The 72,089-nt window shown below is 41.5% G+C and overlaps 1 protein-coding gene across 1 annotated transcript; it reads right to left on the bottom strand.

The window, feature by feature from the left end:
- Window positions 1-28,200: 28,200 nt before the first annotated feature.
- On the bottom strand, window positions 28,201-51,141 carry LHX2 (LIM homeobox 2). Its single transcript, XM_073314248.1, has 5 exons — window positions 50,923-51,141; window positions 47,849-48,054; window positions 46,236-46,618; window positions 36,604-36,809; window positions 28,201-28,993 (listed from the first exon to the last, which is right to left on the bottom strand). The coding sequence occupies exons 1-5, from the start codon at window positions 51,139-51,141 to the stop codon at window positions 28,706-28,708; spliced, it is 1,302 nt and encodes a 433-aa protein (XP_073170349.1). The 3' UTR covers window positions 28,201-28,705.
- Between the last annotated feature and the right edge of the window lie 20,948 nt (window positions 51,142-72,089).

Raw genomic sequence — 72,089 nt, 5'->3', positions numbered from 1 at the left:
GCTGGAGGCAGGCCTAGAGAGGTCAGGCTCTCAGTGAGACAGACAACCGAACAGCTGTCACCTCAAGCCCCTTCTCAGCTGAGCTGGCTGAGAGATTGGGTTTATTTTTTAAATTATCATGAAATATTAATTTAGGGAGTGAAAATATAAATGAAACCCAAATAATACTACGTAAAGGCACTCTTCAGGGGAAACTAAATCATAACCCCGCCCTTCCTGAGAACAAAGGAGCAAACTTTTGATGGAGAACCACAACATGCTTATATCTGAGGGCTGTATTTGGAAAGGAGTTTCTCATCCCGGAGAGGCTGCTGCTGATGGGAGAGCCCTGCCTTGGGGTGGCAGTCTGGCAGGACTCAAATGGGGAAGCAGCATTATTTGTGATTGCACTGGATGGAGTTAGTTTAATATTGACTTTTGAAAATGGCTTTTACCAGCAGAAATGGCTCTGCAGCCGCCTTTGGAAACTTTCATTAATACTTAATTTTGGACTATTTGGCTGCTGCTGACTGAAATTCCCCTATGTGGCTCACTAAACTAGTGCCTTCACTGACTGCCTTTACAGGGGGACTTTGTAAACTGTGGAGTATTAATTGTTTGGGGTTTTGTTTTTATGTTCTCGGTGTTTCTGTAAAACACAGTCACTGAAACACAGGAACAGGAAACAAGATTCATTTAGCTGCTAGAGAGATGTTTGTATATGACCTTTGACATAAATTCAATTAAGCTAAATAATTAAACTTTGGCAATGGAGCTAACACTTTGAGCTCTGAAGGAAATCCAGAAATAGGGGTTTTCCCGCTATATCGCATAGCACTGGGTATACCCAGTACATTCAGTCAAGGATGATATAATTTCTTTGAAGGGCACACTCTTTAATTAATGTTATCCTGGCACCTACAGTACCCTCTTGGCATAGTTATTTGATTTATTTTTATTCCTCTAGATTTATATTATATTATTAATTTTCACAATAGTAGCAACAGACCCTGCTGAAACCACCCTCAAATAAATACACCTGAAACATATCAACAAAATGAGATCCATTCACAGTGGACATAGTGATCACCCCACAATCAACCCACTTCCCAAATGCCTGGGAAATGAGAGGACCCTTACAGCATGCCTGAATGTCTAGCAAAATTCAGACACAGGGGCAGGAGCAAATTCCAAAGCTGCTCGTTTTTGTCTGGTGACACCAAGGGTGGCCAGATCCAAAGCCCATTTTAGTTAATGGAATGAATCCCTTTGATTTGTGTGGACTCTGGATCAGGCCCTACTTGAGCTCCCATTCTGAATAATGGCTAGTCATTGACTTTTTTCTTGTACGTTAACAAGATTCTAGCTAACTACAAACAAAAAACAAGGTATTAGTGTGTCCATATGGCAATGATTTATACCTTGCAATGTCTAAGTACAGGCCCAAGCCATGACTGCGTTGGAAATCTAGAGAGCTGCTTTCTGAATGTCATCTATCATAAGCATCACCTTCTCACTGTCGAGAGGGGATCCAGCCATCCAGAGAACAGTTGGAATCCCAAAATTCCACTCTCAGTCAGTCACCCTAATCTATGCAACACCCCTGACGTCAACAGAGTTCCAAGCTAGCACCTAAATGCAAGATCTGACCCATATCATGTAGACTGCTGTCTGCAGGGTAAGGTTTTGTATTTTGTTTAGTATATGTTACCTGCTGTAAAGCACCCTGCCTACTTACAGCACTCTGCAAATAACACCAATAGCAAAGGCTTAATTTGCAAGTGTCAAGGTTCCTCCCCCACTCTGAACTCTAGGGTACAGATATGGGGACCTGCATGAAAAACCTCCTAAGCTTATCTTTACCAGCTTAGGTCAAAACTTCCCCAAGGTACAAAATATTCCACCCGTTGTCCTTGGACTGGCCGCTACCACCACCAAACTAATACTGGTTACTGGGGAAGAGCTGTTTGGACGCGTCCTTCCCCCCAAAATACTTCCCAAAACCTTGCACCCCACTTCCTGGACAAGGTTTGGTAAAAAGCCTCACCAATTTGCCTAGGTGACTACAGACCCAGACCCTTGGATCTTAAGAACAATGAACAATCCTCCCAACACTTGCACTCCCCCTTTCCTGGGAAATGTTGGATAAAAAGCCTCACCAATTTGCATAGGTGACCACAGACCCAAACCCTTGGATCTGAGAACAATGAAAAAGCATTCAGTTTTTTACAAGAAGACTTTTAATAAAAAAATAGAAGTAAATAGAAATAAAGAAATCCCCCCTGTAAAATCAGGATGGTATATATCTTACAGGGTAATTAGATTCAAAAACATAGAGAACCCCTCTAGGCAAAACCTTAAGTTACAAAAAAGATACACAGACAGAAATAGTTATTCTATTCAGCACAATTCTTTTCTCAGCCATTTAAAGAAATCATAATCTAACACATACCTAGCTAGATTACTTACTAAAAGTTCTAAGACTCCATTCCTGGTCTATCCCCGGTAAAGACCAGCATATAGACATACACAGACCCTTTGTTTCTCTCCCTCCTCCCAGCTTTTGAAAGTATCTTGTCTCCTCATTGGTCATTTTGGTCAGGTGCCAGCGAGGTTACCTTTAGCTTCTTAACCCTTTACAGGTGAGAGGAGCTTTCCCCTGGCCAGGAGGGATTTCAAAGGGGTTTACCCTTCCCTTTATATTTATGACAGCAAGCCAAGCCAGGAGAGTGTTGAGAGCATCAAGCTATCTTGGAGCTAAAGGACAAGTCTCTCTCATATTCTCCTTTTCCCCCAGATCTCCTAGTTATTCATTTGTGCGGTTGAAGAACATCCACCACCACACAGAAAACTTTGAACTCCCCTCTCCCACTAACAAGTGGTCCCACCGGGAGTGAAGAATACTGGTTTGCAGGTATTTGTACTGTCATTGCCTAGGCTGTTCTATGGATAACTAAGCAGAGGGATTCAATCTCATGGGCATTCAGTCCGGCACCATTCATGGGCACTTAATTCATTCCACTCCAGAAGGACAGGTTTCTAATGGCGACCCCAGATCCCGGAGAGCCCAGTACTAATTCCCTCAGTAGGGCCCATCCCCGCTGCAGCAAGGGCTAGATGCCTGGTGCTGCAGAGGTGGAGCAGGAGCTCTCAGGCTGGCAGTTTTAAATACTCTAAGGTCTTGGGTTAAGCCAATCCTTTCTAAAACTGGTATTTACATTTCCCCAATCTCAATTCCTGTAGTAGAGCCTCTGTCACCAGGGCTCATAATATCGTATCAGCTTTAAATATACTGTTACCTGAAACTAGATCAGGGTCACCGGGAGAAGTCTGGTGACTTCGCAGGCTGAGCAGCAATTGCAGGCTGCTGCTTCTCTTTAACCGACACATTATCTTTCAGTAGGACACCAGTCCTTTGCTTCCTGCCCCTCTCACCCTTTCTGGTCTGCAATGCAGCCATTCTGTCTGGACTTTTGTCAGTGCCCCTGCTAATTCATGGCAACACCCGGAGCAGGGAAGAGCTGGTGAACGACTTCTCCGTCCGTTCAGACTGTGCAGAAATGAATGGCACAGAGACACAGGACATGAAATAGTTTGTGAAAAACAGGGCTCTGGCCACACCTTTCAAGTAGATGCTACAGAAGACCGGCTGTTTTGCAAATTTTGTTCCTGGGTTTTTTGGACTGTTTGGCCTCCTATTAGAGCCCCAGGTAGGTGTTGCACCTATTGAATGAATGTCTGTTGGTGCTGTGCCTAAATTAATCTGCAGCTACGCAGCCAAAAGGCAGGGTTTAAAAAGAAGTAAAACCCTACCAGTCTAAGTATTCGTGTTGTCCAAATGAGTGTTTATCATCACTCCTATCTCAATCCAGATGCTCACATCTGCACCCAGCTCTCGAGTGTCTGAATCCTTCAGAGAAGGCAAGCACATACAACCCTTCAAGCATTAGTAGTAAAGTTTGCTTGGAGGCAGCCTGTCTGATTCTCCATTCCCTTGTGCAGTTATTTACGCTGCCGACTTTCACTGGTGCCGGTGGTTGCTCGACCCCCCTCTGCCCCGGCCCCGCCCCGACTCTGCCCCCTCCCACCCCTATTCCAACCCCTTCCCCAAATCCCTGCCCCGGCCCCACCTCTTCTCCTGAGCGCGCCATGTTCCCACTCCTCCCCCTTCCCTCTGGAGCTTGCTACAGTTGTTTGGTGGTGGCAAGGGCTGGGTGGTAGGCGGAGGAGTGGGGATGCAGCGCACTCAGGGGAGGAGGCAGAGGAGGAGGTGAGGTGGGGTGGGGAGGTTGGCTGCCGGTGGGTGCAGAGCACCCACTAATTTTTCCCCGCGGGTGCTCCAGCCCCAGAGCAGCCACGGAGTCAGCACCTATGGTGCCAAGTGCAGACCTTAAACAGTAGCATTCTGATTAGGTAACACATTACTTCCAACTTGCACTGGTGTGAATGACTGAACAAGGTGCCCTGCAATCAAGACCCAAGTCCACTGTATCTAGTAATTACAGCAGGAAAATTTAAGGCCAGACGCCTATGTTCCATTCCTTGCTCTGCCACTGATTTACTGTGTGACCTTGGGCAGGTCACTTAACCCCCATCACTTTATTCCTGTGTAAGACCATTATAACAATTGCTATCTTCCAAGAGAAGTTATGAAGCTAAATTCATTAATGTTTCCAAAGTGCTTTGAGATCTTCAGATGAGAGGTTTCAGAGTAACAGCCGTGTTAGTCTGTATTCACAAAAAGAAAAGGAGTACTTGTGGCACCTTAGCGACTAACCAATTTATTTGAGCATAAGCTTTCATGAGCTACAGAGCTCACGAAAGCTCATGCTCAAATAAATTGGTTAGTCTCTAAGGTGCCACAAGTACTCCTTTTCTTTTTTCAGATGAGAGGTGAAAGAGAAGGGTATGGAATCATTATAAACAGGAAAAAGTCAGATCTCTAAGCCGTGATGCTGAAGAACCATTTCTCCTCTGTCTCACACTCAAAGTGGTTAGTAGCTTGTTTTGTTTGTCCTCCCCTTTTCATTGTTTTCTTTGCAGAGAGAGCAACCCGTGGACCTTTACCTTCTGTCTCTTGCATCCCAATTCTCCTTTAAAATTGTCCTTGATTTGCTATTTTCTTTGATAATTTTATTCTCGATCCCTTTTCTCCAGGGCAACCTTTCCTCTGGAAATTATTTCCATATATGCCACTCAACATGGCTGTGTAGAGAAGCATGTATGTCTGAATATCTGCCTTACACAATGTTGGTAGGGTAGTTCCCAGACTAACACGCCTTGGCTGGGTTAAATAAGTTTTAATAATAAAAATGTTGGTCAGGTGAAAGGCAAGACTGCAAGAACTAATTCTTTTTAAATTGCATATTTAACTGCTATACCGTTACCGCTTTCGTGGATGCTAAATTTAATTGTCACCCAGGCTGAAGTAATAAGCTTGTCAAATCTGAACATTTTCATGTCTTGGACAGCAGTATTAGTTGGAAGAGAAAATTATCAGTTCGTAGGGATGATTTTGCAGGTTTTTTATTCTATATTTTCTCAAGATTCTTCACAGGTTGGGTGCCTGAGAACTCAAGCTGAGATTGTTCCTGCTGATAAAGATTAAGCTTTTCCTCTGCAATTTTCTTATACGTACATATGCACGTATGTATGTACATGGATATCTAGATGCTGAGGGCCTTGAATATCCAATGCTCAGATCTATCGGCAAAATATTGAAAAGAGGCCTTGAATTTTGTTGCCCTCCATTTTGGGGTGCCTCATGTTAGACCTGCTTTTCAGAGGTGCTGAGCATCTGCAACAATCTTTGGCTTCAACGGGAGCGGCATATGCTCAGCACTTCTGAAATCAGTGTCTCAGATCGGGGGCCTCAAAAACTAAGGTGCACAAAATTACAGACCACCCATGAAACTTGTTACCATCCACAGCCAAGGCAAAGAACACAGTGCATGAGCTCTGAGCCTCCGTGATGCAGCTCCCTGCCAGACTGCAGCGCAAGTCTCTGGCCAGCCACCCATGTGGCTGTTGCTTGGTTTCACCTTTGCCTTTTGATATTTTCCTTCAGGGTTCTATACCTCTCACGGTGTCTTTACGGAGTTGACACAAGTCTAAGAGGTTGGGAAAAAAAGTTTCCTGCCCACCTGGAGTGGGACTCACTACCTCTCCAGTAAAGTCCCTCAGGATTATTCTGCCTTCCCCTACTCCCACAACTAGATTCTTTGCTTACTGCATCTCAGATTCTTTTGATTGTTTTTGGTACTGTAAATGGTTTTTACAAAGCCAGGCCTATCCAAGAGAACAGAAAAGATAGCTCCTTTCTGATTGCTGTGATAATTATTAGTAGTGGTAATTTTATCAGTGCTAACGTGTGTCATTTCCCGCCAAATAAAGGCCTTCTTCTGCCCTTCTGTGTGGTTAAATTATTGAATCCAAACTCTATTTCAGAAGTTCTTCTGATTAAATGCTGCTGTGTTCGTAAAAGCAATTTAACCTTTCATCTTTTATGGATGGAATTTTTTTTTTTTTTTTTTTTACAAAAATCCTGTAGGGCGGTTTTTCTCCTCATCTCCTTCTGATCTCAGTGATATTACTTGATGTGGCTTTTGAAGAAAAAATGCCTCCTGTAGCTAATGCAGATGGAGAAAGGAAAAGACAACTTGGAAAAAATCCCCATGTTAATATTTCTATCACAAACTCCTAAAAAGAATTCCCCAAATTGAATGTATCTCTTTCTAAAATTTAAAGACAAGTGCTGTGGAAGAGGATTGACCCGCCTGGAGATTTTGCTCAATGTAACATCCATAGGTTTGTTGTCTAGCTTTGCATCTTTTCATTATATTGATGACTCAGGTTCCACGTTTAATTCTTTATTTTTGACAAATGATCATACGTTGTCCAAACTTCTGGAATAAAGAGGTTACTCTGAAAAGACACCATGCCAGCAAGACATAGTGTTTGGAGAGAGGGATGCTTTCAAGGCATTGTAAGGTGATCAGAGTTGCAGTTAAATCTATACATGGATCACTTGAAATGCTTGACTGGATAAAATCTTAGACAACATACTGCAGGGAACAGTTCTGCATTGGTTCTGGGCAGACAGAGTGCAGGACCTAATAGATATTTTCCTTCTCTGACTCCTCTAATTCCAGTGTATTGCAGAGTCTTCCATAGAAATGAAGTTTTAGCTGATCCTTGCTCTTCCCACATTAATGTGTATTTTGTGGTATCTCTCCTTGGATTTACAGCCCAGTTTCCTCTCTTTGAGTAAATGGAAACATTATGCCACCCTGCAGCACACTTCAGTCCCTCTGTTTCCTTTAGAGCTTGTGAAAGGTGCTGGATTAATAACCCAGAAGCTCTCTATTTATTTACAGAACAGGTACTGCACCAATAATGGTACCAGCTTCTCCACAGTACCCTGACAACATATCTCACCCGGTCACCCCTGGTATGTAGACCATGAATTCCTAAGATCTACACAGCTTTAGGAAAGCTATCCTCGTGGCGTAGAGTTTTTCTTAAGTGTCCTTTGCACCAGTTCCACAGTATGGCTGCATTGGTATGGCAGCTGGCTCCCCTGCCCAGAACAGCCCCTGGGACTGCCCCATAAAACTACCTGGGGAAAGTACATAAAGCCCTGGGGTTCTGGGAACAGTGTGTTATTCCCCCAACCCTGGCTCTGGCCCCTCCTCCCAACATGGCCCCTGCGGTTTCCTGCAAGTGCCAGGGCTGAGGAGATGGTGCCATGAAGTTAGCTGTCTGCCTCTTCCATGTGGGCAGGGGGGATGTATGCACATAGGGTCACCCCCACCATTTGGAACCATTGCTCAGCATTATTCCTGTATTTCCTGGTCTTATGGCAAGAGGATAATGGCTCTCATGGATGGCCCCATCTTTCCTACTGCTGCTTGATGCACCAAGTCCCAAAGGAGGCCCAAGCCCTAGAAAAGGAGACAGAGTTGGCTAAACAACATAAACAAATTATTCCCGCAGCCATAACAACATCCTTTGGCTCCCACAGATTTAGCCAGGAGCTCAGTGAGGCACTCAGAGTCAGATGGATTTTCACGTTGTTCTACTAAAATGATGGTTAATGGGAATTTTCCTAAATAGGCAAGGCATTCTTTTTGTTTACTTGAATCCTGGAGCACTTTTCAACAGATGCTGTATGGAATTTTGAACTGGGGACAAGTACCGATTTTGGGTCTTTATTTTCTAAGGTTTCGTTTGATGGATGTGTGTCCTCCAACACCTGATTTAATGGAGACAGTTAAGTGCTAGTAGTGGAAGAAATCTCCACCTTAGCAGAGATGGCTACCCCTGAATATGAACAGTGCTCACTGACCCAGCAGGCAGGTTGTTTTGCAAGTCTTGTACCGTGGAGACACGGTCTCTCTCTCTCTGTGCTGTGGTACACCAGACATCACTTTAGTTTTGGAACTGTTGCTCAGGTACCGCTCCCAGAAGAGCATGCTTGTTGAGAGCATGCTTGTTGAGATACTACTGCTGTGGAACAATGTCTCTGTGAGTTAGGCAGGTGGGCAACAACTGAAGAGGGGGACCCATTGCGAGCCACCATAGAGAGAGAGCTATCTTTTAGCTATTAGTTAAAATATAACTCTACTAGCTTTAATTCACATCTACATTAATGAAAACAATTAAAGCCATAAAGCCAGAGCATCCCCAAACCAAGGAGGCATCATTAACATTCTCTGCACCTGAATAACAAGCAAGGAAAAACAACAAGGGGATTTAGAGTTCAACTTGCAAAAGATAACACCGTGCATTAGAAGCGAATGAGCCTCCCATTGGGAGCAGCACTAGAGAAAGGAAGGAAAATAAAGTAGGGCAGTGTGCCAAATTCAGGAGGTTTAAAAAAATAACTAGTGCAGCGATCACAAAAGAATCCCCGTTTCAGCCCAGCATGGGAGGAAGTATGAACTGAAACCCAACGAGGATTTCCATGTTACTGTCTTAATTTGTAAAGGCTTTGAAAAATAACACAATGCTAAGCTGGTCTTTCTTTTGGGGGGAAGGGAAAGGGTCAAAGGAAACTGTATTGGTTATCAAATAATGACTGAAAAAGCTATTCTATCTGGCTCCCCCTAGACTCCCAAGTGACTTGAAGGGGCACAAAACACTTCCAAAGAAACCCACACACAGGAAAGCAGAGCAAAGCCAGCACTTTTCTCCAGCAAGCTGCTCTTGTGTACCTATTCCTTGCCTTCTCGCTGTGTACTCACACACAGCAGCCATCCCCCAGGAGAATGGGAGCTGCACCTTGAAATGGAGACTGCTGCTTTTTCTTGCACTGAGAGAAAAGCTTTACAGACTAGAAAGCATAAGATAATAATGGCAGGATTAGGTCTTGTACATTTGGTGAGAGTTCTGGGCTCAGGACAACATGCAGGGCCTATAGCCTCTAATTACCTTCCAAAACCAGAGTGAGTTATTAACATAAACCACTACAGGTACTGGACACAGCATTCCACACAGAGCCCCTTTTGTCCCTCTGCTAGGGGATGCTGCATTAGCCCTTTACATTCTCTTCCCTTGTGGTTTTCAAGCCAGATCAGAGTTTGGGGGAGCAGGGGGAAGCTTAACCTTGAGAATTTTAATTGCACAAAGTCAGCTTTTCACCTTTTGTTGGATTTAAAGGAAAGCCAAATAAAGGTAGGTTCGACACAAAAGCACAAGGCAGGTGAGCTCTGAAGAAACAGATCCAGGAAGGGAACAAAAAGGAGCATACAAATGGATGGCTGATCTCTGTTGTACTCACACCATGTAACAAGCCAGGTAACAGCTACTGCTCCTAAACTAGATGGCCAGTAGGTAAACAAACCTTCCCTGTGATCAATAGGATAAAGGAGAATTTGATTAGCCTTGGAAAATTACAAAAAGAACAGAACTTTTTCTCTCCTTGGGCTGGGCGATTTCCCTGTGAAAGTTTTTACAAGAATGAGGCTGCATATAATGCATCTTGTTAACCCAAATTACATGCACTCGAATTCCCTCTCTTTCCCCAAAGAAATCAGAGGAGAAATCAGGCGTGAAATGGCATGTGGGTGGGGCTGAGAGAAGCAAGCTCTGCACTTGTAATTAAATGAGGCTCTGCATGCCCCCCTTCTCTGTGCCTCAGTGGGTTTCTGACGGGGGCAAAGTGGCACCAGAAAAAAAAAGAATAGGACACACACACACACCATTTATTTAGGGATTTTCAGGGCTTTGGGGATGTCCAGTACTATGCAGAGGATAGGTTATACAAATATGCAATAGTAGAGAAAGGTTAGTGCAGAGGAGTGAATGCCTCCTTTCAATTCTATAGTTCATGGAATCCTAGGGCCAACTCCAGAGTGGCCCCAGTGATTTCTCTAGGTGCTGCAGGTGCTTGGGATTTGGACCATTGATGTTTGAAAGGCAAAGTTTAGATCATCTGCCCCCACAACCTGCCCCCTCTTATGCCTCAGCCACAAGGTGGGATTGTTCCTTACAAGGTATCTTTTAGTGTTTCATCCTGTCTAGTTTCAAATGTCCTAAACCATGGAGCTTCCTCCACTTGGGAGGAAATTCCACAGGCTGATGCAGCTCTTGGGAAGGCTTCCCTGATATTCAGTTCACATTTTCTTCTTCATCATTTCACCCTAGTCCTCCCAGTTATACACTCTGGTGTCCCCCTTTTTGGTGCTAACACCCTTTAGACATTATCACATTCTCCCTTGGCCCCACCAGTTGTAGTGGTTGTCTGGCCCAAGCTGAATCAGAGAATCCTGCAATGATTTTGGCCGTTGTCTCCCAGGGGACAGGGGTTGGAGGGGGTGCGGGGTTTGGCTAGTTGTCGTGTGACAATACAAGAAGGGTCAGTTCAGCCTCTCAGGCACAGCACTATTCAAACAGATGGAGAGCTACCGGGAAGCGTTTGGACATGGAATACCATGACGGGTGGCCATCTGACACCCGCCACTGTAGGAAGCACTGCACCTCAGATCCACGTCCATTTCCAGAATTTATCAAGCTAATGTCACGCTGCTGCAATATTTGCTTTTATTGGATAGAAATGCTCGTTGCTTGAATTCCCCTTCCATGAGCCCTGGACTCGGGTAGCCAAGGGCTGAATATAAGAAGAGTGTGGTCCACATATGGTGCTCCGCCTGCACGCTGGGCTTAGTGATGTCGTGTACTGCATGACGTTTCGGAAGGCCGTTTGGGCTGAGGCTCTGCACCTTCCGCAGCATGCATCACAGTGAGTTCTTGACTCTCATCGTTAGGTGCTGGGCCCTGCACAGAATTCATTACACTATTTATTCTCTGGGGATTTGGGTAACAAATTATTGCTGCTCAGGGTTTTAAATATTTATGATGTGTTTGTATTAATATGGATTAATGAATTGAGTTATTTTCATTTATTTATTGAAGGTTTATGGGACACTGACTGTGGGCCCAGGTTTGTGCTGCTGAATAACTTATTGCATATTTGTATAACCTAGAGAAGCTGGCCAGAGCCATTCCTAGAATCCTGTTTATTGACTTCATGCATTCAGAACTTTCCTTCTTATTTTTTTTCCACACAGACTTTATGCAATGAGACTGTAAAAGCTTCTGTAATTCAGAGAGCAGCAACTCCCAGCCAAGCTATTTTTAGAGAAATAGAGGCATTTTGGACTCCATGAGATTCCTTATGAAATACAGAAAGGAATACAGAGTTCTTTAATCCTGGATGAAAGAGTGAAGGTCCTTCCATAAAGCTGCCTGCCTTTGAAACTTTTCTCCCTCTTCAAAGTGTCTCTCACATGTGGGCTATTCTGACCTTAACTCCAGTCCTTTGATTAACTTTCAGCATTTCTAAAATCCCTAAACTGATCAGAAGTATTTACTGATTTTTTGGTTTGAAAGAATCAATGGAAGGGCCCACAGCGCCACCCCCAGGAAATAGAATCTGAGGGAGCTGAAGGCAGTGTCCTGCCAGAGAGCCTGCTTTCCTGCCTCAGACACTTACAACCCAAATGGCTCTGATATCAGAATTAAGACCAAGCAAGATCAACTTCATGTAATCAGAACAGACTGCAAAGGAAAGGGGTCTGTTCTTGTGACTTCAGTTGTCTTTAACAATAATTATTCTGGAACTCACATTTTTTTAAAACACTAGATTATTCTGGTCTGTTGAGAAGTACTACACATGACTGTGCAACTGTATTAAACAAAGAAAGGGGCACTTGGTACCAGAGGGAAAAACCACTTAGGGAATATGGGGAAGGAATGGGGTAGGAGGCCTAAAGAAGGTATGCTGTGTTATTTTAGTACATACAAGTTCTTTGGAGATTTAGTTAGTTCTGTGCTAAGTACAGGAGTATGTCAAGGAAAATGTATATTATCTTGCTGTTTGATGTAGTTTTATAAATATATGTTAGTAACGTAAAAGCTGACATACTGGACCAGATCTGTAGCCCATCGTAACCAGAACCACTTACCTTATACTTCATTTAAATTGTACACAGCTTGTAGCGGAAAAAACCAAATTCTTCCTGATTGCAACACAGGTGTTCAGTTTACTTACCTGAAGCATAAGAATCGATTACCCTTATCTTAGCTCACATAGTGACCATTGTTGTTACCGGTCATACAATTATCCACTCCTAATCAAATCCAGATGCAGTATTTGCCCTAGTGATCTGATATAGCAGTGTGTTCCACAGGTCAAATTTACACTCCAGCAAAGTGGTATTTCCTTGTGGAATATGAAAGGAATTGTGGTACTCTATCCCTGGTGCGTGCCATGACTGGAGTTTGTAATTCACGGTCCCTGGGAATGCAATTCCCATTTCCTGGGTTGCCCAGAGATTGGTGTGTCTGGTTATTGTTAATAATAATTTGTATTTCAGAAGCCACATTTCAGATTGGGGCTCCATTGTACTAGGTGCTGTCCATACACATAATAAGAGAATCCCTGCCCTGAAAAGCTTAGTCTAAACAGACAGAGGCTAGGAGAAAGGGAGCAATATTATCCTGTTTTTACAGATGAGGATAGAGCTGCTCATGTAATTTAAAGTCACGCTACATATTTTGGTATAAAAAAAAAGAAATGTCTTTTGTCTCCTCTTTTGTAATTTCCTGCTACAGCTTCCAGTTCCACACTCTTTCTACTCTTTAGTACTCCTCCAATCTTCCAGCCCACTTTCTCCGCCTTGGCATTCCTCTTTGCATCTCTGCTGCTGTTGCTGTGCTGGAATTATGCCTGCTGTGGCTCCATGCTTTTCCAGCTTCCCCTTGGTTTCTGGCTGTTGTTTTTGTCAGGGAGGCATATGGTGCAGTGCCAGTGGTCCTGGTGATGCAAGGAACGACTGCTGTTGCAACAATAGGCAGGCTGGGTAAACCCTGGTGGGAAGCAGCCTGTGACAAAGTCATTCTAGCGCTGTTCCTCCAGAGGGGAGGGAGAGAGAGAGAGAAGGAAAGGAAAGGAAACAAAGGAAATTAGTGGTAAGAGGAGAGCAGGTGGCACTAAAGAGAGGGGGTGAAAGTGAGACAGCAAAGTATAGAAGACTGAGAGAAACAGAGGTAAGATGTGAAGATAATAAGGAGAATATGACAGGAGGATAGAAAAGGATAATACCAGATTCTCAGGTGGGGTGAGGGGGGAAGAGGAGAAAGGTATTTGTCCCTAAGTTTTAGGCCTTTGCAGCAACAGTTTGATGGATGGTTTTCTGTGCACTTTCTCAGAAAGGATTGGCTGATTTTCCTCATCAGACACAGCTCTCAAGTGTTTCATTTACCTGAGGGTAGAAATTTTCAGTGCCTCCTACTTGGAGTTGCCTGCATTGATCTTCAGTCTCAGATCAGGTATTATCTTTTCATCATCCAATAACGGTACCTTCACTTGTATTTAAGACCCTTCCTCCTCTAATATTACCACAGTACAGTACAGTCCGCTTTCAGGGTCTTTTCCATACCTCAGCCTTCTCCAAGAGATGAGGACACTTGGTAACTTTGTTACATCAGCTTTTCAGTCTCGGGAGGATTAAACTTAGGCTTTTCAGCCTCGTTGGCTAAAATGAGGCAAGAACACATACTCCCTCCGCCCTTCTCCCTGACATTAGTGTACAGTTGGATGCATGCCTTGCAGTGGTCATGCCAATCATCTTTCTTCTGAATAGGGCTCTGCAGAAACCCAAATAAGACTAATACCTTGATAATTGTTTTTAACTTTTTATGGGCTTTTTTGGCTCAGTGAGCCCTTTCTAAGGGCAAAAATTAAGCAAGGTCTGGTCTGTTTAGAGCATTCTCACATTCCAGATACGAAAATTCCATGAGAACAGCTGATATCTCATTGTTTCATTGCCTCATAAAAGAAGACAAGCCTACAAAAGACAAATGCATCTGCTAGAAAAACCCACACAGACCCCTATTCCGGAGCACAGATAGTATCATTTCGATTACATCACTAACAAATCGTGGACCAGCCATCACTGGACCATTGGCAGTGTTCAGTTATACAAACAGCGAGGGAGGTTACTCATTATGAACACAGAGCCCTATTTAAAAAAAAAATGCACATGACTGCTAAATACCTGCACACCTGTTCTGTCTGCACTAGTCCAAGAGATAAATATTGGAGAAGGGAGCTAGTAAAAAATATACAATTTGTTTCTGTGGTACCCCCTGGTGGCCCATCAAGGCATGACTCACCCACCTGCCAGTTTCCACAGGTAGGTCGCTCTCTCCAGCTCAAAAACGGGGTCATCTGGTGAACCCTCAGTGGGAGCCCACCTTTTCCCTCAGGGCTTGTCTTCAGTCAGTATTTTGGCTGGTCTCCCAGGGTCCGGTCATCCCTTCCACAAGAGGACTTGTCTGACCAACAAGCTGCCTCAGTCTCAGGCTGCAGCCTGGCTTCTCTCCCACGAGAAGTGGAGCTCTGCTCTTCTTCCTGGTCATCCTGAAAGTAGGCTAGGTCTCCTCCTTTTAACTCCCCTCTCCATGCCTGATATCATGCCTGTGGGTGTCCTTAACAGGGTCCACAGGGCCTCATTAACCCTCTCCTTGCCTGCGTGGGGCCTGTCTGCCCCAACACAAGCAGGTTCTATATAACTAATATTTTCTTCTCTATGCTGAAGCACCAAAGTTTCCCTGTTGTTCTACTGTCCTGCCAAACCTGGTTTAAGGGTCAACAGTCTCCTTTATTGGAATCTATGTGTCTTTTATGTCAGAGGTATTGCGATGAAGTCACTCACCAGCCAGTGCGCCACCTTGTGGCTGGGTAGGGTTTTCCCCTCCATACCCCCAGCAACCGTCCATTCAGGTCTGCTGGCGCCTTTTATCTTGTGACTTGGCTCCCTGGCCAGTCATGTTTTTGACTCACCTCTTTCTGTGTCAATCAGAGTCAAGTGCAATAACAGTCCAGCAGCCTTGTGCCAGATCTCCAGCCCGCTAATCCTTACGCCCTTCTCTGGGGCCTTCCCCAGGTCTTTCCTTGGCCCATAGGGGAGCCCAACCACTCTCTCTATCCTGGGTCCAGCCTAGGTCCTTGCAGCCGGCGATTGAAGTCTGCCTCTTCTTCCCTGGGCTTCTTCCCTGGGCTTCTTTCTACTGCAACCAGCCTCTAGGCTTTCTTCCACAGCCATCTTCAGGCCTCAGAGGAAAGGTGACAAAGGCAAGGCACAGTCCAAACATAGTCCAAGTGTTTCCCTGGCCTCTCCCTGTGGAGAGATCCCTGACAAGCCAGAGTGGGCTCCGTGTCCTCAGGGCAGCGTTTGCAGGAGCCCCCAGGCTGCTTCATCCTCGGCCCCCTTTCAAGGAGCTAATGGGAGAACTCTGGCTGGCCCCTTCTGAACTGGGCTTCTCCCTTTTACGGCTCCTGAGGTGAGCTGAGGGGAAGAGACAGAGGTGGGGGAGGGTTGGCGCAAATAGCCAATCAGCACCGGGAGGAGAAGCTGTGGAGAGTTTTCGGAATGTCCAGAGGTGCCGGCTTTGGCTGCTCTGGCCCTCGGCTGCAGTCTCTGGGGGGCTCCTCTCTGCAGTTTTCTGCAAGGCCACATGAGATGCGAGTTGGGGAAGAGAGGCATGACCTAGGCCTTGGTGCCCTCAGAGTGTCTGTGTGGGGGGTTGCGGGGGGGTGTGTCCCATGCAGAGTTAGGGGTCCAGCAAGGTTCTACATTATTTTCTCATGCTCAAGTTTCAATCCAGCTGCACTTTTCCTGTGTCTGATGGTATTTGTTATTCTCACTTTCACCAACTAAGTAAAACATTTAAAAACTCCAAAACACAACCAAGTTTAGATTCTGGAATGAGGCATGAAGTAAAGATAACAAGTGTGCCTTTCATTGGCTATTGTTGAACCTGAAATTCTGACAGTGCCATAAATGTACAGTGCTAGTGCAGTAAGTGACATCCATGACATTTTTGCACCAGAATTATTCATAAATAACAATAGAGCTACTGCTATGTCACCTTGATCAATCAGTCCATCAGCCTTCACAGAGAGAGCACGGATCAGAACAGATCATTTGTGTTGTTCTAGTCAGTCCTTCAGCCACCTGCTGGCCAGGCTGTCAGGGGCACTGGACACCTCACTGGCATAGTACACTGCAGCCCAGAACCCCCGAGCAATCTGCCAGCTTCAGCCTCCTAAGGAGCCTCCCAGGCATGCACCACCATGCCCAAACCTACTGCTATGTATATATTTTTAATGCACAGAGCCATCTTAGAGTGAAAAAAAAGCTTTGGCTAGAAGAACAGCATCTGTAATATCCTGGGACCAAATCCTTCATAACACCACCTAACTAGGAGCTGGGAAAAACCAAAGAAAAAAAATGAACCTGCAAAGAACCCACTCCAAATTTTACATTAAGTTCAGTGCCTGCTGGGACAGGACTTTGGGAGATTAGTGAGTGTGCAGATAATCAGAGCTGCATAAAATTTAGATGATCACTTATCTTTTTTTCTCCTCCAACCTACAAACCTAGAGTCAGAAACTCCTCATAAAACCAAAAACCTTACCAATGACCAGAGATGGAGTAGACTCTAGATTCTACCTTTTCTTTATCTCTAAATATCCTGCACTCCTGACCATTAGGCCCAATGGTCTTGCAGAACATTGTGCTGGTGATTTTTATATACATGATAGATCTTAAGCTTTCTGTTGTGAAGCCCTAGAACTTTCATTGTGTCTCAAGGAAGGAGAAAGGATGGTGTGCTTGTGCACTCAACCTTGTACACTTAGCCCATGTTTAGTTTTCCACAGCCCCTGTTTTATGGGGCCATCTTTTCTTAGTTGCAGGGTAACTAAGGGTAAAGTGCTGCTCTCTCTTCTAATCTCTTGTTATAAAGTAGAAAGGGCTCCTTCAGGCTGCCCTGAAATCCAGTGCCATCCAATATAGATGTATCTGCATTTATTGTGTAATAGGTTTGTGAATTTCCCATTCACCCTCGGGATCACTAAATGGACCCAGTGTGGCTTCCTGCTGGCTTCTTCCAGAAGACTGTAAACCACCCTCTCCTGTCTTCAGAGTAGCTATGCCCAGCAGTAGTCAGGCCTTGGCAGATGTGACTGGAGAGCCTCCTGGACTTGAAAACATCAGTTTGCATTTTTCCTGTGGCTGTTTGTATGGTATATAATAGTAATTAACAATTCATCATTACATTTTGCACTTCTCTAGCACCTTTCATCTGAGGACTTCAAAGTGCTTCATAAATCTCAATTAGCTAAGCTTCCTAACATTCTACCTGAGGCAGGCACCTGGTGACTCAGAGGCAGAGCTGGAATTAGCATCTGGAAGTCCTGTTTCACAGCCCCTGCTCTAACCACTAGGAAGAGAAACAGAAAGAGGAACAGAAAGCTTTTGATCCCTGTCAGAAATGCACCCTGTTTTCTAACCCCCCTGACATCACCACACATCCTTCGAATACTCACCACCTCCAAATTTAATTAATTAAAATTATTAATGTTTTCATGAAATCCTTTGTTATATGTTAATAAAAATGTGGTTTGCATTTTGCATTCTCTTCTTATCCAGTTAATAATGATGTTATCTGCACGTGAATGGCAGCAAAATGTACAGCTCTCTGAACAGGGATCCTTTGGAGTTGGAGATGTTTTGAGGAGAGAATATCATTTTACAAATAGCAGCAAATGTCTTTTCAGCGACTTCTCCTTTGTGTTGGAATTGCCAGAGGGGACTGTAGAGAATCCTGTCAGTGCTAGTGGGTGTTGGTGTGTGCAAGCTATAACCGCGGGACACAACCGAGAGAGCGAGAGGGAGGGAAAGAGCGAGCACGCAAAACATTACAAGAAACATAGTCTGCACTTGGGTAGCTGAAAGATAAAGCATCATAGAAAAGAACTTTGTATGACTTTTATATTAATCCAGAATGGACTCCTGAATTCTATAGGCACAACAGGATACAATTAGAAGAGACATAAAGGTAAATGAGGGCCCAAAAGGGGCTACACTAAAAAAAAGAACCCCACAAAATAAATAAAATTAAATGATGTGAGGTTCATTGCTCTACCATAAATAACATTTGCTGCAGTGTAACTTGTGCCATCCTTCAGCATGTTGGAATCTATACTAAGAGAGAGTTGATGCCAGGTGTGTGTAGGATGGAGATAAATTTAGATCTGGATTAATTAGGGCTGGTTGAAAGAGATGATGGGAACACCCATGGCAGATTTTATTTCCTTACGTGTAATGTCATCTCAATAAGGAACTCAGCAGCTCTGCAATGGGGTAGCACATTTCCAGAATCCTAAAAAATCCTGCCTGGATAAAAGGGAGCACTGCAGATGGTCTGCTAGAGCTCTTTATGAAGAGCAGTGCTGGCTCATGTGCATGAAATATGGCACCACTTTGCTGTCTCTTGAGCCCCTGGGTGACTTGCACATATCTGCAGGCGTAGCCAAGAAAATTGAAAATATACACCACGAGAAGGAGAGATTAATCTAGAACAAGACTTATTGCAGTATAACAAGGGTGGCGCAACCTAGCATTTTTGCACTGTCAAAGTGCAGTGTGAACACCAACAAACCCTCACAGGAGCTCTGGAGGTGGGTAGGCACCCATGCCAGCTCAGCTCTGCAGGTCAACGCACTGGTAGCCTGGAGTCAGGGCTCCACCAACTCCCTTCCCCTACCCACCACCTTGTGGGCAGCAGCAGTGGCCTTGCAGAACCCACTCTCCCCTTTTTATGGCTCTGAAAGAAGGGGTGCGCCTCATGCCTGATTACGTCCCCGTTCAGTGTGCAGAACTAAGTTACGGTATAGCCCTTTGTTCTAATTCCCAGAATAGAGGCAGCAAAAAACGTGACATCAAGCAGAGGGGAACGATGAAGGGAGGATCATGAAACAGTCACTGGCAAAGTTGTTCTGGAGGATAGGTGCTTGTAGTCAAGAGCACGGCTCACAACCTTTCCTTGCTTGTGTCACACCAGCTCTTCTGTCCTGTGAGAGTTAAATCAATAGAGCATATGGGACTACGGGATATTAATTAGGTAGTGGTGCAGCTAGCTACTATGTACAGCACTTTGAAGATGTGACATGCTGTCTAAGTGCTGAATATTATTAACACCTGGGGTGTGTGCTGGCACCAGAGGCATCCTGCTACTGGACGGGCCAGGTGCATTCAGCCAAGCAGGACATTCAACATCTGCCAAATACATCTGGCAGGTTTTTCAACAGCAAAGCTGTTTAAGTAAATATGTAAGTAAAGTAAATATGTCCCTTTGGTCCATCTCTCTACTCTGATGAAGGATGACTATTAAATTCAGCAGGGACTACACATGGGTAGCTGAGGGCAGAATTTGCTGTTTAAGCTATGCATTGGAAATTGGATGGAAGGAGCTAGTTCTACATAGTGGTTGGTGATGATTCTTTGCCTGTTTTATGGATCTTGGTAAAATTTGCCATGCAATTCAACCAATATTTTTTTAAAATATTTTAATAGGATAAAAATAAAAGGAAAACCCCCACCCATTTCAAGGGGATGGAAGAGAGAGAAAGTATAATACCTAGAACTATGAGGCCAACTATGGACTTTGCTGGAATGGAACTGCTGATAGCTATGTGTTCTCCAGGCTTAATGACAGCATCCCTTCCTTAAATTGACCTCAGAATTTCCAGAGGCCAGAAATATGACAATTCACTTTATCCTTACCCTGTAGCATAAAGTGACATGCACTTGTTTTCCACTAGGAAAGTCTCTGTTAACTCATATCACTTACCAGCTCATGGCAGCAAACCAGCATGCAACACACATTCACTTTCCATGAACTTTCTTCTGTTGTTTGTGTATTAAACATGAATGTAAACAGCAGGAGGTTTAAACACCTCTGGTGCTGTCTTCTCATTGCATTGATCAATTTCATATGGCACTTGCAAAATTTATCAACACAAAGCATGTGACTTCTATACTGTATCAGGCAATATAAAATGGGATGGAGAAAGTGGTTCTGAATTCTCTAATAAAGGTTTCAGCCTGCACTAGTGATTACTTAGGTTGAAGCTTATTATCCATGTTCGTCTCTATCAGGGACATATGCTCATGGAAATTCAAGCAGCCTTTCTTAGTGACACTTCAAATTACTGGGGCATAAATATCTTCTCACCATTCTCTAATAGTAACTGAGGAACATTGAATTACATGGTAATTACCATGCAGTGGCAGGGTAACAGCATGGTTAGTTCTGTGTCATTATGGGAAAAGTACATAGTTATTTCTGTGTTCAAAGTGCTGATTAGTATGAGAATCTATTGTGACTTCACAAATTGTAATTATATAGTGATCAGTATGCGCCTGTAAACAGTCACTGCTGGTATTTATCAGTTAGACAGAGTTACCATAGGATGTAACAGCAGGGTCCTGCTATTTGTGTCCCTCTAGCTGTAACTGTTACCAGTTATTTTGTCCTCATAATTTTTGTAAATACTGGGCCAAATTCTCCAGTAGGTTACTCTGGACTTACACCAGTGGAACTGATAGATGAATTTTCTCACACTCCCTCCAGCTGTTGCAAAAACGTAAATTTTCTTTAAAGGTTGGCTGATAAACGAATATACCTACAATACAATGCAAACAAAAAACTCCAGAAAAGAGCTTCTTACAATGAAGTCTTTCCTGTCAAAGTGGAATCCTTTAGGAAACATTACAATTTGCATACTGCAATGCACTGACACTCACTAAATAACTTCAGTAAACCAGAATTTACTATAAGCAGGTTCAAATGCATTCTAATAAAATACTATGCTTTGCTAAAATGGATTAAACAAATCACAAACTAGACTTACTGAGTCTGACATCTCTAAACTTGTGAAAAATCTAGGCCAGTGGTTCTCAAACTTTTGTACTCGTGACCCCTTTTTACACAGCAAGCCTCTGAGTGTGACACTTTTATAAATTAAAAACACTTTCTTTATATTTAACATTATTATAAATGCTGGAGGTGGTGCGGGACTTGGGGGTGGAATCTGACCACTCAGGACCCCCCATGCAATAACCTTGCGACCCCATGAAGAGTCATGACCCCCAGTTTGAGAACCCCTGATCTAGGCTGTGGGCCCAGAAACAGCTGCCAACCTTGAATTAATCTAATCAGAACTTTATTAAAGCACCAATGTACCTTTGGTGTTTTCACTGAATGCTAGAATTGACCATTTGGTAAATGCCATCTTACAGAAAAACAGTGTTTGACAGGAATCAGTATGACGGGGCTGTTACATGAGAACAAACATTTGTTTAATTAGTACAAGTGGTAAAGATTAGAGAAAAAAGGGAAAATCTGTAGTAAAGATGGGGACAATACAAATTCCCTTCTAGTAGAACTATCTGTACTTGTTTTTTGGTGGATTTTTATTTTTTTAAAATATTGTGAGTTCTCTCTCAGTCAACAAACTCAACTTGTTGCTGCAATTGGGAATAATTCTTTTGGCTTTCCTACTCACTAAGTTCACTACACTTCCCTTAAGGTATAGTGTGAAAACTCACTAAAGGGCAACTAAATGTAGCAGAAATACAGCCCAAGGCATTTGAAGTTTTAGGCTTTTCTATAACTGACATTTCTGACATTGACTTTTAGATAAAAATGGAGACTAAAGTGTAATGAATAATGTACACTCAGCCTTAACTGGAATCTGCTCAGTTACATGCCCCAGTATCTTTACGTTTGGTTGCCTCCCTGGCATGAGGCCAAAGTCAGTTGCAATGACAAAATCTGGAAATGATACTGTGACATTAGGAATACTAAAAGGCTAAATATGGGACAAACTAGCAAAATACAACATTGAAGTTAATTAAAAATCTACATGATTAATCTAAATCTCCTTATGTAGCATAACCTCCTTAGTGATTCAGACAGTGCTCAAGTATTGGCAGGCAAGGAGATATCAGGTATATGGGACTAGCAGGACTGTCTCACATAGCAAGACAGAAGAGGAATGCTTCACTGGCACCATTAAGTACCATGTTTGCTTGCAAAAATTATACTCTCGTGTTATAGTAGGGCCATCTCTGCATATTAACATCTCAGATTGTTGATAACTCATTGATTGTTACGATAGTGACAAACTTGTTTCTCTGCTTTTAACTCAAAATCACATAATAGTTTTTAAACAGCAAAACCCCACAAAAAATTAAAAACCTTCTCTCCATTTGTGGAGGTGAAAGCATGAGTGCTCAGAGTCCATCTGCCTCATTATTTCTGTTCTTCATGGTAATCCCTCTAATTGCCTGTGTGTCAAAAATCTCTCCTTTGTATCCCCTTTCTGAAATAGACTAACCATCCCTGAGATACTGTCTTAAGCACTTTTTCATTACAATTAGATGAAGAGTCTAATACTTGTTTCTTTTCTTCATATGTGAAAAAAAAAGCAGACACCAGTTCTCGGAACCAGTATTATCTATCCCAATACTGATGTACCCTAGTAAGTATCTTAGGTTTTTGACCATGCTTAAATGTGTATGAAACTGCTGTGTGTATATGTTGTGCTTTGATGTATTTACTCAGTTAAACCAAGATACTGGAGACTAAGAAAATGACCTCAAATATGGGACAAGGCAGAGTTCAATCAAGGCAGAGTTCATCTGCAGCGGAGAGGAGAAAGGCCTTGAAGGGTCCGAGAAGGAAGCTATGTTTTAAACTTTGAAAGCAAAAACATATGTGCACTTTGGTGCTAGCATAAGTTGCATACACCAAAACTAGATGTGAAACTAGGATTTGCACTCATGCAAACCTCACTTCTGATGTGCATTGGGTATTTTGCACACATACTCCTACACTTTAAAAATCTGGGTTTGAATGCTTTGAAAATACAGGGGCCACTTGGTGCATTTTAGAAGAAGAGGGGAGGTGGAAAAAAGGTTGCTTTGTTCACAAGTATTGTTATTAGCTAAGGATAAAAATCATCTCCAGCAGAAATGGTTTAGCTATATCCAGAGAGGAATAAACTCCTCCAGAGGCAGGGAAATCTGACCCCTCCTTGTCCCTTTCTCACACACACACATCAATATCCCTTCTTCAGTTCAGACACTGAATATACCTACACTCTCCTAGTCAAGTATATGTTAGAAGATAAAAGGCTAATATCTGCTTAGTTATACTCATGCATGCACCCCAGTGTAACTGTGACTAGAACATGACCCCCAAAGGGGATTTTTTGCACATTAAAAAGTAAATAATGTTGTCTGAGATTGATTATACTTGTGTATGGGCAAAACCCCTAACGTTCCCCAGTCAAGCTGCTCCTTAAACTGTTGGTCTGAACTATCTTGGAAATGTTTCAGAGTAACAGCCGTGTTAGTCTGTATTCGCAAAAAGAAAAGGAGGACTTGTGGCACCTTAGAGACTAACCAATTTATTTGAGCATAAGCTTTCGTGAGCTACAGCTCACTTCATCGGATGCATACTGTGGAAAGTGTAGAAGATCTTTTTATACATACAAAGCATGAAAAAATACCTCCCTCCACCCCACTCTCCTGCTGGTAATAGCTTATCTAAAGTGATCACTCTCTTTACAATGTGTATGATAATCAAGTTGGGCTATTACCAGCAGGAGAGTGGGGTGGGGGGAGGTATTTTTTCATGCTTTGTGTGTATAAAAAGATCTTCTACACTTTCCACAGTATGCATCCGATGAAGTGAGCTGTAGCTCACGAAAGCTTATGCTCAAATAAATTGGTTAGTCTCTAAGGTGCCACAAGTACTCCTTATCTTGGAAATGCAACACTGGTAAAAACACGTAACTGGCCTTCTTTGCTCTCTATCATCCATTCAGTGTCATAAATGGCCAGGACATTCCTTATCCCATTTGCTGCTGCAATACACATCTCCTCATACAAGGTAAAGGAAAACTTTTGACCAATTGGTTGTTATTGCTGAAGACTCCATATCGGATGCTGGAAACCAAATGGAACCAGATCTCTTAGTTCTTTTATCCAAACCTATACAGTAGTTTGAACTTTGCTTTCACCAACTATGGACATTTCCCAAGTCAGCTTGACTGACATTTTGTGACATTCCAAAGCTAGTCAGTGCGCTCAACTCCTAGTGAATAACTCCAAGAGCTGTGGATACAGCCAAAATAATCAATGCAAAGAGAAGAGTGTTTACGAGTCTGAATGTGAAGGAGGCCCATGAGCAGGAGGTTAAGCAGAGAAATGGGGTATCAGTCACTGAAACTCAACGGTCTTTCTGCCCTCATAAAATAGTAAACTAGGTCCATTACCTGCAATTCTCCATGGGTCTTACTGTGGAAGACAGTACCCAGGATTGAGATTAAGAGAAAGGTGGATGGGGACAGGAGAAAATATCCTTATTCACAATGCCAATGCTAGTCTCTTCACAATGTACTGAATGTTGACATTCTGGCTCTTCCTTCTGTGCATACTGGATTTTCCATACAGAGTAACTTTAAACCAACTGCATTTGGAAAACAGTAATGGTCATATGGAGTTCATGCGAGTTTTATACAACGTCATAAAGTAACAAATTAACTAACTCAATTCACGTGCGTTCATTAAAGATCTTTCTCTCTAAGCATTACTAAAAACCCTGTGACTGTAGTGTCCGGGCACTTGGTGTTACACTGAAGCATCTGTAGCTGAACTGGTTCTAAGTCCTCTATCAGCAGCATTTCCTGTACCCTAAGACTCACTTTTATTTTTCTTTCTTATTTCTCTCCCTTTCTTTATTTTTTTAAGGGAGGTGGTTGCTTCACGTGCCTGATTCTGTTTTCTATTTTCTTGTTTAAACATATGACATATTGATCTTGCAAAGCACCCAAAATACCAAACCTATTTGTCAGAAAGTATACTTAAATATGCACTTTTCAAATACCTGCAGGCCTGGCTTCCAAAACAGTATGTTTTATTATGGAGGCACTGTTGGCACCCATAACATTTAAGGTTGCATTGACTTTTGCTCTTAAAGCAGGGATTCAAACTCTTTGTTATATATGAAGAATATAATGTATCCCCTAAACATACAATACGTAATCTTTGAGTAGAGAATGAAGTTTCTGAAATATAAAAGTTAACTGTATCAACATATTTTAAATTGTGATAATATTTCATAAGAGCAATCGCTAAGGAACTTTACCTTAAATACAGATAGATTTGGTCATCATTCTTAAGATCAAATATTCTTTCCCTCTATTTGACTAAGGGAGCAATCAAGTGTTTCAGTGAATCACATGCTGGCTTCAAAAACTCTCTGATGTGTAATCCATTTTACTGTTTTGTATTAGATATGAATTAAAAGACAAAATACTTGCATTATCTTAAATAATCTAGAGAAATGTATTTCAAAAAGTATCTTGAGTCAAAAAGTAGCAAATCAATGTATGTATTTTCCATATTTGTATAGTTTTCATTATATTTTTGATCTGTTACTCTCAAGTCTCTTTCGTATTTAAAAAATGAACTACACACCTATCATGCAAGATGTAAAGAAGTATGTTCAACTAGTTCAAATTAGATATACAGTAAAAATACACTTCCAAAGAAATATCATTTCCATTTTTGTTCATGTTTTTAACAGAATTTCAGACTAGTACATCAAATGTGGAACTGTACAAGTATGTGAAGAAACATTAGGATTGCAGTAGTAAAAAAATGTACAGCATTCAAAACCAACAAGCTCTAAACAACTGAACAATACCACAGGATTGAAACAATCATGGGGACAACATAGGTCATTGGAGACAGTGAATGAATCCGAATGTCCCTACATAAAGGCCCTATATAGAATATTGTATCTTACTTATATGCAAAATCCCTGATTTGATTAAACCAGACAATTGATTTAATTGCCTGTTTTAGGTTTTAGATAATAGAAACATGAGATTATTCCCCTCCATAAATCTCAGTTATTGAAAAGGCAATATTGAGAACTGATTTTAAAGATGTGGATTCAGGTAGTTAAAACAAAATATCAAAAAAATAAAATACCAACCGCAACCAGCACCTCTCTTCAAATTGTTAACAACTACATTTTGCTGCATTACTATTGAATTTAATAGTAAGTTTTTGAAAACCATTTTGTTTATATAGGAATACACAGGTTTTTATTTATGGCCTGTATCCATTTCATATTGGACCAACATTGCCTTTTAAATCAAGAAAAGATCCAACTAAAGCATTTAACAAAAATAAAATTCCCAAGGTAATTGACAATAAACAAAACACCACATACAGCAGAATATCTGTGTGTGAACACCCTTTTCAAAAGGTAGAAACATACTCTTTAACAATCCACTAACCAATATTATTTCCTTTTTAGACATCTTTGCTATGGGGTATCTAGTAAAGTTTGCTAATTCAACCTGCAGGTTTTTTTTAAAAAAAACATGTATTTGTAAGTGTGTACAAATTTAATGAACTATGTTAAACTGTTTGTCTTTTAGGGATGGAAATACATCCCCCTTCACAAATCTTATCCAGTCATGATTTCCTATGGGGACTTCCTTGTTTCTCAGATTATTCATCTTTATTTACCAGAACTGAAGAGCAAGAAAGGTTAATAAATATTTTAAATACGTCAGGGTCCCAGTCTCACAGTCCTTGTGCACCCAGATCTCTCACTGACCTCAATGGAAATTTGGCATGCACAAGGTCTGCAAGCTTTCAGCTGAGAAAGCTTTATAAATATAGCATTTCAAAAACCAAAACACTGTTTGCACGGAACCTGGCCTAATGAATCATCTTCAGTACACTGAGAGGAGCAAAGAACACGAATCTTAGCACCTATCTTGCTGCTAGTTCAGAATAATCTTTTGCTGATTTCAATCCTATGGAAGCAACAGAGCAGTTTTTACTAAGTCAGCCACATACAACCTAACACATCTGACTGAAAAACCTTGCAACAAGATTGAAAAGAAACAACCTTATATATGGTACATACAGCTCAAAGTCTGCATTAAATAAACCATTGGGAAAATAGCATACAGCATTCTAACTCAAATGTAAACCTTGCTGAGGTATACTTATTTTTTCCTTAAAGAATGAAAGACTATCTTTCAAAAAAAAGGGAGAAAGAGCTCACAGCACAAATGATATTCAGAAGAGCACAGATCTCACAACTGGAGAAGGAATTAAATTAAATTGAACAGGTCCATTATGGTTTAAGGAATAGCCATTTTTATTAGTATCCATAACAATATATTCTTACCTGCTTTTTTATACCTTCAAACCATTAAAAAAGGCCATATATGTTTGGGAAACATAGTTTTGTCTCAATGTTATCTGCCAATGTTTTAAATTAATCTAACAAATACTTTTTCTTTGTTTTTAGGGGACAACATTACCCTGTGTCTGTCTCAGAAATAGGTTGATCATGGCCACACTGCTTTCAAATGCCTGGCTTGCCCTCTCCATAAAATAGGACAGACGCCGTTGGTTGCATAAAAGCAGTATTTGTTTCCTTTTCAATGTTAACTGAAGTTAAATTGAGTTTCAGCAACAAAATTAAGCAGTATGTTTGTGTAAATTTTAACATTCAATAACAATTTTAGTTTCAACTAACAATTATTTATTTCTCTATAACGAAAATATCTAGACCCTGTTATACAAATTTGATTTTTCACCTATATATTTAGGAATCAGGAGGCAGATGTGTATCGTATTTAGAGTTTACTCTAAGCAGATACTGTATTTGATGTGCAATTTTCTAATCAATTTAAATACAGTCAGCCTACCTGCACTGTGAAATTAATGCTAAATGTAACTGCAGCTGTTACCAAGTAGTTTCCACAAGTGGTTTTATTACTGGTTAGATTTTACAAATTCTGATATTCAAACAGACTTTCACCTTAAAATTCTAAAACAACAAAGCAACCAATGAAGGGCATAGGACTATTCAAAGTAACAAACTCTTGTAACATTTTTGCCCTTGTTATAAATATACAGAGAGAAAAAGAGAAAAATGGACATGTAATCCAAAGTACGTAGATAAAACAGTATATAAGGCACATGGCAGTCTTTGAAAATTACAGAAGCTTTAGCCAACTTAAATTAATTGCTGTTTCCCTTACTCAGTCCACAAAACTGTACAGTTACACAAATGTTGTGTTGCAGATAGATCTTCCAAGTTATTCCTCAGTCCATAATCTGTAATATCAGAACAATACATTTCCTTCTGTTTTCAGGAGAGATCCTAAGTGTGGTTAGTCAGTTGCTCAAAGCCTCTATTAAAATACTCTTGGAATTTAACTAAGAATAATTTCTTTTTTAAAGAAATTATTGAGAAAGAGTCATCAGAAAAGATTTGTGAGAGTTGTCTGTGAAGGACTTCGAGATTCATGAACCTCAAGACTTCCGGGTACTGACGTCAAGACAGATGTCACAGTAGGCATGGTAGGGTTAGTCAAGTCTGTTAAGGTAGTGGGAGTGCTGGATGGACTCATGGAGGCGTTGGATATTTCTGAGGCGGGTCCTGATGGAGTTCCTGCTTGGAGTGTGGAATCTGAAGTCTTATCCACCCCTGTGTTTTCTTGACGTAAGAGGTTCCGTCTGAATTTGGCTCGGGCGTTTTGAAACCAAACCTGAAATAATTTAATATAATAGGGTAGCATTTAAAAAACAGCATTTTTTAAAAAAAGCAAAAGACACAAATTCAATACAGTCTCAATTAGGTGTATTCTTGTATTGACTGCATATCAGTGGAACAGCTCACTTTGCTACAGTAACTCCACAGGTTGTATGTCCAGTTGTGTGAAGTATTCTCTGCTTAGCATGTAAAGCATTTCTGTCTGGCTTTCCCACATTTCTCTAAGTAAACAGACTGTGCACTGGGATATGAAGAGGACTGGGGATGGAGGAGAGGAATCTTGCTTTCCAGGCAATGGAGAAAACCGTCTTAGGGCTTCAGTAGCCGCTGTGGTTCTTGCGCCTACCCCCAGCTCCTGAGAAGTATTTGTCAGGATGGGAGCGGAACGGATGAGACAGTGTGTATAATCTTAGATCCAGCAGTGCCAGCCATTTTTTGGTCCTCCATCCCTCCTCCCATCGTGCACTGCAAAGGATGTAGAGCCTGTGCATGGCATCCTGCCCTTCCCCTCGCCCCAAACAGCTCCTCTACAGCTCCAGAGGTAGCAGAACTTTCCCCTCGCTCTAAAAGATTTGCCACTCTTTCTCCATGAAGCCTTCCTCTCTCCACCCCAAAAGTGTTTTGGCTTCACTCCCCACCCCAGCCTCTCTGTAAGGTGTTTTCTCATTCTTGTTATGAAGGTATACAAAACAATCTGTATTGTACTAAAACATAATTTTAGAAGCAACAAAATCAATGTGCAAAAAGTGTATTTATCTGTATGTAGCTAGAACTATATTTATCTCCTGTATTGTCTAGCTACTATCTTTCTGTCGATGACCGAGAGACAAAAGCGGCAAAGTTCATTTCCTAAGGCTAAATTGCTGAGGCTTCTCTCCAAAGGTAATAGTGTCTGTCCCATTCCTAAAGGGTTAGTTTTAAAATAAAATACTCTGCTAGTTTATCTCAAATTAAATATCAGTACAAATATATTAAACCCCAAGAATATTTCTATCAAATCCAGGTACAGAGACATATCTCTATTAAATTTTAAAATGGCATTAAAAGTCCTGTGCTCACGCTGATGCAGGCAGATACCGACCTTTTAATACCAGACACTCAGACATTACTGGGATAATATATCGCCTGGCTCTGATCTTACAAAGTGAAGCCCGACTATTTAGGTACCACAGGGTCTCAAGTCATTGTGTTTTATCACCTTTAACTGACTCTGTCCTGCTCTCACTGAGCTCACACTGACTTATTTCAAAGTGAGCAGCATCAGTCCCTGTCAGTCTAGGTGCAGAGGGCCTTATCGTTCTTTCTGCAGGAAGTCTCACAGAAGGGGGCTAAGAGAAAGGAGATATCGGTAAGGGTGTCCTATCACAACTTTCTGCAAGATGGTCTGTTGTGAAAGAGGGGGTGTGCAGAGCCCAGGGGTCCAGAAGGAAGACAGAGCCATCCACACAGAAGTCTTGTGTGTCCCCGCAACTCCCTAACAGTATGGTCCTGCTGCAACTTGGGCAGCCCTGGGAATCCCCTTTGAGTGGAATCCCCACCACACAGAGGAGGAGAGTGAGGTGTAAAGATAACACACTCCTGTGATGATGCATGTGCCCCAGCCTTCCATTCCCTCCCCTGGCCAATCTATTTCCCACGTATGGATCCCCAGAACCAAACACCCTCTGTGGGGCCCAGGGAAAAAGGGGGTGCTGATGCAGACTCTCCGTTCTTCAGGGAAAGAGGGGGAAATCCATGTGAAGAGGGGTTTAGGTTTGAACTCCAAGGAGTGGGGTTAAGAACAGACGGGCAGCTTGAACATGAAAAAATTCCCTTTATCCTCATGTGCAACTCCTACTAATGTTTTCTAGAGTGGTACACGTAGACCAAGGGTAGTCTATGTCCATTGGTGCCCTTGCTTGTGCATCTTAGTGTTTTTAATATTTAATGTTGGCATTCCCCTTGTTTAAAGGGACACTGTCAAGTAGTTTAGGCTCCATGCATAGGTTTGGTATATTACAATCAGAAAAAAAATATCCCAAAAAATTATTATTAGCATTAACTTTTTTAGGGTTCCTTAAAGATGTCAGATGTATTATTATTATTTAGTTGTTAAGTGCCAGTGATGTGTTCAGTACTGGGCAAAAACAATGGAAAGAGGGTTTTGGCTTAAACCTTCACCTGCAATGTCTGCCGTTCCCAGGCCCTGATTCTGCAATTAGATCCATGCAGGCAGAGCTGTAGGGCTCTGTAAAGAGTGTGAGGGTCTGTCTGAGTGATTCCAGCTGAAGGACCATGAACCATGTGTGCAAAGAATAAAGGTGAAACAGATTAGTCTATTTTAATTATTCAAGCTGAGAGTATGTAAAAAACAGCCATCAGAAATGATGAAAAGTACACTGGGAATTTTTAAATTTGTATGGGTTTTTTCATTTTAAATAATATACATTATTTGTAGTACCAGTATGGGAATTTTTATTTTCAAATATAAGTAATCTGACAATGTCCCTTTAACAGCAGGAAACAAAGGTAATCAAAAGTTTAAAGAATAGCCCTGTCAAGGCTGAATAACTCAGCCATTTTATAATGAAAATAAAACAGCCAAAGTCACCATTTCACTAGTTTCGATCAAGTGCACGTCATCGCCTGACTTCATCCTGATATTTGCGAGAGACATACTTGCACATACAGAAGAGGGCCAAGCCCCTCATGCTAGCAAAATTTCAGTTTCTAAACATGAAGTAATGTGCTGGTTAAAACAAATTATAACATTTCTAAAGACATTAGAACTACTTTGATCTTCCACCCTACTCCTAAAGCCCAATGGATGATGCTGCTAAAAAACCCACTAGTGTCTCTAAATGTCTAATTTTGTATATAAGTTAGTGATTTGGAAAAGAGAGAGGGTCAAGCCTCTTAGTTTGTATGTATTTCCTTCCATCTTCCAAAGTCATGAAACACTCTTAATCAAATCCTACCTTCAGCTGCTCATGCAACTACCTGGGAATGCTACCAATGGGAGCTGCATACACATGGAAAGATTTTGACAGGGTGCATTTTCCCTTTATTATGATTCATTCCTATTAGCATTATGGGTAAAATATACCCCAACATCTTATAGGTGCTGTCTAAAAACGGGGATAATTCCTAACTCCCTCCCTCTACAGGGTGTTGTAGGGTTAACTGGTTAATGCTTATAATATGCATTAGGGATGCACAATGACGAGTACTAATATTGCTACTTAAAAAGCTTCTAGATGTTGACTGTACTGAGATTCTGAAAAATATTTAGCCTTGTGTCAGAAAAGAATAGCCTCAAACAGCTACCCCCAACAAATTGTATCCAAGTCTGTGGAGTAGATTTACGATGTGAAATATTTTCAGCCAATGTTTTTATTCAAGGAAATTGAGAGAAGCAAAACTATTGTTTGTGTGAGCTGTTGGTAATGTGGGCTTGCCTTGCACTATGTGTCATCATTTATATCTCTGCAGATAGGATGTAAAAAGGCTACCAAGGCAGAATTCTCCACTCAGCACAGCGGTGGTACTGTTTTAAGCCCACTTTGCAGGTTCAGACCCTGTACCAATAACAGGGCTACATTAACACAAGGAAACAATAACACAACTGCACATAACAGTTCCAGAAGGGCTCATCTCACACCAGTTAGATAATCAGGAATCTGGTCTTCAGTATTTAGGCATAAATAAATAAATAAATGAAATCACAACAATGTGGGAAATGTTTAATGTCTCTTTGTTCAAATGCATAATTAAAGGTCTGAACTACATGAACTAAAACTACCACTGAAAAATAGAACCAGCTATACGCTTAACCACAAATAATACTTCTATATTTGAGTTAATGGTATTGAATAGCTATGGATGGACAGCTAGGCAGGATTGTCCAGTGGTTGGGGCACTAGGCTAGGGAGACCTACGTTTAAGTCCCTGCTTTCCACAGATTTCCTTGAACAAGTCACTTAGCCTCTCTGCATACATTCCCATATCACTTTCTTTGTCATATCATCTTGACGGTGTGTTAAAGAGATCCTGAATATTAAGGGCAAAATCCTGTTCTTACCTGGGACAGCAGCATAGAACAGGGTGGGCTACTGCAACAAGTTGCTTGCTGCTCCTCAGAATAGCATGCATTCTAAGCTATTGGGAAGAGAGGAGGTATCTGGACAGACCTCTACCAAGCAGATTACATCTCCTTGAGGTTATAGATGGCATGGGCCAGCTCATTTGCCACTCCTCCTCTAGCACTCTTTAGTCTCTATGAAGGATCTTACCCTGCTACTTGCAGGGAGGAAAGAATCCTTTTCTATCTTCTCCCCTTCCCCTTCTGCACTATGCAACAAAGGTCAGAATCTAGGCCCTAAAAAGGAACATATTGTGCCATTTATCAAAATTTCCTCCTGAGAGCCCCCTTTCCTCATACCACCTGCAGAAGGTGTTAGATGCAAAAAGCTGTGGGGTTTTCCTCCCTCTTCTCATTTGCTGGGGAATGAACCTAAAGAAAAGTTGTTTAATTCCAATCAACTCATTCACATGTTCTCACTGTGACATGCATTAGGTATGTGAATGAACTTGTAGATCAAAAGGTTAAAAAATAAATAAAAACAAACAGAAATAGCGGAAATTTATGGAAAAAAGTTTAACATAATTCTGATTTAGATACTTCTGGGAAATAGTCTGTGCATCAGGAACAATCATTTAGAGAGTAGTATATACACGTTCCCCTACCCACTACTGCTGGCCATGGATGATTGATGACTCACTACAGACTGAGCCAAGCTCAAAGTCAGGTCTTCCAAGTGTGACATCACAGACCCTGAAGAATCTGGCCAAATATTCCACTTGTCGATCAGCATACCCACCCATGATATGTAGTCATGGGACTGATGTCCATACAGTAAAAGGACTATGGCCAACTCCTGGTACACTGGAAACTAACCTGTGTATGCTTAGGAAGCTCACCAGTTTCATTACAAGTGCCACAAGGCTTAGAGACAGCTACTTCTCTGTTCATCAACTATATGCAGGCTTATATAGAGTTTCTATTAAAAATTACGTATAAAGAAAGAGAAAGATGTTGAAGGCAAAAACATTGTCCCTGGCCAAATCAGCATAGACCTAATCTTGCAGAAAAGAAGGTAAGTTTACAGACATGCCTGGCAATAACACGGGCAATGTTTGGAATTTAATACTACTGGAACATGTCCATGTATGTCTGAGAGTCTGTGTGTCTTCGGTACGGAAGATCGATGAAATCTGATGTTGCATGGTATAGCTCAGTAGTATTAATGAATGGCTTTGAGTTCAATAAATGACATGGACTGGATATCAAACTCTTCAATTTAAAAGAATTAATGAACAGCACTGTGCCAGGAGCTAACAAGCATGACGAGACTTCCCGAGCAAGGAGCCACCTTGCAATTACTGTAAGTAAACTTTCAAGTTTGAAAATCATCTCCATGGCCACAGAAATCTAGCTTGCTTCCTCTCACTGGTTAGTTAAAGTGCAAATTGGACACAGAGGCTCTAAAACTCTGATCTATGCAAGCCAAAAAGAAAGTGCCCACATCATAGCCCACATTCATTTCCAACATATAGCTTGGAAAGGTGGATTAGAGCAATTCCACCACTGGCAGAAGAGGCCATAAGCATGGCTGTATTAGGCAAAGTGTCACTCTGAATCCCTTTCTTGAAACACTACTCCACTATTTCCCATGGTCCTACAGGTCCAGTCCTCTCCTCCTTATTGTCCACCTCCCACAGTGCTGCCAGCAAAGCAAACCACCTATGCCACTGTGGGAGCAAGATGACTGATTCTCCAATAACATTAGCAAGCTCATAAAGAAGCTGAGTGGAACTGCAGGGGGCTGGACAGGATGAAAAGAAGGGCAAGCATTCAGCACCCAGAAATTTCAGTGGTTAAGTGTGCAAGACAGGGGTGGAAAGAATAGACCAAGGGCAAAGAACCAATGACAGAGGGATGTTGAAGTGGTGGCATTCACAGCGTAAGAGCGTTGGAGTGAGAGAACTAGGGTGTAAAAGGGAAGGAAGGAATGGGAAGAATAAAGTGGGAAAAAATTGAAGGGCAGAGCATGAGTAGAGAAAACAATGGAGAGGGATGAATGCTAAGGTTGATTCAGCAGGGATGGGATGAGAGAACAGAAAGATGGTGAGAGAAAGAGACAAGAATGGCATATGTGACTCACGTTGCTAGATGCACTATGGGAAGGCATTCAGAGAGCTCTGTGATAGGTGAAGTACAAGGAATAGAGAGGAGATGATTAAAGTGAATCAAAGTGTGGGGGGAAAAGAAGAAAAGAGAAAAGGAAAAGAGAAGCCAGAGAAACAGGAAGAAAACGGAAGAGAGGAAGTAGCAGAAGGAACATGGAAACATGCAGAAAATCCTTTCTTGTCAGGCACATATGGGAGCAGCTGCTGCAAGAGGCACCGATTCAGGCATTAATAAGTGCAAACACTAGCAGAGTAGGTATCTGTCCCACTGCGCTGAGGTAGGGCCATAAAAACAAGCAATGTCAAACAGCAGGAAAGATGTGCAAGAGAAGGAGTCACGGTAATTTTGTCATTACAGCTTTTTTCCAGAGGAACCCCAACCTCCACTCCTTTTTCTCTCTATTCACCTATCACCACAAGATCGAGGCTGACTCCAGCGAACTTATCTTTTCTCTTAGCACTGCTTTCTCCACCCCTTCCCCATTTCACTGTGAACTTGCCAAGGTGCTAGCGTTTCCCCATCGTTCCCTGCCAGGTTTTGTCACTGTGCCTCATTTGGTTCCGAGAAAGGCTCCGACCCATTTCCCCACAAACTCCACACAGGCTTTTGTTTACACTATTTCAGAAGGAGGATCTAGAGCTCCAGAATTCCCAAATTTACCTCTGGCTCAAAAGTCATTTTGGAGAAGAGCCCACTAAATCCAATTTGGTGTAGCACAGAGTATAGATTTAGATGGAGCTGAAGGATCCAACTTTCCCACCTTTTGCACCCCATAAATATTCAGAGGGAACAAGTGCCTTTGGGTCAAGAAAAATCCAGCATTCAATGGAAAAATGTCTTTAAAAATGAATGAGAAATTAACATGTTTTAATCTTTGAAAAATCTATCTATTATTCACTTCAGCTACAAAGCCAAGATGTCCGATCTGTCCTGACTGACAAAATAGATCAATATTTCTGTTTAATTTTTTATGCAATTATTCATTCATAGTGACTTCTAAACTCCTATACTGTTATTTACCTAGAAAAGGAATATGATAGCTAAAATCATTCACCTCTCCTTAAAAGAATACTGCAGGAAAAATGCCTGGCAGATGTAACTAACTGTTTGATAAAAATAAGCAAGGCACCTAATTTACACAACTGTGCTCTAAAAATTAGAGCCCAAGATATATTCCTCTGCTAGGCTGTAAAGAAATGGCTTTTCTCATACTCTCTGGGATTACTTTACGCATCACAGAGGGTACTAACAAATAAGAAAAATTTGGACATTAGCAATATGTGGAGGTATTATCCACGGTGTTTCAACTGAGGTTTGTCAAACCTGAGATTGATATTTTATTTACTGCTAAAGGCAGAAGCCTTTGCTCTTCTTACCTGAAGAACTCTTTTGGTTAGGCCAGTTTTCTGAGCTAGCTGTTTCAAGTCCTTGGCATCAGGATTGTGGTTAATAGCAAAATAAGACTTCATTGTCCGCAACTGGTGGTGTTTGAATGATGTCCTCATGCGCTTTGTTTTTTGATTACTGGGGTATTGCTGGTCTCTATCCAGGTGGTCACCATCGTTCTCATTGCAACTTAAAGCTAAAGACAAGAAGGAAATGGTTGTGTAAATCCATCACTCTGTGACCAGCATTGTTTGCAAATCATCTGAGTGCAGCAATTAAAAGAACATACTATGGCATGTGTTGTAATGATAGAAACCCTACTTGCCTTCCCCTCCATTCCTGCATCCTTCTATTCTTCCCTTACAATAACTAATCTGCAAGAATCCTCACCTGCATCTTTACTGCTTTTAAAATGTCAGGTCTCTTTCCTTTTTTCTTTTCTCCATCTCCACACATCCATTCCATGACTTTCTGTCTGTAGGACAGTAGCTGTCCTCAACTCTGTAAAGTGTTTTAATGCACTTTGTATCACGATAAATTGCATTGTACTGTACACAGACAGCTGCTAAATAGAGTCCACTTAAATCTTGATGGAACAGACTAGTTAAAATTATAATTATTTCCTCCATCAAGCTAAACCCTGTAGAATACAAGAGAGACCATTAAATAAAACACTGTTAAAGGAGTAAAGTTTGTGTGTACAGACAGAAAATTACAACTATAATTTGACTAGTTAAAGAAATAAGCCTGTTTAAATTTGTCAGTAGTGCGCCAAATCAAAAATATACATTTTAAAAACTATTCTCTGTATATTTATATTTCATTAAAAACAAAATCTCTTTAAAAATAGTGGTTCAAAGAATCAATTTTCCACGTATCCATTTGAGATCATTTAACAAGGCTGCCGGATAGATCTGGAAAAATCAGTAACAAGTCTTGCAAAGAATGTTTAGGAGCAAAGGAACATTACGATAATTACCAAATAGCACTAAAAGTTGCACGCCAAGCAAAATATTCTCATAAGCCAAAGGTATTATTTTGATTTTATACATGCATACAGTAAACCACAAAAAATCCTCTTAAAATAACATTAAGGATCAAGACTAAACCCACAAGAAAATTCAGTGATACGCCTGGAAATCTGTTCTGATGTTTTGTCATTAATTCACCCCTCTGTGCTCAGGTACCCGCAATCCCCTTTTTCAGTTTTTTTAAAAAGTTTTGTGTTAAAACAGGGAAAAAATCCCTGTAATCTTCATTTTATACTCTCCCTTGATAATTATTCATCCACTCTACCAAAATGGCTCAAAAAAAACAGATAAATATGTATCTTGGGAGCCATAAAATGTGAATTATTGATCCAGCTGTCCAAACATCTACACACAGGTTTTTAAAATAGTCCATCATTACTGATCCAATACAATGTAATGTAGCAGATAGCTATGGCCTTATTTCAAATACAGTTTATTTATCAAATTGGAGCTGTTCAGTTCCATAGAATAAATACAAACTTTAAAAATCCGGTGTGGAAACAAATTTAACAAAATGTTCATAATATGCATGTGTGTCTTTTGTACCAATAATAATAAATATATTCAAACATTATAGAAAGCAATTAGTCAGCAGGTACAATTAGTCAGCAGGTACAGCAGGTACAGTGATTGCTTTGAAAACTTCAGCATTTCAGACTTTTAAAGCCCAGGACACATTATGGAATAAGGCTTGAAAAATTTCAGTTTGAAAAACAAAGGCAGGTTTGTCTCACAGACATGTAAAAAGCATCCGAAACCTCAAAACTTCTCTCAGTGTTTTTTAGACTCCTATAATTTAAATAACTAGCCATATATATAAATCCTTTCCAGGCTAACCTCATGCCAAGTTTCAGCAATGAGGGGCATTTTTTCTGCTGAGTTTTAAATTTGATTTTCTCATGGAAAAACTGACAGCACCTGAATTTGAGGGAAAAGGAGACACAAAAGGAGACAGCAGAATGCTGCACTTATTAAGCTGAATGGAACACTTTAGAATCTTCTTCTGGCTTCGTTGGGTACTGAAGTCTGGTTGCCAAACATGGAGTCACCCTTTGTACTTCAGTCTCCCTCATAGTTACATTCTCCTCCTCAAATAATGGTGGGAAGAAGATTATTTAAAATTATATTGCTCAGGGAAATGGGTGCTATGAAAAAAGGTAACATAATACATTATTTATTATTGTTGTTTAAAGATATTCACTCACAGAATTGTAGAAATTCACTCATAGAAATTAGAGATGGAAAAGACCCATGAGCATCATCCTAAATCTTTTCTAATCTCCCAGAGGTGACAAGTCAGTGACTGATTATGAAAAACATCAAATTATTTTCTGAAGAACCAAAACCTGTTTTCCTTTCATTGCATGATATGGGCTCTGCACTCTCCAGTGGAGCAAACCCCAGGATTGCAGACAGCGTGAGACTGAGGACCCTGTTTTTTAACATGTTCTGTAAAAAGCTATGTATGTTTGTGGTCCAATATAAATAATAGCAATTCTAAATCCTCTCAGAACAAAATCCCAGCTTGCCTTCAAGCCTCAGTTAGACACTGAATCATTTGCTCTTTGAAAATATCCCATGTGTATTATAACTTGTTTCTCATCATTTACTTCCCTACCTCTTCTCCCTACTCACCCAGTCCCCAAACAAAATAAAAACAAAAATGTCCCATTTGGGGCCTGCAGAACTATTGTCTCCTTTAAAAAAAAGGAAATGGCACAACAGAAGTTAGAAGTGCATGGGGGTGGCTGTTGCTTACTCTTGTTATGCCAGCTGGATGGATACCCCCCGTGATGCTTAGCCTGAGATAGACATTTCTGATTAGTGCCAATAGCCATTCATATTGGGGTGTGGTACTTAGGATTCCATCTTTAAATCAGTCTATTGTATTCGGCCAAAAATTATACATGACTCTCCCAGAATCTGGATTCCCTCCCAGGGTGTGGGTAAAAAGATACTCAGTGGGCCCAGAATCTGGATTCCCTCCCAGGGTGTGGGTAAAAAGATACTCAGTGGGCAGAGGGGAATTTTCATGGGGATGGGGAGAGCAGGGGGTCTCCTATAGAATACCTCAGTGCAAAGAAATAATCCTGTAGATACTCCCTATGCACCCCATCTCCTTTTTAGACACTTTTGCTCCTGTTCTTTGTGTGCCCTCCCTGTGTATCTCACAGAGGATTTGTTAGACAATCCAAATTCCAGGTTTCCTCTCAACTGCAAGCTGAGGGCTTCCTGCCATGAGACAAGTTCAGAAATGGAATTCAGTGAAATGCCAGTCAAATGGGAAAGCCTTAAATGAATGAGACTAGTGCTTGGTTCCCACTTTGGGGATCAAAGAAACCCAGATGGGCACTGAGTCCCTTTTTAGCTCCCAGAATGCACACTTAGCCCAAGCTATCCACTGTGCCCTCCCTCTCAGCACCTCCACCAGCCACCGAACCACATTCATGCTGGCCATCATATCCCCCTCCCTATGAATCTCTGGCTGGCCACTCTGAGTAATGACTAGTCCTACACTCCCCCCATTAAACCAGCTCAGGCAGTTTTGCCAGCTATTTGAGCCTGATGATCTATGCCAAAAACATTGGAATTTGGTGCTAAGGAACAGAATGTACTCCACATATTAATGCAGCAAACTGCCTGGTACAAGGATGACAGGGAACAAAGAAAGAAGGTATTGTTATTATAAACTATATTTGAAGAAGGAAACACAGAAAGATCTTTCCTATGCCACCCTGGTGCTTAGATCCCACCAGCTGGGGTTCAAAACAAACCTTGCACTAATGTTCAATGTGCTGCTGGATGCAAGGGGCAGAAGCACTTCCTTTGAGGAAATTTCCTCTTTACTTTTGCAGATAATGTTTGACACGTTAAACACCAAAAGGAAAAAGCAAACCAAATTTTGGTGTCAAGAGAATGATGAGATAAGAGACATGTGGTGGAGGCATCAGCTCTCCCCTCTCAGTGGCTTAGTGACCTGCCGCTTTTCCCACCTGGAAGACCAGGAAGGGAGAGCAGCAGCCGCACTGTTTGTTGTCTGAGGTAGGTCTGTGGAAGGGTTTTGTATCCTTGTGGGGGGTAAAAAGATGCGAATCCTCCACTGACTCATATCACCTGGGACATGGAGTGGGTTGGATCTCTCACCTACACCAGAGTGGGGGACGGACTCTTGGGTCCTTAATAGCAACTGGAACAAAAAAGGGGGATTTGGATCCAACTTCTGTGCTCGGGAGGAGGAATCTGGGGCACTTGGCACAGGGAGTGTGTGTCCCTCCCCACGTCTGTGTGCACGGAGTAGGGGGAGACCACATCTGTGAGGTTTCAGAGTAGGGGACCCAGGAGCTTCTTCCTCAGCCTTGAAATCTCAAGCAGAGCTTTTGGGAACACAGGAGACAGGAGCTGTCTTGGGGGCAGGGGAGATTACAAAGAGTGGAGCGAACTTTGTATCCCTCCCGCAACCTGCCAGCTAGAAAGAAAGCTCAGGGCTCTGTCTGGTTCACATTCCTTCACAGTCTCACTGTGAAGCGAAACAATCCCAGGATCCCTCCCTAGACCTCAGAAGCAGAGTTGTGAACAGGACAGTGGCAGATGCAAGAGCAGGGAAGGGATCTTATCTCTCCTCTTACCAGAACCAAAGGGCACCTCGTGAGGTCTCGGTGCAAACCCCAGTGAATTGCAACCTGTGTGACTCCTCTAGGGGGAGAAAGAGGCTCAAAATCGGAGTAGCTGCCGGACTAGCTGTATGTTGGGGGAAAGAGAGGGAGGAGCAGAGGGGACAGGCCTAAAATGGGGGGAGAGGAGAGAACAAAGGGGTCCGGAGGAGGGCCCAGAAGGGACAGGCCTACAGCAGGGGAAGTTTCTCTGGGAGAGGGGCCATGGTCTGCAAGAGGAGGGAGTGAGGGGTTGATCAGGGCTCCCGGTGTACGTGTGTGCAAGGGGTGCCCCAGCAGGGAGGAAAGGGGGATTTGAGCCCCCTGTGGGGGCTGCGGCTGGGGCGGTGTCCGGGCCCGCCTCCTGGAGGGGCTGGCTCGGGAAGGGTTTTTCCTCTCAATTAAGCCAACTGAATGAAGCTAAATTGCTGGTGCGAGCGCTCAGTAATTCCCTGCGCTGGTGATTACCGCGGCCAGCCTCCCTCCAAGTCCAGCGCCGCGCCGCCCGCTTAGGGCCAGGCTGGGGCTGCCCGGGCCGGGGTCATGGGCTGGAAGCAAAGCAGAGTCCCTGCAGCGTCTCCCCTCCCCTTCCAGCGCTGACCTCCCTCTGTCCCCATCTATCCCCTCACACTCTCCTCCCACCTAGCCCTGGCCCCGGTGTGCGCACAAGCAGCCTCCGGCCGGGCCGCCCAGCCTTCCCCAGGTCCCCGGGTAGCAGCGCAGGAGGGAAATCCCCATTAGTTCCCTCTTTGCTGGGACCACATTGGGTTTGGTCCCGTTCCACTCCTAAGAGGCCTCCTTGGGAAATAGGCGCAATTCAGCGGGAGCCGGGCGCGCAAGCCGCGCCCTGGCTCTCCAGGAAGCGCGCAGCAGGTCCCCAGCCCCCTTTGGGGTCCCTGGGGGAGATTCCTCGTCCGTAGCTGTAATCTCCCGTTGGAAGGGCCCGCTTCAGGGATCGTGTCCCAGGTGCTAGCCCCAGCAACGCAGGCTCCCCAAAGTTGTACCTGCAGTTACGTATTTGACGGACTTTTTTCGGACTAAATACAATAAACAAAATACTTTAAAAATAACCCCAAGCCAAGCCTGAGCGTACGAAGCCCATCCGCCGGGGAGGAGAGTGTGTTTTTTCTCACTAACCTCCTGGAAAACGTTCGCGCTTGAGAATCTCCAGTTTGTCAGGCTTTGTCATTTCAGTGGCTGGGAGAAATCTTTCTTTAATTTGTCAGTTGTGGTTTGATTTTTGTGCAGAGGGAAGAAAAGCGATGGGAGAAATTAGAATAAAAGAGATCGAACAAATTATTCAAAAACTTTACATGCTTTTTATTTTATTTGTTTGCTGGTTTATTTGTCTTTCCAGTGAAACTTTTGGTTGATAACAGAGAGAGCCAGCGCCAGAGACACTCCTAACTCCCCCGAATCTTGTTGGGGATTGAGGTAGGGGGGACAGGGAGGTAAGAGCAAAAGACTCTTTCGTTGTTGCCTGGATTCATCAAAACACCTCGCAATCTCTACATTTATTATTTTAATGCTTGTTCGATAGTGAAAGGAAATAAACGAACTCTAGCGCTGCGGAAGTCCAACCAAAGCGAATCTAGGGATAACAGTTACCGCTTTAACCTAGCTCAAAAGCCTTTTCCGTTTTACATTACTAACAAAACAAACAGAAAAGAAAAAAAAACTTTTTCACATGTGCACACCTTTCTCAGGAATAGCTGTCCTCTCCCATTGTTTCCCCAACCCGAGATTTATGTCTGCGCTATATATTTAACCACCTTCCTATTGATAGACTTTATATCCTCCAGAGTCCAGCTAGTAAAGGAAGAAAATATTTCTTAATGTGGGACTCTGCTCTTCGCAAAGATTGTGCATTTTATCAGTCTGTGGGGCCCTTGGTATGCACAGTACATCTATCATTTCTAAGGATATTTCAGTGTCTTCACGTTAAAGGGAGACTAGATATGAATGAATAAAATATTCCAGGCTGTGGGAGGTTCGGGGTCCAATTCACAAAGGGAGTATTTTATTCAGAATTCTTTACAGGTGCTCCTGGGTTCAGCAAGCTTTCAGCCATTGATTTACTGACCTAAAAACCCTCTCAAACTCCATTCCAACAAGTGATAGAAAAAATTATGATCATAGGAGCAACTCTTACCACTTACCAGGAAAAAAAAGGAAAAGAAGAAGAAGAAAAAGAAAGGGAAAAAAATCTTTTTGAAGTTCCGGCTTCCTTCTAAGCTATTTTCCACTTGTCAGGCTCTATCCACATCTAAAATCCTTCAACCATTCCACCCCCCTGCAAACTGGGTCTTGTTTGAGTGGAAAAAAGAGTCAATCCAATTTATGCTACAGATGAAATAACTGCAGTTTACCAAATAGTTTATTTCTAAACTGCGATCAGGTTTTAGGTGTCTCTCCCCTCTCCTCCCCAAATTCATGTGTGTGGTTTTATTTTTAAAAGAATGCGATGTAGTATACACAAACCCCAATTGGCAAGAAAAAGAAAGAGGGGATGACAAATATTGTTCATTTCTAGTGCATCTCTCAAAGTGGAAAGCAGTCACACACACACGTTAAAACACGTTTTCTTTTAAAACTTGCGAAGTCGTACACTTTGCAATCCGTTACTTGTTTCATTTTAAAGCAAAGGACAAAATGGGTAGATTTCCAGAATCTACTTCCTTTATAGTCACTTCAGTTAAGAGATTTTGTTTTAATCATAAAATTGTTTAGCAAAAGAAGATAAAGCCTTCCCAGGGAAGGTTGTTTAATCTGCAGTTTCACAATCAACGCAGAAATAAAAAATAAAATAAAAACCGGAGAGTAATTATTTTGAAAAGGAATAAAAAATAATTGCAAATAAAAGTGGTGAGTTTAAGAAGCCAAGGAGCTATAATGCTTTTTCAGGCTGCGCACCTATCCAGGACAGATGCTGACGGTTCGGTTTACTGGTCCTCTGAATCTGAATATCTGCCCTACATAGGGAGACAGCGGAAGGACAATTTAGGCTTATACCTCCTAAAAGGATACCATTTTAAACGTGAAACTCGTGTTTTCTATATATTTTAAAGCTCGGAATGAATCTGAGGAAAACGCCATATACACTTTTCAAAGCATAGAAGGACTTTTCCTTCCCAAATCTCTCCAATGGCACGCCCATTGACTTGTGTACATTTTCCAAATTATACAGCAATCGGTTAAACAAATTCCAAGTGGCAAACAGTTCCTGAAACCTGTTTGCCAGTTAAAGTTGCGCCTTTCCTCCTCGTTATTTTCAGGCCAAACAAGTAATTTTTGCACATCCATCCCCATTGTTCCCATCCAAGTTGCGCGCAAAATAGGCGCAGCCTTAGCCGCATCCTCCACTCCCCCTGCCCCCGATTTTCAAAAAGCGCACAATCTACAGGGCTGCGAGATCTCTAGCAGATGAGATTTTCACAAAGCCATACACTGCGCTGCCATACACAAGTTTTTCTTGATTTATTTCTTCTATTTTTCTAATATTGAGTAGTAGAAAGTAAAGCGCTGCCCAGAGCAGCATATTCCAGAGATTTACGAGAGAGGGAGTTTGCAACAAACAGCAGCAACCCGTACGTTTGCCTGAGGGTCCCATCTCCCCAAAAAGTTCAAGGCAAAACTGCACCACACCCCCACTCCCAGGTCATGTATGAACGTCAGACCAGACAGAATTACAGTCTGCCAAGCAGGACTGAAGGATTCAAGGGCTGCGAAAGAGGGGCAGCACTACTGAAAAAACTGGCAAATGCTGACTCTTCTTCAGTGTCTCCCCTGTTTTACAAACATCTGTTGGACACTTGATCTCAGAGTTTCCAGAGATTTGTGTCCAGAGAAAACCGTGTTCCCAACACATCTGCTGGAAACACTTCTAATAGAACTGAGATCTAAATCTTTTCCTCTGCACAAACCCTTTTCTATCTCATCCTGGATCCACAAAAACAGGAAGATAAAATAATTTTAACATTTCTGTTATATACAGGCCACAAATATACATTATAGGAAGAGTAAAGGAAAGAAAGAATTTTCTTTGATAGGTTGGGCAGCCAATTAGAATGCCTCTGCCTGTAAAATTACAACACTGAGGTGAAGGGAAACAATCTGGGATATTAGCTATTGAAATTTAAAGAACTGGAGAGCCAGGGGTTTTTGCAAAGACACAAGCTTGTCCCGGGACCCAGGTCTGTTCCTGCGACCCCTTGTCCTTGCTGCTGATCTCAAATTTGGAGCAGGGGAGTTGTAACTTGAGGCTAGTACATGGTCAGAATAGTGATTTTTTAGTTCTTTGAGACTTCTATAATTCACAGTTGATGAACAAAACTCCAGTCAAACTGGTCACCGGGCAAACAGTCCAGGGCTTGCCTGCAAACACCTGCTTTCTAAAGACAATTCCTCAGACCACCAGATTGCGCTACCCATGTGCCTAAACATAAAAACGCTGTACCCCCACACCAGAGTTCCAGCACAGCCCCATCTTCCTTCCTGTTCAGTTCTCAGTGACATCACCATGTTGATGTGTTTTGTTTTGTTTTTTACCCTCCTCTTTACCAAAGTCTTTGGTGCAAGAACTCAGCAGTGGCAGAATAATTCACCCAACAGCAGCCTTTAAGAACTAACTACTAAAGGAAATTCACAGCTCTCTGAAGTGCTAATTTACAATATCTGGTTTCCAGATTTTATTTCAAGCTACACTCGTCTCCCTTCCCCCCCCCCTTAACCAGATGACCTTGCTTCAAAACATTTTATTTCCAACTGAAGTGAAAAATGCTAACATAGCTTCTGTAATTGCAGTTTGACAGCACTTGATCTCAATAATTATGCTGCAGCTAAACTATTATTACCAATTTAAGCTAAAATAAGGAGAAACCCCCTTAAAGGGGAACAGAAACAAACCATCAGCATTATTCTTGGCGGGGAGGGGTCTCTTACCTGCATTGTAAGCTGCCAAATCTGCCCCAGGCCCTGGGCTCTTCCTTTTCCTGGGTCGCCCCTTCTGGACAGTCCCCACGCCGTTGTAATAAGGCAGTCCCAAAGTATTGGCAGAGCCCGCTCCCAGGGCTGGGCCCTTCCCAGCGGCTACATCCGAGTGATTGAAATGCACCTGGTACTCCCCCTGGATGAGAGTCTCGAAGTGGAGGCGGCAGTACACCAGATTGTCCTTCATGCCAAAGTGGTCGCCGGTGGTCAGCATCTTGTTGCAGGTGGTGCAAGTAAAGCAGTTTAAGTGATATACCAAATCCCTGGCCCTCATGACCATTTCGGAGGCGGAGATCCCCAAGTGACACCTCGCACATCGCTGCACCGAAAACCTCCTGCAAAACAGAACCGCGACAGGAAACAAATGAGAACCGCAATTCCCCTTTTTAATCACGGATCTCCTCACTACCCCCCTCTGCCATTCGCCGGTAAAAGCTTAAAGATGTTTCTCTTCTCCGGCCAGAAGGCTTTATTCAGAGCAGGCTGGGCTCCAGACCCCGGCCCCTGGATGAGCAAGGATCGGTGAACAAGGCAGTAAAGTTTGCAACGTGGCCTTTGTCTTCCAGTGCCCTAAACTCTTAAGACATTCAAGCCGTGGAAAGCCGTAAAACCAGCTATGGCTCTGCCAGGCCAGTCCCGGGGGGCACCTCTGCCTGGCTCATGAGGGCTCTGGTTCGCTGGGCATCCATTTCTGCTTCCCATCGAGCAACAACCGTACTTTACACTCAGCCTGCCACCCCGCCTCACTTCTGCAGAGACAATGCAGCGAACCCCGCTCGCCCCCCGGGCCGTGGGGCAACAGGGAACCTCTTCTGCTGGGGCTGCTCGGGAGACCCGAGCCAACAGGACGGGAACTGGGTCTGACCCTCAGCTTGGGTGCCAGGGGAGAAATTCGGCATTTTCCAGCTCGAATCGCCCGGCACCATCACAGCTTCTTCACGGAAACCCCGCGTACTAAATGGAGAAATATCCTCGCAACTAACATTTCCCGCCCTTCTTTGAAAACGGAACCAAGTTATTCCCAGAGCCTGCCACTCCGTCCACCCTGGCTGGCGACGCTCCTTAGACCCTTCTCCAAGGCTGGCTCCCTGCAGCTGGGGCTCAATGCCATACCCCCTTTACCTGGGGGAGGGGGGGCCCTGTGTGCATTTAAAGTCATACTGGAGGTGCGTTAATTCATTGTCATGATTACTATTATCTTAATATTAATTGCCAAGGGTTGAGAAGAAAGCGAAGCTGTATTTCTCCTCAGTTGTTTCGTTTTGCCGCAAAGCGTGCAGGGCACCGAGGGAGGGGGCACGTGTCCCCAGCCCGCCTTGCTGGCAGCTTCGCTGAGTGGGTTTCGTGCCCAGATATTGGCCCATTCCCCCCGAAGCCTGCAGCCTGTCTTGCCTACCTCATTACCCCCCCTCTGGATGGAGACGCTCAGGGAGCCCATAGCCTGCCCCGCCGGGAGGGTCTGCCCAGTACCCCTCTTCTGCAGTTTGCAGTGGGGTTGGATTTGGTGGGGGGGGGGTATCAGAGCCCTCCCTCGCTCCCTGCACTGGGGGAGGGGCAGTCCTTACCTGTAATAATCCTCCTTGCAGTAGATGCTGCCGTCCTTACTGAAGCATGTGAGCTCGGACTCCAGGTTGAGTTTACATTCACAGCACTTCAGGCAGCGCATGTGCCACTGTTTATCCACTGCCAGGAGGTAATAACGGTCGGAGATCTTTCCCCCGCAGCCGGCGCACAGGGCAGCCCGGTCACTGCTGATGGAAGGCATGGTCTGCTGGGGGGAAAACAATTGCAGACAGTTAGTGACAGAGGGAGAAACCCTCCTGCACCACTAACCCCCCCTCCCCCTAGCCCAGTTACCATCAGGGCTGGGCTTCTCCTCTTCCACTCCAGGTGGCTTAATAGAGAGACCAGGGAAAAGGGGGCTCCGAGGAGTCCAGCCCCTGCCATCCTGACCTGCTTCTCCTGCCCTGGGAAAGTGAAGTTTCCTTAAGATTTCCAAGGCTTAAAATATCTGCCCCCTATCCCAAGCGAAGGGACGTGGTTGTTGGCAGAGGGGATAGGATGCGAGAAGGACATATTACAGGGTGAGGGGGAAGGCCATCCGGGTTAAATCTAATAAATGGTCTATATGGACTGGATCGGCCAGCCCCAGAGCAAACGAAAAGGGTGCTGCAGTGCAAACTAACAGTCACAATAATCATACAGCAGGGCAGATTGCAGACAGTTAATTTGAGATATCTATACCTGAATATTTACATAGTGGCGACACGGAGAGTGTATAGTAAAGGCTGAGTGTGTATATATATATGTGTGTGTGTGTGTATATATATATATATATATATATATATATGATGAATTACAGATCCTGGCACTTACAGAGTTATGGAAAGAGCTCTCTGCAAATTGATTCCAAACAAAATGCATTCCAGCCCAAAGCACTACACAGATGAGTCAACAGAGCTGCGGAGGAGAGGAACATTACTAAATTCAAAGCGTAGAACGCTTTATCCAAACCACCACATCGTCTGAAATGTGCAATCCAGAAAACAGGGGAAAGAACCCGGAGCAGAGCATTTTAGGTTATTTTAGCATTTTACGTTATACCAGGATAAAGCTGGAAGCAATAAACGAAATGTAACCCCCTATATAATTTAATAGTTTAGTATCAGATCACAACCCAAATCGAAACTTCCTTAAAAAAAAAAGCAACTAACCAACTTCCACTAAGCAGTGAGAAAATAATGGTGGAAACCATTGAAACCAATAGGAAAACATCCTTATTTGTTTTATCCTGGATCCTAAAATAATATTCAAGATAAAATGCGAAGCACTATTTATGGCCGACCTTGCAACTGGCTTTTGTACATTTCCCTCTTCTTTTGCTATGCACATGGCACCTAAACCTCCCTAGACATTTACTTATTGTGGAAAAAAAACAGATTTGACTGATATAATTTTCCCCCTTCAGCATCTTAAACTGGTGCGCAATGCAAAAAGAAAGAAGACAGCTAAAAGGGGAACAAGAGAATAGAGAGATAATGAAGAGAATGTCTCAAAATATACTAGAACTATCCAGTAGCCCAACTACACTTGTACAAGCCACATAAATCCTTTGTGAATAGCCCAAATGCCTATATTTCAGTGACTCCAGTCTTTGAATTTAGATTTATATGAAAGTATAGCAATGTATGGTCTGCTGTCCACACAGCTCCACTGTTTATGTCTTTAAAGAGTTAACCGAACCCTGATTAGTGATCGTTTTACAAGCAAAAGCAGCTTCCTGTAAAGCCAGTTTAAATAAAACAGTATTTTTCTGCTTTGTCCTTCCAGTGACATGAATATTTGGGGACCCAAGAATGGTGCTTAAGAAGTTAATAGTCTAAGCCACTGTTTATAATATTTTACTTTTACATACACACACACACACACACGGTGGCTTACATATATAAATGTCATAACAATTATGCCAAGAGAAACCAATTGTCTAATTCAAACACTGTTTACCTGCAGGGGAAAAAGAAATCAAACTTTTCAAAAGAAAACTAAAAATATTTAGGGCATAAACCAGGAGGAAGGCTCTCTTTATAGCCGTTATTTCAGCCTTAACCATACTAATTGGCAGTTATTTTCTACACAATGCTGACAAAAATAATACAACATGGAGAAACTTAAAAACAAATTCGGAAGGCTTTTCTCGTGCACATGGCCATATCAGCTCTATAGGAAGAGGGGTATTTGACCTAAATACGGATCTTTTTGCCGAGCAAGAGTTCTCATTCCTATTTAATAAAAAAAAGAGGAGACCTCCAAATGTTGAAGGAATTGAAAATCTCTTCGTTTGATTTTAAGTTAGTTAGCGTCATTTAGAAGGAATACATTATTTTATTTAGCAGTAACTATTCCACTACATAAACGTAAGAATACATAAATATTATAAATCACCAAATACAAAATGAGCCCTTGAAAAATATTTTAGAAGGGAAAAATTTGTGTCTTCGTTCGTAATAATTAAAATTCGTCTTCTACGTTTGTCGCAATGTAGCGAGAGCAGATTATATTTGTTATTATTAGGATAGCAGTGGCGGTAGTAGCAATAATAACGGATTGTAACATTGCAACTAGACGCGTAGTAGTGACTGTCTCAACGAATTCATCCCATCTGGGAAAAACAGAGAGACAGAGATCCTTTGGTGCTTGTGGTTTTCCTTTTGCAGACAGGGTGCTTTCCCTTCTCCCTAAATCTGGCTTCACCAAAACGTTAACTACATGTCGCCCTCTTCCCAAAAACTTTCGGAGAAGGCCAGACAGGCTGTGGGCAGGGAGGGAGGAGGAATTCCTGGGCTCTTCCAAAAGGCTGCGGCTGCTTTATTCCTGTTCTCGCAAGGGCAGTGCCTTTCAGTTCATCCCTCCAATACTGTCATTGTTATTATTAACCATCATGATCGGATACATGCATAGCCCCTCGATTTTATTTCAGTTTTTAGGTGCGTTTATGCTTATTTTTTGTTCCTATTTAGGCGTCTTAGTTATTATTCTTGCCTACGTTTCCCCCTATTTATTATTGTTCAGGGAAGGCGTTATGGGGTTCGTTATTTTTAGGGAGTCGAGGGGGTATCTCGCCCGCTCTCTCGCCTCCTACCGTTTCGGTCTCTCCCCTGTCTATAGCCGAGCTGATGGCTGGCGCTTCGCTCTTGGCTCTCCGGTCCATCTCATCGATGACCCCGTGCATCTCTGAGCCGGACAGGCTGTGGAAAAGCATCGCGGAGGAGGAGGCCCCGAGTTGCGGCTGCAGCTGACAATTGTCGGGGTCCCTGCAGGAGCCCAGCACTTGCATTAACCGGAGCCCTCCCCCATGCATCTAGCACGGCCGCCCCGTCTCTCGTCGGGCTCCGGACTTGCCACCCAGCCAAGCTCTCCGGAGCTCAGCGCAGGCTCCGATCCGAGGACTTCAGGGGGGTGAGGGGGCAGGGACGGTTGGGGGGAGGGGGCAGGAGGGTTGTTGGTGTTGCAGGCTTCAGGGCTTGGATCTAGTCCGTTGCGTGGCCCCGTCACATCCCTCTAGGAGGCTTCTTCAGAGCAGGGCTCATCGCCCCCGGAGCAGTCCCAGGCACTCAGCGCTGGCCCAGCTGGCAGAAGGCTGGGCAGGTTGGGGGTTTAATACAAACAATTAAGCCATCTTCTGTGCAAAATAAATGAGAAAATAACGACAACCCCCTACATTGCACCGTGCAGAGCCAACGAGGAGAGCGCCGGGGGCAGGGGAGCAGCAGCCGGAGAGGAGCAGGCTGCTGCCGCGGGGAGCTGGGGCAGATGCCAAGGCTGGGCACTCACAGTCCAGAGGGCTAGCAGCAGGCGCAGCTCCGGGGCAAAGTTTGCTCCTTTCCCCGCTCCTCCCCCAACCCCCTGGATCTCATTGGGAAAGGGAAACCCGGGGGAGGGGGGTGTGAAGAGTGGGACGGCCACCAGTGGGGATGGGCGCTCTGCAGCCCCCGTCTCCCCACAGCCCCCTGGCCCGTGCACCCCAGGAGCGGCTGTGGCGCCCTGCTGTTCCCAGGAACATAAGTTTGTGGCGGCGCCGCGTGAGTAATTGGGGCGGGGGGGGGGGAGCTGCTGCCGCTCGGCGCAATCCCTTGAAGTGCGAGAGGCGCTTCTGCAGTCCCAGCCCAGCGCAAGGCTCCGCGCCTTTTCTACAGCCCCTCTGACATCATGTCCTGGCCCGCCCTCATTGGCTGCAAAGCTCCTGGCCCAGGCCGCGTGTGCTCGGGATGGAGGCGCGGAGTGGAGACGGGAGAGGCATGGCCAGGGTGGGGTGCGGGGGGGGGGAGAGCTGGAGTTTTCATGCTGTTGAGGCTTTGCTGCTATTTTCCCACTTTTGCAAAAAAAAGAAAAATAATGCTTCCCATCCTCTTCAGACCCGTCCCTCTAGGTCACTAACATCTGAGCACGTGGGGGCCCAGATACCGGGCAGGGATCCTATTCTTTGCTGCAGATCCAGTGCTGCCTTGCCCGGCGCACCCAGAAGAGAGAGTACTTGGAGCAGAGAAACAGCAGCCACTCAAACTCAGATCAGCATCGGTAAGAAGACTCACATTAACTAACTGGCAACACTAAATGATTTATCTGTTACACTGGCTGCTGCAAGCGGGATATATCAGAGTGAACTGCTCCAAGGCAGGAGGCTCAGGAGGCCAAGGAAGGGTTTACACTCAGATCATCTGATCTGAAATATTTAAAATTCATTGAATGCAACCAACATTATTCACCCTGCTTCTTAAACATAGTCATAGCTAGACTATTGTCATTGGTGCCATTAAACTTCAAGGAGTCTCCCACAAACTGATCCTTCTCACTTCTCTTACTTCCAAGCTAACTTTAAGAAAACTAGGCCAGAGAAGCCTCTTCCCAATTTAAGTCAAAGACATCAAGGAATCCCCCAGAAAAAAACGAAGGAAATGCAACAGGAAACCTTTCAAGATTTCTAAATATTCTCCAAGAAGATGGATGGCATGGAAGGTTTAATGTTCTGAGGTCAAATATCAGTGTTTTAATTATGTTAGCAAAGGGATTAGGTTGGAAAGTAAATCTTAATTTATTTATGAGATCCCAGAATTTACTTGGGACCTATGAGTAAAACTTATTACATGTTTTTATTATTAGCAGTAGTGGTTGGCATCTTACAGATGGAGTAAAATTATTACTACTATTTATTCTTTCATTATTATTGTTAGCAATAGTAGTGGTCTGCCTCTTACAGGTGTAATAAAGTGAAGAAGGCTACATTTAGCTACAGTTGGAATTATTCCTTTTATTTCTTTCTTGATTTTATGTATTTCTTGACATCTTTATAATACACTTTACTCACTGCTACCTTTCCCTTTGAATAGTTTCAACTGGTTAAATACATTTTCACCTCAGAGTGAGGAACAAGGTGTTGTCAGCATATTATGCCTCACAGAGATTTATATAGAAAAACCTCAAGAGCCCTTGAGGAGTCGTGCAGAACGCAGGCTAATCTGGCATCTGTGGGATATATCCAGAGAATGTGCCAAAGTTATCAGTGCTTGGAAACAACGGAAACTGGTATTTTAATTCTGATTAGAAAATGAAACAGAATGATCAGATTTGTACAGTATTTCTCTTGACAATCTGTAGTTTATTTTGTGTTTTCATATTCCTGTTGTTTCTTTCACTCCATTATATATATATATGTATTATTATTTTTATTATAATGTATATGGACAGACGAATCACCATACATGTTGATAGTAACAGACTGTGTGGCTTTTTCTCTTTTCCACACTTTATTTATCCCTTCTCAACTAATCAACATGCAAGACCTCACTAGTATTCTCTACGATGGGTGGTTTGCCTCCATTTAATAGTGTACAGGGGGAAAACAACTCAGGTAAAAAGTTACACACAGTACTGTTTGCATAATACTATGTCTTGTCACGGAACACAACTGCATTACTTTTACATAGGTAGCTTGCTGTATGTGTTCTGAATCTATATACTGTATTTTCCTTAGATTTCTTCCTACAAGTTTAATTCTATAATACAGAAGTTATTGCACATGTTCTAAATATATTTATAGCTGAAACAGGTCATAGCCTCTTCTACTTAATGCCAGGCTTCAGACATTGCTAATTATCTCTAAAAGATTATATTTCATATAATTATATTGAATTAGCGGCTGGAAACAATAACAGAAGTGATATGATTGAAAAGGTATGGCAGTGACATCCAGTTCATAGGCTACTATCTCTGATTATCTTCTTAAGTGATATACAAACACAAGAAGGCATCCAACCCTTGCTACTAGAATACAACAAGGAAAGTAATAGATTGTAAACACAAAGCTGCTAGTGTACATACTGACATATGAATGACATTTACATTGTTCAGAATAAAAAGCAGGATATTCTCGAATAATGAACAGAGGAAAAATCACTGTAATACAAATCATCTTTTAAAATCAAATAGGGTCTCTTTTGAAATGGGAAATTATTCATTTTTAAAAAAAGTGAAGCTAATAATAAAGTCCCTTAACCTGTATTTTGTAGTAGGTGACAGGTGAACAAATCACAGGTCTTGAGTTTCTCTACCCTGCCTCTCTCTGGTAACGTCATCTCCAGTACCATCTGCTACCTACCAGCTAAACAGACCAACCACATAATGAGGTACCAGCTTCTACCCAGCTACCGTGACTAAATCAGAACAAAAGAACTCAACGCCTCCTTCAACAAAGGGACACAAGTCTAAGCTGTCTTTGCTAATTGCTGGGTTTCAGGTTGTCTGTTACAGAATTTAAGTGAGCTGCAAACTTGCATCCATACTTAATAGCTGTTGGATAAAGATAATGCGAATAAAAGATAAATGGAAACTGAAGGTAAGAAAAAATAGAAGAAAGCTCAGAAAACAACTAACTATTTATGGCAAATTAAAGGCTGTAGAATAATATAAACATGAGAGAGCAGGGGGCAGAGTGATTGATATCTCATATGTTTTTGATGCCCCATACGGTTATTAGACTGCAATATACGGGACATACAATAAACTATGAATTAAAACGTAATTGCAGCTTCAGGCATCTTCTTCATTGTCTGCTGTGGTGTTATGTCTTCATGCACCGTGATTGACAAGGTGTAATTAATCATCTTACTCAGTTGTAAATATGGGCACCATTCACAGTAGGCATCAGGAAGTGTGTACCAGCAAAGAAGGCAATAGTTGACGCTGATATACCATTAAATCAAAATGAAAAGTCTTATATGTTCAGAAATGTGTGTTTGGTGTGATGCTGTTATTGTTTATTTCTAAAATACTGTACCAACAGATTTACTTGATTTGCAAGTTAACTACAACATTAACTGGTTTTATTTATTTTGTCTCTTCTTCATTTTTATAGGCAATGATGCTGTTCTCCTAAAATGTGAGACAGTTTTCTTCTTGACAGCAAGTGGAGCCCAGCTCTGCATCTCCCTCAGTCACTGGAGAAAGACTAACATGCTTCAGATTCAGTTGCTTTCCAGACAGACTTGAAATGATTCAATGAAATGATTACTCCATTCATCTATCACGTTTTATTCTTATTGTGTAACAAGTGAGACACTGTGGGTCATTTTAAAGGAAAAGAGAATAGTGGTATAATCCTATTAAAGACATCAGACTATTTAAAAATAGGACAGATATTAACATCACCCTAAACTGTAAATGAATGTATTTGTAAAGGTGTTTTAACTTTCCAGAGTGAAGCACATTTTATGTTGCTGTTTCTTTGCTACACCATCACTATCCTTATCCAGCTAGTGCAGCCTGGTGTATGAGTCATAGGAAATTATATTTCTTGCTTATTAAAGTGGTTTGTCTCAGGAATATTTCAGAGTGTATATTTTTTTCACTCATAAAGATGTTGAGAGAATAACCGGCAACCTATTTAAATGCCCTTTGCTTAAGAGATGTCTATTACATTTGCTGGAGATTTTTAAAAATTTTATTGCCTTTCTAAACTGTTAATTATGTATCGAAATGTATTGCTGTCACCAGTCTAACATGAACAAAGCAATACAGTGAGCTGCCTGAGATATTTCAGCATGGTATTAATTACAAGCATAGTAATAAATGAAAATTCTACAAACCTCTCCAATTGCATTTGTTTGTAACCCCAGTGGATCAATGTTTTATATTAGCACGTGGCAAAAAATACCATTCCAGGAACTCAGCAACTAAATATGATCTAAACTCAGCATCTTTGGGGCAGGGTAGCATTTCTTGGATCTATAATCTCACCATTTGCTCCAATCTGAATGAGCTCCCTTGCTGTGTCTCAGCAATACACCTAGTTTAAGACCATGCAAGCAGCCCACTTGCCAGAAGATGATCAGCAAAGAATGTGTTTTATTCTGATTTGGAAAACTGTCAATCATTGATAAATAAGATCAGATAACTATTACTCTATAAAATTAGCTAATTATATTTGCCTGATTTGCAAGAAGAATAAACAATGTTTCTAAGGAAAATATTGAGGATGATTTACCCAGATGTTATATACAAATTGCTTTGTCATTGATACAGGCAATTGGCTTCAGAAATAAATACAACCATGTAACTGTGTGTGTGTGTGTACATATACACACACATATCTCAGACCTAAATAAGATATACTTAGTCTTAGATTTTTAGTTTATAGGACCGTAGGTATTTGAACAATTCTGAAAACGCCTTTATAGGTGTCAGAGATGGAGGGTTTCAGAGTAGCAGCTGTGTAAGTCTGTTTTCAGAAAAAGAAAAGGAGTACTTGTGGCACCTTAGAGACTAACAAATTTATTTGAGCATAAGTTTTTGTGAGCTACAGCTCACTTCATCGGATGCGTTCAGTGGAAAATACAGAGAGGGAGGGGAATCTTCAACCACATGATCTTCTCTCCAGAGTCCTGTTAAGTGTACTGAACTTAAAACAGAAACAAGAAGTGTGAAATATAGGTTTGAACATGATATGTCAGAAATGTAAAGGTTGTAAGCCTTTTTAGTAACCGATATTAATATTGTATTAAATGTGATGAAAAGGTAGATGTTAGGGAGAGGGGCTGGGCTCATGTGCAATTTTGTCAAGGCTTTATCTGTGATTATGATTCCAGATGTATCTACTCCCTGAGGAGAGGAATGAAGTTGGCATGTGACAGGTGTTTTAAGGTGTTTGGCACAGTTTCCCAAAGTGATGACAAAATCTTCATTTTTATTACAGTGAATCAGTAAAGGAAATACAAATGGGTAGGTCAATGGTTATGTATTTTAGATAAATAATGGATTATTATTTTAGGGAATATAGCTTTCTGTTGATGTCTTTAAATCTTCTATCCTGAATCATCATGCATCTGTCATTAAATAACACTTGAAGTAGTATGATTTTAACAAAATACATAGTTCCTAGATCATACAAGTTAAATATCATGCAGAGGATATGGGAGTCCATGTATGTTATAAAAGTAAATATTGCAACAAGATGTATCTGCTGCAACTGCTCCTTACTGTTAATCTATTTAAAATCTTGTCCGGAATACTTCTAAATTCTTTAATTGCCATTTTGCTAATCTGGTTACTTTATAAGACTGTACAGTTAAGGCTCAAATGACTGCAGTAAAATTCTTCATAGGCATACACTTCTTGCTTATCATAAACAGACAGATTTTGTTTTAACAAAGCGGTGAAGGTATTTTGTCTCACTGAAAACTCTTGTGTCTAAATGCACATAAAGAGTTTAGATGGGAAAGTTCCTGCCCTCCCCCACTGCCCTTTTTCACTATGTAATAGTATCAGTAATTCTACTCTGACAGCAGGGCACCAAGAGCTGCATTGCCAGGCAAACACTCTCTCATAAACATTTTACAAGTTCCATATCAACCAATCCTAGATGTTTTGGGGGCTGCCCTGATTGGGTGTATTATGGATTTGGTAAACACTGCTGCATAACAAAAATAGGGTTTGTAGTGAAAGACTCCACTAGCACTGCCTCTTCGGAATAATCAGAGACTAAGAATATGACTCAGTCCGTATTTTACTTAGTTGCTAACTAAACCTTGTACCCAGCTACAAATATTTAGAGAGATGAGCTGAGTATATTCCTTTCAGTTTTACAACCAAATTTAACCTCATCAGAAAGTACTTCAGATTCCTAACACAATATTAGACTCATTTAGTGTAAGGAAGTCTCCTTCATTGGTTGTGATTGGGAACATTTTGTATTTTGTAGGTGTATTTGAGAAGTTAGCAGTAGGGGGGAATTGTCTGTGGGAAAATCTGTCTACAGTTGAAATTTTTAGATGCAGAAATGTTGCTGAAATGCCTAAAACATTCACATTCTTTCGTTAATCAGTTCATAACAGTATCCTCTTACCTGGCAGACACACATTGGAAATCAAGTTTGTCTGTTTTTAAAAATCAAACATCATTTCTCTTTTCTCTGTCATTTGTCATCTCCAATGACATCTACTTGTTTTTATTTTTTGATGTGCAATATCTGTCCTTTCAAGCTTTTCATTTTCAAGGATTCTACCTGGCCAGGTTTTTGTCACTATATTAATTAAAAAAACCCTAAATATCAGCAACTTTATTTTACTTTATTTTTGCATGTGTGAAAATCATTAGCAAGCCCCTTGCCATTAAATTATGAACAATGGTGTGCAAGTTTTCATACTTTGATTTTTTGTAGGATAATTTTTCTCATAAATAATTAACCTGACTAAATAAAAATAAAGCTTGAGATGCTTTACAATATAATGCAGAAGCTAATTGTTCGAGTATGTGTTGATTTTATACTTGAGATTTTAGAACTTAATTTATATTTCAGTATCAAAGAAAAAATTCATACAATGTGTTTTAAAATGAGAACTATGGTGCATGTCAGATATGAAATGTGTGGGCTTCATGCAAGCACACTTGCTCACCAAATTTACTTTAAAGCAGTACGTTTAAACATTCATAAATTAAAATGGCAGTTTGCAATCAGATACTGATTACTACTTCATTTGAAATTTGCAAGATATCTGGCCATTTAATATTTATTCTCTATTTCTCTGAACTGCTCTAATTGCAAATCTAGATTTTGCATTTATTTCTCTTTGCAAACACTACATTATTCACCCTTTCTTGTGCTTATTAAACAGTGCCACCTGCACCAAATGAAACAAAGCTTCCCATCAATCTATCCCAGCTGAAGAATCCTGACTATATATTATCATTAATTGAAGATCAATTGAACACTTGAGTGTGAACCAGATATAGGAACCAGAAGAAAAATGTAAAAAATTTTAGGATGTACTTTAAAGAGATCTTTTAATTTAAAATGTTCTTTAAAACAGAGAACCTAACCTTGTACCAAGCGCTCTTCATCAGCTCTGCACTGTGACTCAAGTAGCAATTAGCAGGTCCTTTAATTAATTAACTATTCCCTGTATATGGCTGAGATGTCTGTGGAAATAATGTCATTCTTCATAAGTGAACACCAAATCCAGTCAATATTTTGTCACTAAAAACCTTTATCTGGACTAACCAAATGCCCACCATATGTCTTAGAAAAACAGTTTCAAAATACAGCAAGCAGGTAGGGAAACCAGATGCAAACTTTACAAAACTAATGCGGGCGATTAGAGCGGACAAAAGTACAAATGGAAAGGCTGATACAGATATCATATGTAAGTAAATATGTGCAATAGCAATAAATTATAATGGAGAACTAAGGAGAAAACTGAAAAAATGAGATCATCTTATAGACATATTTATTTAAGTAAAAAGAAATTATTCATTCAAGTTCTGTCACTAAAAAAAATGAATATAGTGCATCCTTTAAAATGTTATGTGCTTTCTTCAATATACTGCTTATCTTGAACATTGTCAGCTCTCAAACAAGCACAGATTAATTAAGTGGTAGTTCAGACACAATAAGGTGAAAGGCCATTTCCAACCAATCAGTGACATTTTGCTAAGTTTATGCTATCTGAAGTTTTCATATAAGTACAAGTGGGGCTGGTTATTTTTTGTGTCATTTGAATTTGGAAAAATATTAAGATATGTTTACATATACCAAATATGAAAATGATTGAAAATATGCGGGATATATTCAATGTGTACACTGTTAATATTTCCATAAGTTGCAGTTTCTGTATATATAAATCTGTAGCTATAGATTTGTGTGTTTATATGTGCATATACGTAACATATCTCTATGTTAAATAAAAAATTTATAAAAAATAGGTGCGTGTTTATATATACAGACACAGAAATACTGAGACTTATTCAAAGCTGAATATTTGTGAGCATTATTTTTAGGTTCATTAGTTTTCTTTATATATAATAACTTTATCTTACAAGATTTCTGTATGCAGAATAGGGATTGTCAATTTACTTAATTTACAGCATAATAAAACTCAAAGTAGACCTCTTATATGATTTTACAAGAATTACACATTAGGCTCTTTTACCATGTGGAATAATTTGGTTTGCAAAACAAATTTTTTAGCTACAGTAAATTAAAAACCAAAACCAAAAAAATGATCCAAAATTATACATTTTTGAAGACATTTTAGCTATCTATTGGACATAATATAAATTATTAAGAAACACAAAAGGACAACTTTAAATATTCTGGTTTACTTGCCAAATATACAGATCTACTAACAAAAAGTATCTAATTAGAACCTCTTATAAAAAAAAACCTAAACAGGATTTTTTTGTTTTTTGGTTTTTACCAGAACAAATGAAAATAGCTGGATTTGTCTATGGTTTGATATTCTATAGTAGTGACAGAAATAAAGAATTCTGTTATCATCTATTCTATTACACCAATATTATTGCAAGTGCAGTTAAAGAAATATATTGTGGCATAATTCAAAATGCAAGGAAAGGTGTGAGGGCCATCAGATAAGCTATGATTGCATCTCTGTTTTTCCTGTGTAAATCTGCTCTTATCAATTATTCAGCATTTATGTTATACAAAAACTATGTCCTAAATTTTGAAATTGCTGTTTATAATTTACCAATGACAGTAGAAAAGATGAAATTGTAACCTCAGTATTTGGTGTTCTTGTGTAATAATATACAGCACACATTTTCCAATCGGTTTGGCAATGAATCCACTATTTTCATACATCTGTGTCAAACAAAGGTAGACTCTAATGCAATTTCTTACTGTTCATTTCCCTGAATCTTTTGGGATATAAAGAATCGTGCACAAATACTTAACAGTCTGATCAATAACCATTGACCGTTTTGAGGTCCTCGTACCCTAACAAGCACAGCTTGATCATGTATATTTGATCATTGGAAAAATTCAAAGCACCTTGGTATAGCAGAGCAAGCCATTCTGTAGTATCTTTTTTGTTTCTTAAAGACTATATGCACCATAATTTAACTGTATCATTGATGGAAACTTATTGCTCATGTATTTGATGCACAAGATAATTAATTACAATACTATATATGTATCCATAATATTTTTTATCAATAGCAAACATAAAATACTGTTCTAACATTTTAGGAGAGGAAAGTGTGGATGTGTCTATGGATTCAATGGACCCCAGAGTGTATGTGTAAAAAGCCCTATCGTTATAAATCTTGCATTCCTGTTAAGTGTTGGCATGCATGTTACACAGAGGTGTGTTTATTTTAGTGGAAATATTGTCATAAAATCCTTTCCCTTGCTATCTTTTAAAAAATATATGTTCACATACATATAAAATAAATGAATATGAAAGCTCAAGACTGTGATCCTGCTTAATTGTCATGTAGAGATAAAATTCTATAGAAAAATATTTTCTGTGAAAATTTATCATTTCTGTGCAATTCTAATATCTACTGTTTGTAATTCAACATCCAGTGTTTTTCATACAGAAATTTCAGATTATCATTAAAAAAATAACGTTTGTGCTACATAGCTGCCTTTTTTACTCATAATCATAATATTTATTCTAACTTTCTGGGCTTATTATTTCAGACAGATATCAGTTTAATTAGCTTAAGCTGTCATACTCTAATAAATACAGATGGGTTGCCTGGTTCAATAGCATGAAGGTGGTTGCAGATTTCAGAAAGCGGAGATAGTAAATGTTTTACACATGATCATGTAAACAGCAAAAGGACAAAAATAATTACCTGATAAACTTTCCATTTCTGAATTTCCCCTAAATGCTTTCTGACCGATTTTTCTAAAGAAATCCATACAAATTAAGCAAGTCTTCTAAATATCTGCAGCATCTGCTGGTTCAGACACCTTTCTTTATGCAGAGTACCATTTTCATATGATAATACATGTAATATGATATAGAATGACAGAATGCATGACAGTTGCCCATAATACATAGAAAGTCACTCAAAGGACAGAAGCGACATTTGGATAATTAGCATCCATTGGGCAGTCAATCATGCGAACAGAAAAAACTGAACAAAACCCACAATGGAGTTAGAAAACAAAAGGGACCCTAGCCAGTCTCAGGATTAACTGCTCTAAAGCGATCTAAATGCTTTTGTATCTAAAGAACTGAGGCTCCCAGGGTTGCCCTGTTCCCCTCTAGATACCCAGGGAACTAATTGTGGCGATCAAAGTTAAAGCTTTCTCTCTTCTTTATAGACTGCTAAACACACAGAAAAATTATTTCTCCATTCATGTTCATTAAACTATTTTAAAGTTAAAAAATTGGTGCCATGTCCCTTTGCCAAGTGAAATGAGCTGGAGTATTGTGATTGTCCTGCTTTTATACAAATACAACAGCCCACTTAATAAGTATGCTTTTGTTTGGTTAATATTATTTTGCTCTTGCCCAGTTTGCTACCTCTTTTTCCTGAATAATTAATGCAATTGTCATTAAAAACACTTGTGTGGGAAAGAACCTTAAACCAGGTAGGAATAATAATAATAGTAATAATAATAATGTCCATTAACAAAAGTAGCTGGAAAGTTCTGTTAATTCCTTAGCGAGTAATTGCCATTTCTCTGAAATAAATTTTCTCACTCAACATTTGCAGCTCCAAATAATTCATTTCATTTAACTGGAAGCTGAGTGCAGTCCCCTCCAAAACCCTATCTAACCGGGAAGAGAGAAAGAAAGAGATACAGAGAGAGCCTCAGGATGTGGAAAGTCATGAAAATACCTACCCCGGAGACTGTATTCCCATAGGATCCTCCTCATACAAATTCCAACTTGCCTAATGCCCTTAATGAATGAAATAAAGAGAGATTTCGGAAAGGCCCATGCTGGTGGCTCCTTCAGGAAAGTGTGTGGTTTGAGGCATAGCTGCAGCAGTTCTGGGAGGGAATCGGCTCCGGTCCCTATCAGCCAAGCAGACAGGAATCACTGGGGCGAAATCTTCCCCTCTCACACATTTGCAATTGACTTGAAATAACATCACAACACCTTTGGATAATTGATGCCTTCTTACCTTTCGTTGTCTTTTGCAATTAATAGTTGTAGATCTAGAGGTTTCTCTCAGCCAGAGATAATGGGAAGGTGGAGGGGGAGTGGAGAGAATGTGTGTGTGTGTGTGAGAAACAGAGAGAGAGGGGCGATGCAGTTTTGTGCCTGTGGTGGTGGTGGTGGGGTGTTTGTGTATCTGTGTGTGTGTGTGTTTTGGGGGGTTGTAAACCTCTAAGGTTCTGAAAGACGACACTGAGAAAGTGAAAGGTACGAAGAGCCAGGATCTCCCTCGTCTCGTTATAGGGCTTCAGCAGCAGTGACCTCCGACCCTTCAGTTCTGTGTCAGCCTCAACCCGAGCCCCCTTGCCCAGCCTGCAAGTGCCAGCTCCAAAGTGTAGAGAGAGAAGAGGGACAGAGAAGGTAGGGAGGCAGAGAGAGATTGAGATCAGAAGGGATTTTCACCCAGTCAAATGGGCCTCTGGTGACAAATCAATCACGGCCTGTTCAAACCAATGATGCTGCCAGTCTTCAGCTCGCCAACCTCTCCCCAACCTCCCACAGCTCTTCCCAGCTTTCCTGCATGACACTCAGCTGATGACTGGGGCTCCAGTCAGAGCAAGGCTGCTTTTTACAGGTTGATTTGGTCATTAGCATCATCTTCTACTCGTCTCCCTTTCTCTCTGACTGAACCTTTAGTCTATTTTCTTTACCAAAATACTGGAAGCAGATACCAGAAGAGTGGCTGTAACACACAGAGAAATACTTGTAAATACATTTAAGTACTGCAGAGTGAAAAGCATCCAGATTTGTTAGATTTTTACTGACTTTAGAAAACTCACTTTTTTCGATAGATTAGTGAATCAGCGTATTATAATCAGAAGCAAAGACCAGAGGCCTCAGAAGTTTATTACCCACTTACACCAGTTTACACTGATACAAGTCCACTGCCTTCAGTTATTCCTGACTTCCATCAGTATAAGTAAGAGATAATGGTCCTGATTCTCCTCTCAATCATTTTTTGTAGGTATTTGCTAAGAGGAATTTTTGAGCCTATTTCCATTTATGGAACACATCCTCAGCTGGTGTAAACTGGCTTAGCTCCTCTAAGTTCCTATGTTTCTAGATATTTTAATGAAAAAAGGAAGATGAAATCCCTTCTCCAAGAAACGTACAGTGTAAACAAAATAAACCACAGAGACCCAAACTGTTCCGTATGATCAGATGGTTATGGTTTGCCAGACAAACCCAATTTTTTACCAAGATAGAATTTCTTTACAATGACAAACAATTAAATTCGTGTATTATTATTAATAATTAATTAATAATTTGCTCTTTGATTAGTGACTTCCATCTGAGGATCTGAAAGTACTTTATAAAACAGTTAAAATGATAAATACTCACATAGAGAAAATGTAAGAGGCATAAACAAGAGCCGAGGACTCTCCTATAGGTCTTGCAGTCTTATGGGTTACTCTCTAACTCTGTTTCTTTCTTTCTGACCCTTAAACACATATGGGGAGTAAAAGTAAGGGGCACACAGAACTTGCATTCAGTTTTTCTCATTCTCCCTAACCCCAAATCTTCTGTTAGAATCTGAAATTTTTTTCCTTGTCTCTGGCAGGTTAAGAATAGGAGAAAAGTCCCTCCTCAACCCTTTCCTGATGTAGTTCCAAGACACTCTAGTTTAGAGATCTCGCATATGTGTAGTCAAGGGAATGTAAATTTTTTTTAGTCCATTTACATGTTGGCTAGCAGTGAGCAACTGGCCAGTTTGACAGTGCAAAGAGAAGGAAGGATGATGTAGATGAGCCCAATGGGACTGAACTCTCCTAGGACAAGACTCAGCAGCATTTTTCAAAATACAGTAACTATTCAATATACAAAAGACAACCCCATCCTTCTCTTCCTTTTAATACTAGCAAACTCTGTGAAACTGAAGTGAAGTGTATTGCAGATAGCAGTTCAGGGTGCTGAACAGCCTGTAGCTGGAGAGTGCTTCTGTCTTATCTTCAAAGCTGTCCTGTCAAATACAAGGTCTTTTTAACATCAGAGGGATAAAGTTTCTGATTCCAAAGAGTTCGTTTTCCACTTGGTTTTTCTCTAGCAGAAGCCAAAGTCCATGTGACCCCCACATTAAGCTGGCTCCAGGACTGCTGCCCTGATACCTGCCCTATGATTTGGGGATGCTTGTGCACAGAAATCTTGTTTTACTCACTGTTGGTTCAATTTCCCTTGCTCTGTCTCTCTCTCCCATTTTATGTGTCTTGAGACTTCTGCCATGGCAGCAAATTGCACCTTGTGAAGTTAAAGAAGAATTGTGGCTGGAGCTTGGAGAGTGTTCATCTGCAGAAAATGCTGAAGTTTGAACGTGTGAGAATTGAGCTAATGAGACATTTTTTTTCTTTTGGTCTCTCAGCCTGTTTATTTCAGCCAGGCTTTAATTGCGGTGTTTCCTGACACAATAATCCTAACTCTTAAAGGTTATAATTTAAGCCTTCACTTCACTGCCTCCACTTCCTCCCACCTCATACCGCACAACAAGAAATGCAGATAATTTAAAAAACATACATCACTTTTCTGTTTTCTTATTGTCACTGAACAGGTTATAGCCCTAAATTTAGTTGATTTTTAAAATGAAAATTCACTGGGTTTTTGGTACACTTGAAGCTAACAGATCCATGCATTTTAATTAGACTGTCTCTTTTTTCATTTATTACTAATACAATCCTCTTAACTATGATTTATTTGTTAAACAAAGTGCCATAATCCGTCACTTATTCATCTTAATTTCAACAAAATTAAAGTAGTCGCTGTTATATTACACCTAATTGCACTTGCAATGAAAAGAACGGAGATGTTAATCAAAATAAATTGAAGATAAACAATAAAATCATTAAATCTTTGCTGCAGTAAGTGTAACTAATCAGTTTTGACTTGAAGCGACCGAACACAAATAATGAATCTGTCAGTGAAGATGTGCTCATTAAATACAGCCTTGTCCGCCAGGGTCCTGCAGGCAGCCTGTAACACACAGCCCCATGCGACCCTCCAGTGCCTTTCCGCTATTAGGAGAGGGAGTGGGGAGACAGGAAGATAAGGAAATTATATACCATTTCCAGAATTAAAATACAGATATATACTGCAAGTTGGCTTAGCGGAGATGCAAATACCATAGGTATAGAGTATGCCCTGTGTTTCCCTGTCCAGAGGATGCTGTGAGAGTCACAGTGTTTTATTCAGGAACTGGCCAGATAAAGATTAGAAAAAGAAAGAGAGACCAAGAAGAAGGGTAAAAGGAGGACAGAGACATGATGGATATTGCTTATTAATTCCTTGGAAATGTTAGAAAAATAAACATTTCATTGCAGAGTGGGTTTTGGATTTGATTATTAAATTGTATATAATGCTAGGGAAAGATACTACTTGGAGTCCTTTGCTTATCCACAGAGCAGGTCCAGCACAGGCAGCAGTAATGTAAGCCTCCCACAAACTCACTAACATGCATCAACTCTGACCTGGAGGGACCACCAGGAGGGTTGAGATGGGAACTCTTAAGTATTTCTGAGCACACCTGCAAGGTGGAGCCCTCTCTCACTCAGCAGCATGTTGACTGCACTGAGGTATTTGTCACTTTCCACCTCAGCTTCTAAATAATTTCCTCTTTTACTTCAATCTTTCCTAAAATGAATATTTCACTGGTGAGCATGAGCAGAATATGAATTTGTGTGGGCTAGGAAGCTTTTTTTCTATAAAGGTTTTAGAGCTATCCCCTCACCTGAGATGAGACAAGAACCAGACAGGACCCACTGCATTATTATTCTTTTAAAATAAATAGAATTGTCAACTCCTAAACTCCAGGTAATCTGCTTTTATTTTTATATGATCCCTTTCTCCCTTATACCAATGATTTCATTTACTCACAAATGTCATTATTTGCCTCTGATGATTTTCTGAGCTATATAATTCAGTCTAAAGTTCTAATTAGCCCAGGGATGTCTGCCTTAGACCTGAAGTCATACAAAAACCAGTCAATATTTTAAGATGCTAGTGCTTCCTACTGAATTTTAAAGAACATTCAGTCCAAAGGACACAGCAATCATTTAACAGCAGTGAAGCTCTGTCTTAGGTAAATCAGAGAATTAAGCATCTTTTCCAGTGTATTTTCTGTTTATCTAGGTAGAAGAAGCTGACATAATCACTTGTGGACAAGTGATTAGCTTCAACTCATCTTTCTCCTTTCCTTTTATAGGTACTTAGGGGAAGGTCTGAAAATTGGCTGGGTGACACAGAAGTGAGAATGTCCATGGGTCTCCACATCCAGGCGTCACAGGACTGGGAGCTGGCCAGGATTGTGGGCAAGTTTCCTGTTTTTCTTTTTTCTTATGTTAACTTGATTTGATTTCTGCTTATAAACCTCCCTTGGGAAAATCTCTTCCTGATGGCACAGGTGTTTAGTTTCTGTTGGGTTATTCTAGCAGAAACTGGGTCTACTAGATTGTTCAAGGCACTGGTATAGCACTATTCACCTTAGGTTTGCTAGTTCAAATCCAAGCCAGGTTGGTAATAATTACTAACACCTAGCTGTTATATCATACTTTTCATCTGTAGAACTCAAAGCACTTTATAGGAGACTGCATCATTATCTCCATTTCACAGATGGGGAAACAACAAGGGGAAGTGACTTGCCCCAGGTCACCCACCAGGCCAATGTCAAAGCTAGAAACAGAATTTGCGTGATGATCAGAAGTTTTTAACCATATGAGAGCATAGGAGCCAACTTCTGCTGGTGTCAGTGGGTGCTCAACCCCCCTCTGTCCCCGGCACCACCCAGACTCCACCCCTGCCCTGCCCCCTCCCGCCCCTGCCCCACCCCCATTCCAACCCCTTCCCCAAAGTCTCTGCCCCTCCCTGCCCCCTCCCTGCCCCTATTCCAATCCACAGCCTGGCCCTGCCTCTTCCCTGCATCCTCCCCTGAGCAAGCCACATTCCCGCTCCTCCCCAGTCCCTCCCAGAGCTTGTTACATCGCAAAACAGCTGTTTTGTGGTGGCAAGCGCTGGGAGGAGAAGCGGGGATGCAGCACACTCAGGGGAGGAGGTGGAGGTGAGGTGAGGTGGGGGGGTGGGGCAGAGAGCTTGGCTGCCAGTGGGTGCACAGCACCCACCAATTTTTCCCCGTGGGTGCTCCAGCTCCGGAGCACCCACAGAGTCAGTGCCTATGTATGAGACCTGTTCATGCTATCCTTACTTAGTCAAAAAATCCTGTTGTCTTTAGTAGGACTCTAGCCTGAATAAGGACTGTAGACTGGGCCTGATAGTTGTACAGTGGCCGGTGTAAATTTAATTTGAGAATCTCATTTCAGTTCTTTTGAATAAGTGTCGACAGCACAAAAAAGCCACCAACACACATGGCAATAATTGGACCCCTTGCTGGGAGCCTTAGCAGAGAGGCTCAGGATTGAATGGGCCTAAACTGAACTCCCTTTCCTATGTAGATATGGTCCGTTCAGGTCAGGGCTGAAGCACATCAGTTAGTGTAGAAGAAGGTTACATTGCTGCTACCTTTGCTTTACCTCTTCAGGAGATAGAAGACTTCAGTATTCAGGCTTGTCAATACAACAGCTTTTACCTGCTCTATATTTTAACCAATATTTTGTCTCCTGTTTAAAAAAATAGTAAAATGTAAAGGTTATTGAAACAAAAACACATTCTGAAAAAATAAGTAAAGAGGCGTTCAAGAAAGTAAAATTATCCTACTGGAGGCCTGAAAATAAATAAATAAATAAACAATAAAAACTATTATTATTATTACAATTGTAGCACTTAGGAGCCCCAGCCATGGTTCACATTGTGCTGTGATCCACACAGAACAAAAAGATGGTCCTTATCCTAAAGAGCTTATAATCTAAGTATAAAACAAGAGGCAACAGATGAATACAGACAGATAGATGGGGGAGTACAAGCTTTGTGGATGTTTATGGGAGCTCCACCCAAGCATGAGAGGCAGACAGGAGAAAGCACAAAGATGATTTTTTGAAAATTTAACAAGTAGGCAATGGAGGCTGGCATCACTGGCCAATAGGAGGTGGGAATTGAAATCTTTATAGTGAATAAGAGACGATAGGTAGGGTGGGGATAGGTGGTGAAAGGCCTTAAAAGTGGAGACATGTAGCTTATGACATGTGGGTGGTGAGACAAAGGCAACTGAGAGAGCAAGGGAGTTATCCGGTTGAGTTTGCCAGTGGAAAAAGACAGGGAGGTAGTTTTGTTTTTTCCCCTCTTAACTTGCAGGCACTCTACAAAGAAGATGAAGAAAATGGCATGTCAGTAACACAACTCCTAGTTCTTCCTCTGCCTGCACCTGTTGGGGCCCCCACCAGACAGGTATTCTGACCTTGGAGCCTTCTACCCAGACCCTGATCTTGAATTGCTGGGAAATACAGTCTGCATGTCCTTGTCAAAGAAAGCCAGGCAGGGGGAACCACCTGGTGTGAGAGGTGTCTGCAGGTGGAGTCCCTCAGGAAGCAGGCAATAGAGTTGCAAGAGGAGATGGTTCGACTGCCTAGCATTTGGAAACACGAGACCTTCTTTAACAAGACGTCTTGGATGGAGGATGCTAGCCAACAACAGATGACTACAGCGACACCAGAAGAGAAAGGAGAACTGGCTGCTCCACAGGGAGGAGATTGGCTGATGGGCATGTTGGGCAGTAGACAGTACTCCATCTCCCATACAGGTTCCCAGCCCACAAAGATCAAGAACCGGTATGCTGTACTGGCAACAGGAGGAGAGGAGCAGACACCAATGACTGAGGAGGAGGATCCACCTGCCCACAGGGCTTGGAGAATCATGGCCACCACACCCAAGAGGAGAAGGCATACGGTCTGAGTGGTCAGGGATTCCCTTCTCAGGGGGATGGAGGTATCCATCTGCCATCCTAACATGATATCCCAGAAAGTGTGCTGCCTGCCTAGAGACTGCAAACGACATACTATCTAACAGTTGCCAAAGCTCGTCTGTTTCATCAGACCACTATGCCATTCTGTCATCCCGATAGGCATTAATGATACTGCCACATATGACCTTAAGCAGATCAGCAGTGACTACAGAGCTTTGGGAGTGAGGGTGAAGGAGTCGTGGATGCAGGTGATGTTTTCGTCCATTCTCCTGGTTGAGGGTAAGGGCCCAGGCAGGGACACACGCATCCTGAGGTGAATGCAAGGCTGTGTAGATGGAGTCGATAAAAGAGTTTTGGCTTCCTCAACCATGGGACACTCTTCTGGGAAGGACTGTGGGGAAGAGATGGTGTCCACTTGCCCAAGAAGGGGAAGAACATCTTCATGCACTGACTTGACAAACTAGTGAGGAGGGTTTTAAACTAGCTTCAAAGGGGGCAGGTCACAATAGTCCACAAGTAAGTATATAAAAAAGTTAACCTTAACAGAGGGCTAGATGTTGAGGGGAAATGAAAAATTACAATAGCGTCATAGGCACATCAAGAGGGAAAACAGTGGGGGAATCTGCTCAGCATCTTAGATTTCTGTACATAAATGCAAGGAGTATGGGGAATAAACAGGAAGAACTGGAAGTATTAGTACATAAGCTAAATGATTACTTAATTGGCATCACAGAGACTTGGTGGGATAAATCTCATGCCTGGAACATTGGAATAGAAAGGTATAGCTGTTCAGGAAGAACAGGCAGGGGAAAAGGGAGGAGTTTTTGCATTATACATCAAGAATATATACACTTCTTCTGAGTTCAGGAAGGAGGTGAAAGGCAGACCAGTTGAAAGTCTCTGGGTGAAGACAGAAGGGGAAAAAGCAGAGGTGATGTCATGATAGGGGGTCTACTATAGACCACGAAATCAGGAAAAGAAGGTGTATTTGTATTACTAGAACAAATAACAGAAATGTCCAAAACACAAGACACAGGCATCCTCTAACCAGCACATAGCAATATTACAGGACTATAGGAAATGGCAAACAAGATCAGACCAGTGTTTAAGCTAGTTCAGTATCTTTTCTTGAAAAGGGGATGAGCAACAGCTGCTTCTGAGGAAGGTACAACAATTCTCAGGATGGACAATTATGGAATAACCTACCCATAGAGGAAGTTTCTTCCTAGCCCCTGTCAGTTAGTGATTAGCTTATGCACTGAAGAATTTATATTCCTTATATCTTTAATCCAAATTAATATAACTGGAGATATTCTTACTATGCATATAAATGTCCAGTCTTTCTTGAATCTTGCTAAATGCTTGGATTCAATTTATTTTATGGCAGTAAATTCCTTGGATTATTTATAAATTGTGTAAAATAGTATTTCTTTTTAACAAATTTAAATGTGTTGCCTTTCATTTATATTGGATGTCCAATGTTCGTGCAGTATGAGGAGTGACTGATTAATTTTAGCTGTATCATTATTAGTTTACACACCTTTACGGTGTTCATTTTTATTTGTCTTCTGTTTAAATTAGTTATAATCTTTTCAGTCACTCTTATATGGAATTCTTTCCATGTCTCTAACAATTTTAAATGCTTGTCTCTGGAATATCTGATAGAATATCTATATCTGCTATATGTTTTTTTGGATGTGGTAACCAGAACTGAATACAATATTCAAGAGGAGGGCATACCATCATCTTATAAAATATCATTATCATATTTTCAGTATTATTTTCAACCTCATGTTTATACCTACTACCATTAGTTATGCTTCTTTTACCACTACTTCACACTGAGCAGAGATGTTCATTGAGTGACCCATGGATGTTTTTCCTGAGTTTCTGTAGAGAATTTAGTAGCCCACAAATGTGTATGAGCAGTTCAAATGATCCCTTCTATGTATATTACTTAGCATTTGTCAATACTGAATTTAATCTGCCAATTTGCTGCTCATTCAT

This window comes from Lepidochelys kempii, chromosome 16 (genome assembly GCF_965140265.1).
Source record: "Lepidochelys kempii isolate rLepKem1 chromosome 16, rLepKem1.hap2, whole genome shotgun sequence".
Taxonomy (NCBI): domain Eukaryota; kingdom Metazoa; phylum Chordata; order Testudines; family Cheloniidae; genus Lepidochelys; species Lepidochelys kempii.
The sequence above is the reverse complement of the archived record's forward strand: the minus strand, read 5'-3'. Positions and strand labels throughout refer to the sequence as shown.

Coding starts and splice junctions, on each gene's coding strand:
- LHX2 (XM_073314248.1), bottom strand. CDS start 51,141: ATGCATGGGGGAGGGCTCCGGTTAATGCAAGTGCTGGGCTCCTGCAGG. Junction 46,619..47,848: donor TGCAAGGAGGATTATTACAG/GTAAGGACTGCC, acceptor TCTGTTTTGCAG/GAGGTTTTCGGTGCAGCGAT. Junction 28,994..36,603: donor TAACCAAAAGAGTTCTTCAG/GTAAGAAGAGCA, acceptor AAATTATTTCAG/GTTTGGTTTCAAAACGCCCG.